Source organism: Hemibagrus wyckioides, linkage group LG02, assembly GCF_019097595.1.
Source record: "Hemibagrus wyckioides isolate EC202008001 linkage group LG02, SWU_Hwy_1.0, whole genome shotgun sequence".
NCBI lineage: Eukaryota > Metazoa > Chordata > Actinopteri > Siluriformes > Bagridae > Hemibagrus > Hemibagrus wyckioides.
In genome coordinates this window covers 20,065,166-20,125,647 of record NC_080711.1, presented here as the reverse complement: position 1 = coordinate 20,125,647, position 60,482 = coordinate 20,065,166, and the positions used below count along the sequence as shown (strand labels likewise).

Genomic DNA, 60,482 nt, shown 5'->3' with positions numbered 1-60,482 from the left:
GCAGGAGAGGGGTTGAGGGCCTCGCTCAAGGGCCCAACGGCGGCAGCTTGGCAGTGCTGGTGATTGAACCCCGATCGACGACCGAGAGCCTTAACCACTTGAGCTACTATATACAAATACAAAGTGTGTGTGTGAGGGAGAGGGAGACAGACAGACAGAGAGACACAAAAAGAGAGAGAGAGAGGCTGGTGTAATGCACCCTGACATGAATCAGAGTCACCAGCTGCCACCTTACAGTAGCGTCCTCATCTCTAACATCCTAACAGATTGCTGATTCGGTCCATGTCTACTCTTTATCTGTTTACAGTTGCAGTTTTAAAAAAAATTCATACGTCTTGTTTTATGTTTGCGTAAGACTGAAGAAGTGTACATGTATGGCTCCTATAGATTTACACTACACACTAACCACCGTACTAGAGCTTTGAAGGTGACCTTGCTTCATCATGAAGCCTAATACAAAGTTTAGGTGTGTGTGTGAGAGAGATAGATAGATAGATAGATAGATAGATAGATAGATAGATAGATAGATAGATAGATAGATATGTCCCTTTGAAAACTTTTATTATGAAGTGATGCCCTCTCTTTCCTACAGTCATAACTTAGCTGATCTGTCCTCTTTACTACTTTGAGTTCTGATAAAAGTCTGGAATTGGATCAGATCTCATTCCCCCCCTCTCTCTTTCTCTATCAATCAATCAATCAATCAATCAATCAATCAATCAATCAATCAATCAATCAATCTATCTAGGTCTCCCTGTCTGTCTATCTGTAATGGTGTCTCTCTCTGTCAGTAACCATTTTTTCTCTCTCTGTCCGTGTTTCTCTCTGTTGGTATCAAATGATCTCTTTCTCTCACTCTCTCTCTCTTTCTTGCTCGCTCTCTCTCTCTCTCTCTTTCTCCCCCCCACCCACAGTGTCTTTCACTCATGTTATTGTTCTGTCTCTTTGTTTTCTCATTCTCCCTTTCTCCTTTGCCTTCTAGTGTCTCTTATTCACTTTGCCATTCAAACTTTCCCCACTTTTCCTTTCTTGCTATTGTCATCCCACTCATCCTCTCTCCTACTCCTTCCCTCTCTCTCCCACTCTCATTCTCTCTCTCTCTCTCTCTCTCTCTCTCTCTCTCTCGTATTGCTGCATTACATGTTGCGCCCTGGTCCAGAAGAAAGGACATTTTGTTCTACGCTGTCTGGAGTAACCAGTGATAGCATCTTGGCTTGATTGTGATTCCTGCTGTCCCAGCTTCTTTCCTCCCACTGAACTCTCTTGTTCTGCAGAAATTCATTTTCCACCATCTTAATTTTTTCAAGCGATCTAGGTGCGGCTCGGTCAGGTTAAAGTCTGAAGTGCTCGAAGCAAACCTGACGTACGTCAAAGCCTGATGTTTTTGGTCACTCATAAGATGACAGCAACTTTTTTATTTTTAGAGAACATCTGGAAAATGAATACTGTACACTGCAGGCAGCACTGGATGCCTCTGAACCACTGCATCTTGTTTCCAGAGGCTTCATGTCTCCTGAACGCCAGCGTATAACTGCGGTGTGGCTGAAGCTCGTTCTAAACCCAACGGCCTGAACGGGGCAAAGTTTCTCATTGGCTGGGAAGCATGAGGCGTTTGGTAATGTCATGGGGTAAAGTCTGATAAAGCTTGACACACAGATGATGTGTCGAATGTTAAAGTTCAAAGTCTTGGTTGACACACCGTGGAGTTGAGAATAGATCTTTTTGAGAGAACATGGTGTAAAACAAGTGATTTCTTGCTGTCCGTAAAGGGTTTCCTTCTTGTACTCTGGCAGTTTCCTTCCCCAGTCCAGTGCCATGTGTTATAAGCTGATCTCTAATAATGTCTAAATTGTCCATAGTATGTAAATGATAGCCCACCTGGGACAGGCTCCAGGTTCTCTACAAGCCTGTATAAGATAAACATAAATGGATGGATGATAAATTCGATGCAGGAAACTGTACAGAAATGCTAACCTTTCTATTAAACATAAACAGGACTAGAACAGAGAAGAAGCCTCACCCTGGCACACAAAGGAACCCAACAACGGCCTATTGTTTAACTTGACTCTGCTGGAACGGCGTCTTATTTCATTACCTTTGTTTATACATTATTAATATTTCAGTCTTTCATCACACTGTGCCGTCCATAACATTACATCACTACTTTAGTACACTATATTACCAAAAGTTTTGGGACACCCCTCCAAATCATTGAGTTCAGGGGTTGGGCTCGGCCCCTTAGTTCCAGCGAAAAGAACTCTTAATGCTTCAGCACACCAAGACATTTTGGACAGTTTTATGCTCCCAGCTTTGTGGGAACAGTTTGGAGATGACCCCTTCCTGTTCCAACATGACTGTACACCAGTGCACAAAGCAAGCTCCATAAAGACATGGATGATCGAGTTTGGTGTGGAGGAACTTGACTGGTCCTGACTTCAACCTGATAGAACACCTTTAGGATGAATTAGAGCTGAGATTGCAAGCCAGACCTTCTCGTCCAACATCAGTGCCTGACATCATAAATGCGCTTCTAGTGGAATGGTCAAAAATTCCCATAAACACACTCCTAAACCTTGTGGAAAGCCTTCCCAGAAGAGTTGAAGCTGTGATAACTGCAAAGGGCAGGACAACTCCATATTATATTCATGTGCATGTAAAGGCAGACGACCCAAAACATTTGGCAATAGAGTGTATATCAGAAGTCCTGGAAAGACCGAATATCTGTGAACATCAGCGGGACATTATCCAGGTATTATTTTTGCAACGTTTTTCTTGAAACATGGTGGCTAAGGAATTATAAAGTTTGATGTTGGATGAAAAGACAGTGGCTTGATTTTCCGTACTTTGTGAAAAAAAATTGCTTAAAAAGGAACCAAAAAAAATACAAGCATATACCATTAAAAACAGATAAATACACTTTTAGTACTGCACAGCACGAATAAAAATGACGGAAGCATGAAATGACTGCGAACAGCACGAGAACTAGAAGGGAATATAATATTTAAATATAATGAGTTTTCTTTTCTGTTCCTGCAATTTGTCTTGGCAGCCAGGCATCTTTTTATCTTTACAAAAAAATAAAAATGCTGGTCCAAGGTCAAATCCAGGGCATTAAAATACAGCTGATTGCTGTTTAAACTATTTCCCTCTACTGAGCTTGAATCAAAGCACATGGTGTTTATATTGAAGGTGAGTTTGTGTGTGTAGAGAGAGATATGTGTGTGTTTAAGCAGTTGTTGTTGCTGAACAGCTGCTCCATAAAACAGTATGCTGGTTAGAATTAAAGCACTGTCTTTAATCAGCCAGTAGGGGTTGCAGGTTCACCAGATAAAAGCTCCTGGATTACACTGCCGGAATACTGTGTGACGCATACTGATAAGGTATGCTAAACAGATTAGCCCCTAAAATATAAGGTGACATAAGCACTCTTTATAAACGTGTTGATTTTTAAAACACACAAATTATTTAAAATAAACCATAGATTCACTCTATTGCCAAAAGTGGGACATCTGCCTTTACATGCACGTGAATGTAATATGGAGTTGGCCTGTCCTTTGCAGCTATAACAGCTTCAACTCTTCTGGGAAGGCTTTCCACATGGTTTAGGGGTGTGTTTATGGGAATTTTTGACCATTCCTCTAGAAGCGCATTTGTGAGGTCACACACTGATGTTGGACGAGAAGACCTGGCTCACAGTCTCCGCTCTAATTCATCCCAAAGGTGTTCTATCTGGTTGAGGTCAGGACCAGTCAAGTTCCTGTACACCAAACTCGTTCGTCCATGTCTTTATGGAACTTGCTTTGTGCACTGGTGTGCAGTCATGTTGGAACAGGAAGGGATCATCCCCAAACTGTTCCCACAATGTTGGGAGAATGAAATTGTCCAAAATGTCTTGGGGTGTTGTAGTTCCTTTCAGGGGCAGAGCCCAACCCCTGAAAAACAACACCTGAATTCAATGATTTGGAGGGGTGTTCCAAAACGTTTGGTAATATAGTGTACCAAGGATTTAGCAATTATCTGTTTTTCATTTTGGTTCATTCTTAACAAAAACAATATTTATTTATTTATTTATTCTTTACATATATTGTGAAGGGGACACGAGTCCATTGCAAAACTCCTTCATATCCTCATGTACATTCACAGCTATGTTAAATGTAGTCACCAATCCACCAATCACTGTTTTTGGGAAGTTGGGTAGAAACCGAGGTACGCAGAGGAAATTCATACAGACACGAGGAGAATGCGCACAGAACCTCCAACTAGACAGCAATCCATGCTATGGAAGGAACTGGAAACTCATCGCCCCAGAATTCATCAGATTCATAATTTTGTCTGTTCATATCAATCTTACATTGTACATTAGCCATGTAAATGTAGGTAAACTTGGTTAAGGAAGTCTAAAAGGCCATTATTTTACCACTGCATTTATTAAGTGGCACATAATTTGTCCCTAAAGGGGATTTGCTAATGTTTCAAGTTTTTATTGAAAGATTTCCTTTGTCTTGCTTTCCATCCATTTCATTCCAATACAAACACTTTTGCAAAGGTTTCACCATAATTCAGTTCCTTGTGTCATTTGCAGTTACTGTATATCAAGAAACCTTTGGCTGTGGCTTTGGGTGTGAAACTTGACTGTCATCCAGCAGTCAACTGTGTTTGTGCAGTATCTATAAATCTATCATCCACCAAACGCAAGCCACTTCTCTAAACGAGACCATCGAAAAGCCCAAACGCAAAGAAGTAAGTTGAACAATGCTATGGTTTCCCTTCCCATGAGTAAGTATTTCCCTCTTTGGATGTTTGTACACTATATTGCCAAACGTTTTGGGACGTTTGCCTTTACATGCACATGAATGTAATATGGAGTTTGGAGACATAACAGCTTCAACTCTTCTGGGAAGGAACAGGAAGGGGTCATCCCCTGAAGTTGGGAGCATGAAATTACCTAAAATGTCTTGGTAAGCTGAACCATTAAGTGTTCCTTTCACTGAGCAAAGGGGCCGAGCCCAACCCCTGAACAACATCTGAATTCAATGTTTTGGAGTGGTGTCCCAAAACTTTTGGCAATATAGTGTATTATTACTTTACATTTAGTCAAAGAATTGAATTTCAACACCAACAGATATGATCAATGCAATAGTAAATAAATGCAGAAATCTTTCCAGGTTCATTTCCATGACTTTATTATTACAAAACAATTAGCGTTAATAGTAAAAATGAGCATTTCTATGCAACTAGAAAAATCTATAAAGCTTTACAGAAGCTCCAGGCTTCCTTGATGTTCCAGCACCATTAGTGGAATTAATTTGTAAAAAAAAAAAAAAGACTATAATTTAAAATGCCTCTTAAACTTATGTAACGTGTTGACTAGCTTTTAGTAGGGTTGATATGTTTTCAGTTGCTAACACAGGGGTACATTACGTTATTTCAGTTCTCGGCTCTTTTTCTTCTGTTTGTACAAGTCCATGTTGATTTGTCCTTCATGTCCTGACCCAGTCTCCACAGGCACATTACCTTCCAGCTTCTTTCACGGTCAAATTGCAACGCATCTTTTCCCAGTGAATGAGTCTTTTGGAACAGTTATTAAAGAGAGTACTTCCGTGGAATATGTAATTTGTCCATCACCTCCAAAGAGCGTCTGCTGCTGTGTTTCTATTAATTTGTACTTATGGTTGTAACTATTAGCATGATGAGACAACTATGGAAATCTGTGCAGGGGTGGACAAATCACTAGCTAGCCCTGACGAGAATAAAAAGTGGATTAATAGAGACTAATGGAAATGAACAAAGTATCTAATGTAGCACATTGTCGTCATAACCTTCACCAGAAGGCCAACATTTCTGCAATGAGCTGCTTTGTTCTGTTAGCGTAATGAGTATTACTGAGTCTGGTTAGTGTCTTTATTTTATCTCTTATGATGACTGCATGAGCTAGCAAGAGAGTCATATGACAAACCTACTTGCAAATAAAAATGAAATAGCCTGAACAAAATAGATGTTTAGGCTGCTGATTTGTCCACACCTGTTGTATCTGTGTGTTAGGGGTGATATCTTCATTATGCAAGGTCTAAACCAGGGGTCTGAAAACTTATCCAGCAAAGTGCGGTTGTGGCTGATTCCAATCAAATAGGAGGTACACTTGTTAGTTGATCGGGAACCAAGACAAACTGGTTTAGCGAGTGGAATTAAGTGTGACTCCATGGTGGATAAGATTGAAAACCCCTGGTCTAAGCTATCCTTATGAGGACCCAGACTATCCCTACCCCAACCCAAACCCCCCTCTATTTCTTTTAAATATTCTTCCAACTTGTATTAACTAACTTGATAACTATAGACACTGAAGTCTTCAATGCCAATCATACCCATAAATGAGGCCTGTTGAGTTTGCATGGTTAATGTCCTTACTTGCAGTCCAACCTTCCTTTGGAAGGGCTTTAAATTTAACCCTTGTACACAACATATAAAGTCTGTCTTGTTTCAGTTCTTGGTGGTGACTTGTCTGTATTGTCCTCGAGCTCTCCCCATCATCCTTTTGACCATGCCTCTTACAAGTTTTTTTGAGTACTGTTTAAAAGTATATGTTTGTTAATGCTTTTAATAGCCTTTCCCAGAGCCTACTCATTCAGTCTACACCACGAATTGAGTATCTTGAATTTCATCCCATGCAATCACAGTGTTTCATTTGTGGTGTAGGATGGATTTCGTAGTCCCTCTCCATCCACATTCCCATTCTTCCTGCCCCGCTTCCATCTCCACAACAACACCACAGCCAACCCTGTAGCCAGCAGCAAAAGTCCGATGCCCCCACCAATGATCCATGACATCTTGAGGGCCTGATTGGTTTTGTTAGGCTCGAAGAGAGCACATGATGCTTCTGATTCAGTGCTGAGTCCAACTTTATTCCCTGCCACCACACAAACTCGTGACCCAACCGTTACTCCATGCACCAACCCAGTACGGGAAGAATTGCTGAAAGTTTGTGGCTCGTGGCCTTCTTCTGTGATTACTTTGTAGTGGGTGACTGTGGACTGTGGTGCACACCAATGGACCTCAACCAGTCCATTTGCTCCCTGTTTCAGCGCTTTAATCTCCGGAGGTGCTGGCAACTCGTCCGGACCACTAATTCCAGGACAGTAGCATTTAGTTTGGGCGGCAATCACGGAACAGGGAACCTTGGGAACCACACAGGGGTCATATTCACACTGCTGAGGGGTAAACTGAGTGGTAGTGCCCCCAGCCTGTACAGGGACTTTTAAACTAGGTTTGGGGGTTTCATTCTCATCATCATAGTCTACACCGATGTAGCGGATGCGGGTTTTTGTGACAGGAGGCTGAGATGCTGACAGGCTCACAGAGGCGGCCAACAGGAAGTCCACCAGTAAGGCTAGCAGGATGAGTGTAATGTTCTGCATCTTGATTCTGTAAAAGTTACAAATGCAAAAGTTAGCAAGAGTCACTTTTGTCTTATTAATAATGAGTCTTCTGTTGATTCCTAGTACTGGTCCACCACACTGGTGTACTAATCCTGCTAATTAGCTTAGAAGAAGGGAAGATTCAAGCAGTTTTGGACTTCTGCCTCTGCAGGACTTGTGACCAGGTCTCAGGAATCAGTCAATACTGAAGCAGTTGTAAAAGCCACTTAAATTCAATTGAAATTGCTGGAAACAAATGTTTTCATTGTGTTTGTTGAAATAACTATCAATTTGATCCTTTAAACTCAACTCCTATTTGTAGGAGTGCTAATGTACAACACTCCCTCTAGCTAGTTATGGCTGGATACAAAAGGTACATCTGTGTAAACATGAATATAGTGTACTTTTTAAAAATGATTAAAGGAACATCCTAATAAAGGAGACATACAAAAAGTACAAAAGATCACCACGTTATCAACAATGAAAAGTGCAGTTTGGTGCCACCTATTTCTGAGAATGTACCAGGCGTCGTGTCATGTCATGTCATGTCATGTTGCAGAGAAACCACAAAGCGCCCCGTCCTGAAATGTTTACCTCTGACTGGTACAAAGCACTAACCCTGGAGACTCATTTGAAAAATGCTAAATAAAAATCTCCTGACAGAAAATGAATCAAAAAGTTTCTAGACCACCTTCTGACCAGTCTGAGGTTAGCATTATCTCATTAGCTCTTAATATTCTTGTTTCCACTTGTCCTTGGTTCCTTACACTTTCTCTTCTATTATCAAACCTTCAGCACACAAAAGCAGCATGATGTTATTCTTGCACCATTTTAGCCATACCCCTAGGGTATCCAGGGGTACCCCTGGATTGTAATTTATCGTCTGCAGTTGGCTGTACATTTGGGAAAACTCGCCTCTGCTACCATACATGGGCTTACATAACTCACTCACACACAGAGAGAGTAAACACTCACGGTCTATTCTTACTCTAGATACTTCGTCCCAGAGGTCTGTTTCCGTGGGAACCAGGCTGCACCACATGAGGACGAGATTGCTAGCCTTTTTTTGGGGTGGGGGCAGTTTGAATATTCATTAGCATTGCGTCCATTCATTTCCAGCCTTCAACTTTTCTGAAGCTCATGTATTTATTTCCCAACATTCCCCTACCACCAAATGCTAGAGCACAGTTTTAAAAGGAATTAAACATATTTTTATTTAAATGTCACCAAAGAGGGAGAATATTTTTGAAGAACTGATTCCATTTTACTCTCATTCTGTTCCCTCTTGTTGTCAGAGCATAAAAAGTGGACATGAGGTACCAGTATCATTAGAAATGATGTCATGATACACTTTTCTAGGAGCACCACATTTTGTCAGAACATCTAGAACAACACACAGCATTGAACCTGATAACACATGAGCCGGCACGTCATTAACAGATTTGTTAGTTTCCCAGTAGCAAGGCGGTTGTGTAATTCTTTTGTAAGCAGCTTCACTTGTACCATTATGGAGTGTGCTGTGATAGGAAAATTTTCAATGATTTGATTTGATTTGATCAACCAATATGAAGTAGAATTATTGAATTTATTGAAGAACAGCATGTCCAAATTTTACACCAAAGCAAGTCTAGGTGCTCTTGCTATACGCAACCAAAATATAAGAACTAGCATTGGAATGGTGTGAAATTCCCACTAGGCTAGCTTTCGAATCCAAATTGTTTGATATTATAATGCCATAAAACACTACAAAAGTACCACAGGGTTCCATTATAGGGCCCCTTTGGTTTCAGCTTTTCGGTTAGTGTCATACCTGTAACTCTCGGGCTTGACTCTAGCAGCATTCTTTAAAGGGAATATATTTTTTAGAAATATTAGCCTCACCGGTCACTTCATAAAAAAAAAAAAAAAAAAAAAAATGTAATCCAAACCTTACTAATTCAAACTCAATACATAATGTCAACTACAGGAAATTTGTGGAAAGGAATTAAAGGAATACGGAAATGAAAGATAGAAAAGAAGATGTGCGTACCTCTAGAAAATAAACTTCTTCTAGTGTCTGGTTCCCTCTTATTTATTTATTTATTTTTCCTCCACCAAACCTCTTGCACTCCGTCGCTGGTGATTCCTCTCTGAAGAGAACTTCACTGCGTCCTCTTTTTGTTTCTTGCAGTGTCCCCTCCCTCTGAACACCCCCGTTTTCCTCCTCCTCACCCGTTCCCTTTTTTAGTGTTGGTTGGCTTTGAGCACTGCTGAATGAATCTCCTTTAGTATGAAAGCTCGACATGTTCGAACACATCAGAAACCATGTGTGTGTGAGACACAGTTGTGCTTGAAGTCAGCCAGAAATCACACAATTACTCATTCCATATATTTTGTTGCTCAGCAGACACTGTGTGTGCGGGTGTGTGTGTGATGTGTGAGTAGTTTGTGAGTGTTTTCAACTGCCCACCATTGGCATTCCTTTGGACGGCGTCCAAGTACTAAGTCTGTATTCGCATCTCCATGGCGATCGGTCTCACCTGTGAGTCTGACGCGTCAATGACGCGCTGTTTTGTCTGCTTCACCCTAAAGATAAAACGTTTGTACATTAGAATCTACTGCTGCATGGGGGAGAAAAACATTTTTTTTTCAGCTCAGTTATCTTGGGCAAATCAAATAAACAACGAATTTTATATTATTACAAGAGGGCTCGCTGCTGTGAGGTGAGTTTTCTTTGCTATCCTGTACAGCTGCCTTAGGAATCAATTATATAACGAATAAAACATGCTGCTCTAGGATAATAAATAAAGACGGCTAAGGAGAAGGAGATTTTACAGAGAAAATGGAGATCACAAAATGTTCTGTATTGATTAAACAGGTTTTCACAAAATTATTACAACGTGCTAACACTGGAGACACTCCTTCCACAGATATTAAATAAATGTCTTCATTCACCATATTATAAATATTATAAATATTTTTTGTTTACTGACAAAATATTTTTGGACTGTTTCGAAACCTTATTCAAGCTGAAACCATTGATATAGAATTTTTTTTTTTTTTTTTTTTTTTATAAAAACTTATTCATAGCCGGAATTTTATCAGAGCTGGATATTTGTTTTTTCAGCTTATGGATATTTGAGTTTCCTTGTGGTTCAGAATGAAACTTAAGCCTTCTACACATCTGCTGCCACGTCACTTTGATAAAACATGGATCTGATAACAGAAAGACAAAACTTGTCTAAAAACCGAGGTGCGGGTTGTATAGTCTAGATCCTATACCTATACGCTATTGCTAAAGCTTTTGAGACATCTGCTTTCACATGCACTTGAATGTAATATGGAGTTGTCCCACCCTTTGCAGACATAACAGTTTCAACTCTTCTGGGAAGGCTTTCCACAAGGTTTAGGAGTGTGTTTATGGGAATTTTTGACCGATCCTCTAGAAGTGCATTTGTGAGATCAGGCACTGATATTGGACGAGAAGGTCTGGCTCTCAGTCTCCGCTTTAATTCATCCCAAAGGTGTTCTATCTATTGGGTTGAGGTCAGGCGAGTCAAGTTCCTCCACACCAAACTCACTCATCCATGTCTTTATGGACCTGGCTTTGTGCACTGGTGTGCAGTCATGTTGGAACAGGAAGGGGTCATCCCCAAACTGTTCCCACAAAGTTGGGAGCATGAAATTGTCCAAAATGTCTTGGTATGAAGCTGAAGCATTAAAAGTTCCTTTCACTGGAACTAAGGGGCCGAGCCCAACCCCTGAAAAACAACACCTGAATTCAATGATTTGGAGGGGTGTCCAAAAACTTTTGGCAATATAGTGTCTCAGGCGTACATGTCTTAATAGTTACACTTTATTTATCATAGCATTGTACCTTGGTGAAAGAATGCTTTTAATGGAAACTGTTGTAATAAATTGGTTTCTTAACCTTTTGGGATATTTGATTGAGTTTGTATATGGAAGTGAGACACTTTTATATGTCATTTCTCTAACACACACATACACACACTTTTCCAGTAAGCTAATTTCCAGCACCATGTTTATTAGAGAGAGAGAGAGAGAGAGAGCGAGCGAGACAGACAGACAGACAGACAGAGACAGACACCCCTGACATGACCGAGCTTGATCTATTATATTTTCACTTTATGTTCTGAACAACAATTATCAATGCAAGCTTATGCACACACACGTTCACCCAAGGCTTCAGACACACTTTGTTCCTCAGTGCTAGTATCCACTGTATTTGGATTGTAAATAGCCTAAAGCTATAAAATGCTTGAAATGTTGTTTCAATTGTATATATTGTGTGTATGAATAAGGTTTGGTTTCTTTTTGCCCTCAATATGACCTAAAATTCCAGCTTATATTGCTTTAGTGTAATTATAAACACTAACACTTATGAGTTATGATGCAGATTTCTGTTCCTCTTTATTGGTTACTGTTCTTATATATTATTTTTTTTGGGCAGATTGTGTAACTGATAGATTTAACCAATGCCCATGCCCATATTAGTCCTTTCAGTCCTTGGTAATTCATCATCTATGTGGTGATGACTCGGTGGAAACCTTTTTGTATGATTAGTGCAATTTGTGTTCAAGATATTCCAGTTCTGTTTTTAGATCCATGTCACGATGCTCCCACCACCATGCTTCACTGCAGCAATGGTGGTCTTGATAAGGTGGGCTTTGTTTGCTAATTAAGTCTTGGATGTCTATATTTTGTCTGCATTTCCCATAGAACAGCACCCATGGTCCTATTATCATGTGCCGTGTGTACTTCAAGACTTCCCGCTAAAACGGGAATGCTGGAGTTACAGTTTGTTATCATTAACTCGCGGAATAAAGACTTTCCTTTCACAGGCCGAGGCAGCATGTGGGCCAACCTTCATGTCAGAACAGGTATCAACCAACCCGCATTCTCCTGTCTAAGATGCCCGTAAAAAGCTGTCTGGTGTGCCTCTTCACTTCCTGTCATCAAGCATGTTGCGTAATGTCTGATTGCCACTATTCTCTCTCTCTCTTAGCCTTAACACTCCTTTCTGTGACTAGGATTAGAAGAAGTCAAGAAATAGAAGAAGAAGAAGCCACAAATAGCTGATCTTGATCTTTCACGTTTGCCTCACTGACATTCCAGGATCCCGTTGAGAAATCTGATGAGAAATTGTATCAAGCTTGACTTCATGACCAAGTTATTTTGCATTACTAGGCTACACTGGGTAACATTTTATGATATCATTCATTCATTTCTCATTTCAATTGAATGACTAAATCAGGTATTAAGTGCATTTTGTTAGTAGACTGTGAAAAAATAAAAAGTGATTCTCAGTCAGATCAGATGACAGAACGTCCAGGAATCTAAGAATTCATCCAGGCTAATAGTCAGCAACCAAGTATGCTACAATAATCCCACAATTTTCTGAAAAGCATTATCCCACACACAACGACCTGGAGAAGAATTTGGAGCACGCCCCCGATTAAGCCTCGGGCGAATGCCACATTTGCGTTTGATTTTGTTCATTTATAACAATATATATTTATTTATGTGCGACAAAGCTACTGTATTTCCTAATACAGTAATAGCACAGTCATGAGGATAGCAAAGATGGATAAGTTATATGGAAAGATACACCGATCAGCATTATATTATGACCGGTGACCGGTGATTCACTGACAGGTGAAGTGAATAACACTTATGATCTCCTCATCATGGCACCTGTTAGTGGGTGGATTATATTAGGCAGCAAGTGAACATTTTGTCCTCAAAGTTGATGTGTTAGAAGCAGGAAAAATGGACAAGTGTAAGGATTTGAGCGAGTTTGATGAAGGGCCAAATTGTGATGGGTAGACAACTGGATCAGAGCATCTCCAAAACTGCAGCTTTTCCCGGTCTGCAGTGGTCAGTATCTATCAAAATAGGTCCAAGGAAGGAACAGTGGTGAACCGGCGACAGGGTCATGGGCGGACAAGGCTCATTGATGCACGTGGGGAGCGAAGACTGGCCAGTGTGGTCCGATCCAACAGACGAGCTACTGTTGCTCAAATTGCTGAAGACGTTAATGCTGGTTCTAATAGAAAGGTGTCAGAATACACAGTGCAGGACGGGTCAGGGTTGTTTCGGCAGGAAAAAGGAAGACCAACACAATATTAGCCAGGTGGTCATAATGTTATGCCGGGTTGGTGTACATATATGGCTATTTATGACATATGTAACTCACAACAGATGAATTAGGAACTGTCTAACCCTCATGTGAGCTGTTGAACTGCTCCACATCTTTAATACATCCACCCACAGTCAGAAGATTCCACCAAGTATTACTTATGATAACATGAGTAATACAAACATGACCATGGCTCTTATGAAATAGTTCTTCCATTAAATTCTTGATACTGATTGGGCAGAAAAGTTTGGGAAGTCATTTTTACTGCAAGTAGCTGTTTAAAAAAAAGGATGTGTTTCTGTGGTAACAGCTTGTTATGATGGTCAAGAAGGATAACACTACATATGGAAAAATGATCAGGGCAAACTGTTGCTTATTAAGTGGAATTGGGGGGGGGGGGACTCCTGAAAGGAACTCTTAATGCTTCAGCATACCAAGACATTTTGGACAATTTTATGCTCATAACTTTGTGGGAACAGTTTGGTTAGTGACCCTTCCTGTTCCAACATGACTGCACACCAGTGCACAAAGGTCCATAAAGACATGGATGAGCGAGTTTGGTGTGGAGGAACTTGACTCGCCTGACCTCAACCCGATAGATAGAACACCTTTGGGATGAATTAAAGCGGAGACTGAGAGCCAGACCTTCCCGTCCAACATCAGTGCCTGATCTCACAAATGCACTTCTAGAGGATCGGTCAAAAATTCCCATTAACACACTCCTAAACCTTGTGGAAAGCCTTCTGACCTCAACCTGGCAGAACACCTTTGGCATAAATTAGAGTGGAGAATCTGAGTCATTCCAAAACTGGGACATCTGCCCAACACCTGAATTCAATGATTTGGAGGGATGTCCCAAAACTTCTGACAATATCGTGTATTTTTGACACTGGATATCTGAATGCAGAGATGGGTTTATGATCTCTGTACATAGATTTATAGATAGACAGACCAATGATTGAGTGAGTTTTAGTTAAAAAAAAAATTCCAGAATTTTCCTGACACTGGCTTAAAAAGTCAGACTGACCTCATGACCTCATTCCTCACTTGGTTTTCTCCCTCGCATGGCCATGAGGGATGTAGTTACTGAGGTGTTATCATGTGGGTGTGTGAAAATGATTAGTCAAAGCCTAATTTCTCTGTTACACTGGTGGGAGAATGGAAAACATCTGGAAGTGAGTTCAAGTTTCCTTTTAGTGATGTTTATATGGGTTTGCCTCTGTTTCCCTCTCTCTCTCTCTCTGGGTGTGTGTGTGTGCATGTGTGTGTGTGCGCTTGGGGTGGCATGACGGCTCTATCCCCTAATTCCCCTTAATTACATGAGCATTCTTCTTTCCTTTAACTTCTAGTAATGACGAATGATGAGTCTGTGGGAAAAAAAGTTTATGTGTGTAGGTAGACAAAAATAAATAAACGTTGTTGTTCAAATCTTGATTGAACAAAATGTGCTGGTTTATTTTCGGCACTGGGAAAAAACATCGGTTCCACGTGAATGAATCGAGTAGCACACAAGACAAGTGATTTCATACATCTGGCATGATTTGATTGTATTTTTAAAAGGAGGAATAAAATCAGACCTGTGCTGAAACCTGAAACTGAGACCTGGTTCTGATCAGTGGCCACAATCTCATGAGATTTTACACTGTAATTGGTTTATATATATATATATATATATATATATATATATATATATATATATATATATATATATATATATATATATAAACAATCAATTCATTCACGTGGAACCAATGTTTTTTCCCAGTGCTGAAAATAAACCAGCACGTTTTGATCAATCAAGAATTGGACAACAACGTTTATTCATTTTTAGCTACATAACATTTTTTCCCACGGAATCATCATTTGTCATTACTAGAAGTTGAAGAAAAGAAGAATGCTCATGTAATTAAGACGTCCCAGTTTTGACCTGGCTCGCAGACCTGGCTCCTCTCTAATTCATCCCAAAGATATTCTATCTATGTCGAGGTCAGGACTCTGTGCAGGCCAGTCAAATTCCTCCACACCAAACTCACTCATCCATGTCTTTATGGAAATATATATATGTGTGTGTGTGTGTGTGTGTTTTTAAACAATACATAGTTGTTTTTTTTTATTATGTCTGACTGACCACACTTGCCTTTATTTCAGCTGCCTAGGGAACAGAACTAATAAGAACTAACATAAAGTATAACAGACAATGTGTTCATTAATAAATTAAAAATTGTTATCAGTGGCACAATTGCATTTGGTATAAGAAGAACAAAGCATTTCAGGGCTATTTTATTGGAAATATCTAGCCATGGACCATTTTATGTGCCCAATTTACACCAAACAGGCATAACATTATGACCCATTGTGTTGGTCCCCCTTTTGCTGCTAAAACAGCCCTGACCCATCATGACACTGCATTCTGACACCTTTCTATCAGAACCAGCATTAACTTCTTCAGCAATCTGAGCAACAGTAGCTCGTCTGTTGGATCGGATCACACGGACCAGCCTTCACTCGCCACGTGCATCAATAAGCCTTGGCCGCCCATGAGCCTGTCGCTGGTTCACCACTGTTCCTTCCTTGGACCACTTTTGATAGATACTGACCACTGCAGACCGGGAACACCCCACAAGAGCTGCAGTTTTGGAGATGCTCTGATCCAGTGGTCTAGCCATCACAATTTGGCCCTTCGTCAAATTCGCTCAAATCCTTACGCTTGTCCATTTTTCCTGCTTCTAACACATCAACTTTGAGGACAAAATGTTCACTTGCTGCCTCTAATATATCCCACCCACTAACAGGTGCCATGATGAGGAGATCATCAGTCTTATTCACTTCACCTTTCAGTGGTCATAATGTTATGGCTGATCTATGTAGTTTTCAGACAAAGAATCAATGAACAAACGCAATAATTAGTAATATGTCAACAATGAAACTTTGTCACAGACTCACTTCTAGCTACTGCTGCATTAGGAATATAATCTAAACAAGATGTACTCTATTTAGGTATTTAATTAGGCACAAAGGGACACATCCATTACACTCCAGGGAGACATGTCATATATTCCACCTTCTTCTTTCGCTGTCTTCTAATCTACTTGGACTAACATCCTGAAAAAACAACAACAATATTATTTATTATTATTCATATTATTTTAATAATCAGCTTCCACTCCAGACTTGTGATTTAATGGTCAGTATTTCTCAATTCACTTGAGTTCAAACGGTCACTGGTGTTTTTTTTTTGTCAGGCTGTGACTCAGTGCTGCCCCATGGTGGTCTACAGAGTGCATATTTTTCGAGCATACACTATATAGCCAAAAGTTTTGGGACATCTGCCTTTACATGCACATGAATGTAATATGGAGTTGGCCCGCCCTTTGCAGCTATAACAGCTTCAACTCTTCTGGGAAGGCTTGCCACAAGGTTTAGGAGTGTGTTTATGGGAATTTTTGACCATTCTTCTAGAAGCGCATTCATGAGGTCAGGCACTGATGCTGGATAGGAAGGTCTGAGAGACCACTTTTTCAACCAATCAGATTCATCTATGACACAAAGTCCCACCCCTTCATCCAATCAGAGGATGGTTGAAGTTTATCTCCTGAACACAGCCACACCCCCACAATCACACAAACACACAATCACACACACACACACACATAACCATATGGATATGGTTAATGTTTCTATTGATAAAACACAGAAGTTGGAAGTGTATCTCCTGAAGGGGTCACCAGCACCGGCACCCACACCCCACACTTGACACACCCCCAAGTTTCCCTTGAAATACTTTATCTATCTACAGTACATGTAGAATATCGTAGATTCTTTGAGCACAACTATGGCCACTTTTTGGTCCTGATGCACCGAAAAAGTTGAAATCTACTTTGGGGAGATTTACAAAAATTTTAGAGCTTGAAAATATTCAGTATTGGTCATTATCATATGGCTGTACAGCCGGCTTTTATTTCAATGTAGAACCGTGGCGCTTTTTAGGTTATCTGGACAGGGTCACATCCACTGGAGCAGTGCTACTGAGACTGTAACTTTTGATCAGTGTGACTGGGAAAAGTTTCGTAAATGGTGTAAGGACTTTTTGACTACATTGTTAGAATGGATTTCTTTTCACCAGAGGTCTATAAATGGAAGTGGAAAAACAGTACATGTCCGCAGCAGACATACGGCATCAGACCAACAAATTTTAACAGTTAACAATTAACCAGTGATACCCCCAAGCAATACTCCCAACCCATCCACCCACCCCCAATAAGATACCTTCAATAAACAATGGTGAAATAAATCTAAAGAAAAAAGAAAAAAAAAAGCTGCATATCTCACAAATGTAACAAAGAAGTATTCATTTTTTCATTTATTAATATTGGTAGACTGGATTGCATTTATTTGTGAATTATGATGTAGGTTCTTTTTTTGCCTTTTTAGATATCTGAAACATAATACATTTATTTGTTATTTGTATTCGCAAATCGCCTTCTGTTTGTTTAGCTTAGAGGTTAAAAGTTTGAATCTTGAATTCGGTGGAGATTTTGAACTCACAAGCTGAACTTGCAGTCACTATGTAAAATATAGCAAAAATATTTAAAGAAGTAAAACAATTTAATGTTAACCACATATTATAAATAAAATATTAGTCATTTCAATTTTATTTGTATAGCGCTTTTAACAAAGAGCATTGTCTCAAAGCAGCTTTACATAAGAAATAAGAAACATATAAACAGACAGACAGTCCTAGATGTTACCCCAAGTGAGCAAGACTGAGGCGTCTGAAGCGACTGAGGCAAGGAAAAACTCCCTTAGATGGTATGAGGAAGAAACCTTGAGAGGAACCAGACTCAAAAGGGAACCCATCCTCATTTGGGTGATACCGGAGAGTGTGATATGAACAATGTCCTTTGTGCCTCTATGTATAGTCAATTGTGTGACGCAGATACAGCATGTGTAGAATGTTGTGTAAATTAATAAGGAGGTTGTTCTCGTCCACATAAGGTTGGCACTCTGGAGGGATAAAAACACTGACATGGTCACTCTGGAGGGGTAAAAACACTGACATGGCAACTCTAGAGGGGTAAAAACACTGACATGGTCACTCTGGAGGGATAAAAACACTGACATGGCAACTCTAGAGGGGTAAAAACACTGACATGGTCACTCTGGAGGGGTAAAACACTGACATGGTCACTCTGGAGGGGTAAAAACACTGACATGGCCACTCTGGAGGGGTAAAAACACTGACATGGCAACTCTAGAGGGGTAAAAACACTGACATGGCCACTCTGGAGGGATAAAAACACTGACATGGTCACTCTGGAGGGATAAAAACACTGACACGGTCACTCTGGAGGGATAAAAACACTGACATGGTCACTCTGGAGGGATAAAAACACTGACATGGTCACTCTGGAGGGATAAAAACACTGACACGGTCACTCTGGAGGGATAAAAACACTGACATGGGCACTCTGGAGGGATAAAAACACTGACATGGTCACTCTGGAGGGATAAAAACACTGACACGGTCACTCTGGAGGGATAAAAACACCGACACGGTCACTCTGGAGGGATAAAAACACTGACATGGTCACTCCGGAGGGATAAAAACACTGACACGGTCACTCTGGAGGGATAAAAACACCGGTCACTCTGGAGGGATAAAAACACCGACACGGTCACTCTGGAGGGATAAAAACACCGACACGGTCACTCTGGAGGGATAAAAACACCGACACGGTCACTCCGGAGGGATAAAAACACCGACACGGTCACTCCGGAGGGATAAAAACACCGACACGGTCACTCCGGAGGGATAAAAACACCGACATGGTCACTCTGGAGGGATAAAAACACCGACATGGTCACTCTGGAGGGATAAAAACACCGACATGGTCACTCTGGAGGGATAAAAACACCGACATGGTCACTCTGGAGGGATAAAAACACCGACATGGTCACTCCGGAGGGATAAAAACACTGACATGGGCACTCTGGAGGGATAAAAACACTGACATGGTCACTCCGGAGGGATAAAAACACCGACATGGTCACTCCGGAGGGATAAAAACACTGACATGGGCACTCTGGAGGGATAAAAACACTGACATGGGCACTCTGGAGGGATAAAAACACTGACATGGGCACTCCGGAAGTAAAGAAAACCACAGAGAAGCGTGTAAAATAGTAAATGACACCAGGAACCCATGTAAATTGAATCCGTCCGCCTATGGCTTATGTTTCCTGTGACAGAACACAGGTCTTGAGTTGACTTTGGTGCTTGGAGCGCTAAAAATAATAGCCTTGTTATTTCCCCCACTGTAACCCTTGCTATAGGCTCTCCTCCTACGGCGTGCAGTAAGGCTACTCAGTATAGTACAGTATGTACACCTTGCCGCATGGGTGCGTCCCAAACCGCGTAACACCGGCTTGTGCGTTATCCAAATAAATATCAAATTAACGTGTGTATAAACAACACGATGCATTATACGAACATCACTTCTAAAGCTGATTACTCAAATTTTTTTTTGGATGTATTATTAAAGTCTGTTTCATTTTAACACACCATTTAGTGAGATCGGTCCGGTTTGAGACGCGGCCCCTATAATAGCCTGCCGTGACTACACAGAAACATTGCGTTTCCTCGCGCAAGACACTTGGCTAACCTCGGGCTGGATGCTCTGAAGAAGATAATGCCTTTGAACGATTTAGCATTTGTTGCAAGGTACTTTATCGATTTATAAACGTTCACTAGACTCCAGCTCGTTTTGTACAGTAAAGGCAGGTTTAACACAGAACGAAACTAAGCCGCAGTGTCTGATTGTCGACTAGATATTGCTGCTAAAGAGTCAGCGGAAAACCTCGACTCGAGTTTCTGTGAAATTAGTGGAAATAAGCTGTTTTTTAGTTCGCTTTCGTTATCGTTGTGTTGAAAACCTGTCGCCGCCTCGAGCACGCGCTGCGCGCTCCCTTGACTGCCACTGATTGCGTCAAGCGCTGAATGGCTTCATTCAGGGGTGTGTCTTAATCCGACGTCTAGTTTCACAATCAGGCCCGGGGGGGGGTCCAGTTACATACTATTATTCATGTTATAACATAATATCAGTGTGTATTACGTGTTTATAAAAGACTCACTGAGGCAAAGATACCTTTTAAACTAATAATAATTTAGTTTGGCTGTAAATGAGACGTGATTTGTTTTGTATTAGCACTTCATGTTACGGCTTCTGACTAGCAAAGACGTCCTTTTTTGTGATGAACGTACATTTAGTGTCCATTTGTGTTTAGAAATTAGCAAAGCAGAGAATGTAAATAAAATGTCTCCGGTCTGATTAGCAATCCTTCAGATAAATAACTTCTAACAAGATCTATGTAAACGGATAAACTGCACTGAACTGAGTCGCTCAAAAAGGGATAGGTTTTTCCAAACATTTGTGGTATTTTCAGTAGTAGTTTTTTTTTTTGTTTGTTTACAAGTAAATATAAAAACAGCGTATGGTGTAACGTTTCAGTAGTCTAATGCTAGTTCCTCAGCTTTACGCTCCACAGCTTTAAACCCTGTTGTTTATTTTTTTATTGAGTCAAAAATTGGTCCTAAATTCCCCAGCATCATTTGCGAAGTGAAGTTGCCTCATCACTGAGGATATATAAGTAGCTAAAATGATATAGCTAGTACCTCTCTGTCCTTGTGAACGTGAGATGAATGTAATGCTAAATTCTGACTATGCGAACGTTACACATGTCAAACACGCTAAAGGAATTAGCACTGACTTTTTAAGAGTTTCTGAGTGACCAAAAATGCTATAGTGCCTGGCTAAAAAATAAATGGTTTGCCTTGAAGTAGTAATATAACGCTCATGAAAATATAAGAAAATTATAAAAATGAACATAAAATATATTAGTCTGGAGGACAACCTGAGGCAAAATTATATATCTATATATTTTTGCCACGTAGCATCACATATTTATTTGACATATTTTGTCTGAATATGAAAAAACACGAAGTGCTTAATGATTAGAACACCGCTTTGTGAAAATTAAAAACTAGTAAAAAGTACACTTTTTTTGTGGAACTGAGGCTGTAGGTTGTAATAGTGTACACTATGCACCACTGTCAGTCGGTTTGAGACGCAGCCCCGGATGAACCGGGAGACCGGCGAGGGGGCGGGTCTGCTCTCTGCCACCCGAGCCCGTTTTGGTGGATTTTTGGGAAGGTGAGGGAGGGGCGGGGAAACGAGAGAGAGAGAGAGAGAGAGAGAGCTGTTGAATGGAGACGGTTCTTAGAGTTTATAACGGAACCAGTGTCCGGTGCAGGTCGACTGGAGCGCGCGCTGGGGCACCGGCATCAAACAGACGTGAGAAGCTGCGTCTGAAACGGCTCACGAGACTCGTGATCGCTAAAGCGCGAGAGCTTCGGCTATTGTTGCTCTTTTGAGACTTTAATTCTCGGTGCAGATTTGAATCGTCGACTGTGAGTTTGTGGCGAGCTGCGGAGAGTTCAGCATGCGCACCACATGTAACCTATGTTATTCTTAAATACTGAAAAATATACAGATCTTTTTCCTCCCATTTGCGTTACCGCGCGCGGAGTTAGTGTTCTCTTTGGTGCACGCGGTGCTTTAATTCGTTTCATGCAATAAAGACTTTTGAGGACACTGGTCACTGGACACTGGATGCACGTGCGCACGCATGCATGATGAATCCGGCAAACAGCAGCTGCATCACCGAGAGCGGTGACGGGACGCCCGAGCCCAAGCACGGGGTTTTGGAGTCAGTGGAGCGCGCTTCCGGTAAGCGACCTCCCTCCTCGGTGGAACAGGGATGCCAGGTCGGGCACGCGGAGGAGGAGCAGGTGCACGGGGTTGACGCCGCGAGCCCGGCGCAGTTCGTGCCACCGGAGGGAGGTTACGGCTGGCTCGTGGCGTTCGCCGCTACCTGGTGCAACGGCTCGATTTTTGGTATCCAGAACTCGTTCGGGATTCTGCACGTGATGCTCGCGCAAGAGCATGAGCACGAGGACCCCAACGACAAGGCGTCCCAGTTTAAAGTAGGTGAGTGAGCCTTTTAGCTTTCACGCCACGCGCACTGAGTGCACTGGCAGGTAAGTGTGCCCTGCCTTGTGAATGTGTTTGTGCACAAACGTTTATAAAACAACTGTTGATGATGGTTGACATTTAATTTCACATTTCCTCGTTATTTGAATGGTATCCTTTATGTAGTGTGTCTACAAAAATATACATATGGGTTAGGGTTAGGGTTACTAACCCTTTTACTTGTTAAAGTATACTTCATGAACCCTAGCAGGTAACTAATACACACTAATGACACAAAGGATTCACTCATGAGGACAAGACCCTAGTGACAAGGAAATGTACTGTTTATTCTAATTTTTTCTGAGTTTACGCTTGCTCTAAATTGTCAGGTTGTACTGTTCAAGGAAAAACATGTGTACATGTCAGCCTGAGTTTCCTATGTATATATATAAAAAAAAGTAAGAAATGATGTTTAGATGATGCACACTTTTTTCATCCCCAAAATAAGTTAAATCTGCAAAATGTTTGAGAAGTGCAAGTTTAAAGAGCCAAGGGAGCAAACAAAAAGTGCCCCCTCTGCCCCCTGCCAATCACAGCGACTGTACCCATTCGTATGAGGAAGAGGGCTGACAGCGCTTGAATCCGGAAAACCTATGACAAGCTGCTGCCGGCGTACAGATTATGGTAGCCTTTTGTACACCTACTATCTTGTCTTTGGGAGGTAGAAGGAAATCTGAGAACCCTGAGGAAACCCAGACAGAAACCAGAGGTCAGGATCGAAGCAGGTGCCCTGGAGATTTGAGGTGGTCATCCTACCCACTGTTTCATTTAAAAAATGATATGTGTTTGAGGAATATTTTACTACTCATATCTATCAGCTAACCTCCAGAGAAACACCTTTTACTTGCACAGGTAGAGTAATGTGATGGCCAGGATACAGATAGCCCACAGCATCAGATGGACGTTTTCCATTAATCTTGTTTACTCTGTGCCTATCTATTTTAATATCTCTGTTTATGTCCTTGTTTTTGTCCAAAAAGCCTCCAAAACTCCGTTGTGAGTGATTTAGTGTGATTGGAATGGAAAACAAAAAACTGCAGAGCTCAGTGAGCTGGAGATGCCAATTTTTATAAATTGTTTATTAAAAAATCTAGTTACAATTGCTGTCTAAAGATATCAATATACTAAAACGTTAAAGAGGTCCAAGCACTGCTTCGCTATAAATGATGGATTTTAAATCAGTATTTTAGGTATGGCTATGATAAGAAAAAAAAATTGCTGGTCAAAATATTAGACATATTTGCAGTAGTCTAGTGGATAAATTTTAGAAGTGTAGCATCGTCTCAAATGGAACGCTAGTGTCTTTAATCAAAAAATGTCCAAGGCATTTAATGTGATGCTACTAGTGTTAGCAGAATACAGAATTTTGATAACGCGGGCTCATTTAAAGCGTAATTGTAAAATGTCTAGTCCACCGAAGTGTCTCTAGTGAGTAGCCCCGCCCCCCCTTTCCACTACGTAAGGAAAGCTGCGAGTGTCGAGTCCAGCATTCTACATTTTTCATGTCGAACGAAGTGCTTGAAGTGGACTTTTCCAACAAAATGGTGTAGAATAGTTCACAAGTGTGTGATTTGGGATGCACCTTTTTATTTGTGTAGACTTGTTTGTATAAATTGAAATGAAAATGGGGGATATGGATTCTATTTATTGAAGATGTGGAGTTAAACTGAAATTATAATGTAGTAGAAAGAGCATATTTATATAATATAATATAATATAATATAATACAATACAATACAATACAATACAATACAATACAATACAATACAATATAACATAACAAAACAAAACAAAACAAAACAAAACAAAACAAAACAAAACAAAACATAACATAACATAATATAAACCTTACAGCCGGATCTAGCCAGAACTGAATAAATTTGGGGGTCATTTCCCATCAAGGCTTCTTTAGTTATTTTGCTAGAGAGACAAAAAGAAGAGAAAAATACTCTTTGGACACATTTAAAATTAATTAAAAAAAACATCTTTATCTTGTTCATGCTTTTGGTCAGATGAATATATATATATATATTAAGATCTGGATTTAAATCCAATGCAAAAGTGAACCAAAATCTGTAAACTTCCTGGGTTCTGCCATGTAGACGTTGATGTCACTTTACTGGTTCTCCCCTTTAAGGATAAGTGTGTGATTTAAAGAATGCGGTCTAGAACTGAAGTGAGGGAAGTAAAAAAACAATTATTTACTTTGGAAATCGGTGTCTTAAATGTTCAGTGAACAGTCTGAGCCCGAGCCAATGAGGCTTAGTGACTGCTGAGGGAACGGATGATGAGCGTGTGGTATAGTGTGATCAGTGTATCTATGGGTGATTGTTCATCGCTCTTCCCTCTAGGCTCAACATCTGTTTCATGAAACCAGGTGTCTCTCTTTCTTACTCCATCTGTGGTCAGTTTTCTTTTTGAATCGGCGGAGAGAAAACGGCTGCCATGTTTCTACATAAAAACAGACTTTATACTATAAAGGGATTAAACCGTCGTGTCTCCACCCATGTCTCTTTTTTAAAACCGTGTCTCTTTCACTCCTTTCTCTCCCTTTTTATCCATGTCAGTTGCTCTTCTTTTTTTCTCTTGACTTCTGGTTCACTTTGGCTCACACTTCTCTTACTTTTTAACCCCCCCCACCAACTTTTTTTTATTTTATCTTCCTTCATCTGCGCCTCATCCTTGCTTGTCTGCCAGTCTTTCAGACCCCCCCCACCACTTTCTTTTTTCTCGCACTTTAATTCTATCCGTCTCGATCCTATAATTTACTCTCCGTTTTGCGCTTCTCTCCTAGTACCTCCTTTCTCTGTCGTTCTTTGTCTGCCAGTCCTCTCCCTCTCCTGTCTCCTGTCCTCCCGGAACTCTCTGACCCCAGATCCTCTGAAGCATGGAGGTTTAATCTCAGCAGGGGCTTAAAGTGGAAACTCCCGTTTGCATAAATACTGCTCGGTCCTGCTTTAATCCTGAAACACATTAGATATTTCTGTCCCATTTGAAGAGCAACATATGGAAAGCTGTTTATATATATATATATATATATCTTTTCCCTTTCTTTTTTTTCTATCTTCAATAAAGTATACATGGATCCATCTTGGTAAAGACAAACTGGTCATTCAGACGAGTTGTAAGAGCAAAAAATGCATGAAATTCTGTTGTTTTTAGTTTCAAAAAATGACCAGAGGCCAAAAAAACTAGTTTTAGTGGAACTCTGTGTGTTTTATGGCTGCAGAACATTTAGTTAAACATGTTGGCCAAAGTTCAGTGCATTGAGCAAGAAGGGGAGAAAATTGCTTTCAAAAATCTCAACACTCTGGTTGAGGACTGTGTGTGTAGGGTGCACATTTTTTGCTCATAATTACATCCGTCTTATTATCTTCGTATCCCGTGCTTGCATCTGTCACTACAACACATAGCACGTAGTATATGCGAATTAAAATGATGGAATATGTGTATAAGAAATCTGTAATTCCAGTGATCCTTGATATAAAAAACTGACCCCAGAAACCAGTTCCTTGTTCTCTTAGAAAGACGTACACAGATGCTACACTTTAAACAAGTCAAGTGTTAATTGTTGATATACTGAAGTTTGTTATGTATACATAACTTTTATGGATGGACTGTCCTGTGTCAGCACTTTGTAACAGCCAAAACCTTTATTTTGGTTTCTCAGCAACTGTTGCATCTTATTAACTTCAGGAGAGAGGCTGGTTAAAGATTCCTAGAATGGTCAGTGTGTATAGCTGCTCATTATTTTATGTCTTACTTTGTTTTGTTAATTGTTTTGTAATTGTTTTGTTAACTGTGTAACTTATAAGCTAGCATGCACTAATGGGCAAAAACGCTGACTACACCTAATTTGCTGTTGGTCCTCCTCATGCTACCAATGCAGCTTGCAGAGGCATGGAATCTACAAGATCTCTGAATGTGCTACATGGTATGTGGCACCAAGATATTAGCAGCAGATTCTTTAAGTCCTGTGGAGCTGCTGCGGATCGGATTTGTTGTTCCAGCATATTACACAGACGCTCAATTGGGTTTAGGTCTGGGGAATTTTTAGGCCAGGACTTTTTATGTTCCTCAAACAATTCCTGTACAATTTGTGTGGTGTTGTAGGGTGCTTTATCCTGTTGCCATGGGTGCCAAGGGTTATACAACACTGTTTAGGCAGGTCCTACATGTCAAATTGACGTCTCAACGAATGTCCGGACATAGGGTTTCTAAGCCGAAACTTGCCAATAACATCATACTACCATCACCAGGTAAATGGCAGGCCAGGCCACCTTCTTCTATTCATCCAAGGTTCCATTCTGATTCTTGTGTGCCTATTGTTGTCAATGGTGGACAGGGGTTAGGGTTGTATGGGGCCAGCATGGCGGCCTCGTACACCGCAGGGTGTAATTGTGTGCCCCACAGCAGCCTTTCTATTGGTTCAGACAAGACAAAATTAGCCTTTATTGCCCTTGCTTATTCTGTTCCCAGCTCATGCTTTGTCCCTCCTTTGGACAATGGTTGGTAGGGCCTTACTACCACTAAGCTTTGCGGTCTGAGGCCTGCAAGCTCATTGTTTGTCCCTCCTTTGGACAATGGTTGGTAGGCCCTTACTACCACTAAGCCTTGCAGTCTGAGGCTTAGTGGTAGTAAGTCTGAGCCCTGCCAGCTCATGGTTTTTCCCTCCTTGGACAATCATTGGTAGAGCCCTTACTACCACTAAACCTTGCCATTTTTGGAGATACTCCAACCCAACACTATTCGGTCACTCAGGTCTTCACATCTGCTCATTTCTCCCACGTCCAATACATCGACTGGTCCGAACCGACTGGTCACTTAAAGTCATGTCTAATATATCCCAGATAATCAACATCATTTGCTTAATCTGTGAGTGGTCATAAAACTCTCTGAATATGAATAATCACAGAAGAATGTTAAATATGAGTATAAAAAGATTTGATCAAATTTACCTTCATAAGTAAGAAAGCTGCAATTCAAGGTTTTTGCAGTTTAAATTTTACCCATACTCCTCCTCTACATTAGCATCGGTTAAAAGCCCAAAGTACACCGACTAAATTAATATTTAATTGGCTTTTTATTCCATTACTTCTCTGCTCTTGCTGTAGTGTTTCTTCTTTCAGCAAAAGACTGAGATGAACTTGTGATGAACTTTCCATCTGTTGCGTATCCACATTAATTATGTTTAGGTCAACTCTCCAGGGGAATATATAACGATGGCCTCTGGGTGTTTTATGTATGTTTGGAAAGGCGAGATCATTTGCATGATCCAGAATTCTGTGCCATTGTGGGCTCGCTAAAAACATCTGGTTTCAATAGATCACATATTATCGTTTGATTTATAGGAGTAATGCAGAGATTTAATATCAGACTGGCTGAAATAACACTCAGAAGCGTCAGAGACAGGAATTAAATGGTGTTTTACATCGGGTTTTGTTTTAACACAGCCGCACAATAATTACTCCTCACCGTTAATGCATTACTTAATGAGTTGTTTATTGTCTTTTTCATGAGCTGCAACTCAAGAGAAGATTTGAAGGCTTTTGAATTTTTCTAGACCTTGGTCTTTTTCGAGACACAGAAATGGACTTATCGTCACTGGTTGTTGCTATGGCAACTACTAAATTCTGTATACAATTTTAACGTCCATGTTACCTACAGTACTAATTACAGTACAAGTGCTTTATTTGCTCAGCTGCCACAGGCAGGTCAATGAACAGAACTGTGAGCAATAAACCGACAACAAGTAAGAGGGAAATGTAGCTATAAACAGATAAAAAGTAAACGGATAAACTTTTGTATGTATGGTTTCTTTTATACCACGGTCAGGACTGAAGGGTGTATGCAATGCTGTTAGCCCTGTTAGGCTCGCACCTTTCTGCTACACTGAACTCTGCACAATGGCAGCTTGTGTTAGAGGGGAACCTGGCCAAATGTCATCTAAGGTGAGGCTTCTTTTTTTTTTTCCTTAAATAAATGACAGTCGTTGCATTGAAGGGTTTCATAAAATCAGCTGAAACAGGACGAAAGGCTAAAAGCATTCGTGACGGCGCATCGGTTTCAATAATGTGAAGGTGCAGCTGTTGTTCAGCTAATCCAGACAAATCATGATTAGTCATAAGAATTCTGCTGTACAAGCAAATGTTTCAGATTAGCTTAATTACATCTAATGACTGATAAATGTCCTTTAATTACAGGACTAATTCATCTGTGTATGTTAAACTGGTAATGTCAGTGCTTGACAAAATTCAAAGCCTGACAACGTTTAAGGTACATAGAGCGAGAAAAAGGATACTAAACCAGAGGTTCCTAAATATTTTGGACAAAAGACACTGAATGATCTACTGACTGAATAGACACCTTCTATTGATCTACTGGTTTGTTCGGAAGTTTTAGGAGAATACTCCAGTCTGCAGTGGTGTGACGTGAAAGCAAAGGAACCAGGTTTATACCTGTATAAATCCACATGATGTTCCTGCTTACCTTATTATGTACATCCAGAGGATTTAAAAGCAGAAAGTCACACTAATTAACAGACACACTAATGAGCTCTCTCTTCTCTCTGAAATCTCCGAGAGAGGCGTCATAAAAACCCAACAACATGTTGGGGGAAGGGTTAAAATGCCTCAGCAACAAGAAACACTGGAATAGACTATTTTAAGAGCTTAAGGACACTTTTACGCTGAAAACCAAAACCTCTTCCATTGATTAGTCTGAAAAACAACGCTAATCCGTTGCCAGGTGTGTGTAGAAATGACAAAACTTACAACACAAAGCTACATTAGCATTAGCCTCAAAGCTGAAGTACAGAAACTGTACGAGAAGCGTCAGGCTATTTGTTTTTTCTTTTTTTGTTTTTGTTCATCGGACCAAATCTGTCAAATTTCCTGAGCATTTAGCTCTAGCTTGGCTCAGTTTGCTAGCACACTAAACACTGCAGATGTCAAAGCAGCCTTGAGTATCATAAGCAGGAAGACAGCAGGTATTTCATGGGAAATTTTGAAAGATCTAATACAAATATTTAATGCTATACTACATAATATTCCCTGAAAAATTCACCTATCTAACTTCTAAAGTAATGACTTGTGGAACGTTTTCTGGTAGCGCAGGGTTTTACAGTAAATATAGAGATTTTAAGGCCTCAAATACGAACCTCTGAAATTCTGCACTCTGTTTATAAGGAAGAGCGACTTTATTTCCAGAAGGTATGAAGCAAATGTGAGCTGCTCGCTCAGGAAGCCTCCAGTGATTTCGCATGAATTGACCTATTAATAGCATGAAATTTAGCCAGCAGAACAAAAGTGACCGTATGAATCTGGCTAGTTCCCTGACACAAGCCAAAAACAGAATGAAGAAATAAAGGTAAAAGGTAAAAACTACAAGTCAAATACTTTTATCTACAGAGACGGAGACTAATCTGGATGATGCTGATGATCAGAGTGACAATCAGCTTAAAAATATAGAGGTAGGATGATGCAATAGATAATATATTTATATAAGATAAAATACTTTATACGTTTTATGAATCTGTGGATCTAGCAGGTTACAGTACAGGAGAAGGTTGACCTAAAACTTTTCTTGGCTTCCAAAATACAAGAACAAAGGGTGTGTTGTAGGGGTGTGGGTGTGTGTGCGATCGCTGACAGGAATTTTGGCTTTGTGGGTCACTGTACTGTACTCCTTTAATCTCTACAGTCTCTACACTCTGGTCCAAAGTACACTATTCTGTAAAATATGCAATATTTATAAGCTATTGTATACACTAGCATAAAAGAAATTCAAGTCTTTTTTCAAACTAGCCCTGGCTATGAAGGCAACATATGTAAGTCATTTACCTCAGGCTATGATATAAAATAGATCTCACTGAAACACTGAAAATGAGACACACACACACACACACAGAGAAAATTCAAGGCTCATACACTTTCACAAACACAATTATTATGTAAGGGCAGCCTTATACACTCCCACACACTTCAGATATAGCGAGCTTCAAACATACAGACACACACATCAGACATATCCAACCGACCGTACGGATCTAACCCTCAGAGCAACCTCAGAGCTCAATCTTCCATGCTTAATATTACGCAAACTGCAGTTCAGGAAAGTCATAATTCTAATAATCGCGTACGCCGCCTAGCTCTGCGTAGCTTTCCATTTCACTTGGCCGTCATTTTCGCTTCTTTCCTCTTTTAGCACATGATTAAACAAAGCAAAACGTCAGATATAGGCTACATAAATACACAAAGTGCACTCGTATTTCATCTCGCAAGCCCGCGGGCCTCTAGCCACGGAAGGCTTTTTTTCCCCCCTTCCCCGAGAAGCAAAATACACAGAACTGATCCGACTTCAACATCCTGTCACAGATCCTGTATTGTTTACGTTTACATGGTAAATGTGCAGCCAAAGTTTTTCCAATAAAACGGCGCACTTAATCATTTTTTTTAAACCCCTTTCTTCTGTCTTATCTGTATATTTTTTTAAATGGTAATAAACACATTATTATTATATTATATTCAACAGTAATATTGTTTACTATTTTAATCACAAGATATTCACAAGATTATATAAAAATGTGAGCAGGAAGTAATAATCGTATAATTAATACTTATATTAAGTAGCTAAAAGTAAATCAGTGTGTAGTCTGTCCGTCCGTCCGTCCATCCATCCATAGGGTCACAGGGAACCTGGAGTATATCCCAGGCAGCTCAGGGAAAGAGGAGAGGGACATCATGGATGTGGTGTCAACCTATTGCAGTTCACACACACACACACACACTCATTAACACATGGATGGCAATCAACCTACAATGTATGTCATGTCAGAGGAACCCCCCGAAACATGGGGAGAACATGCAAACTCCGCCCACACAGAGTGGAGGCAGGAATCGAACCCTCAACCCCCAGTATGATATAATATATGATTCCTATGGTGAAGTAAAAGTAATTAATGAATTAAACAAGGTTAGTTAAAGAGATTAATGCCTAATTAATGCTTATTATTTTCTAATTGAATGCTTTCATTATTATTAGCACACCTAGTGGAGCAGAAGGCTGTTTGTGTGTGTCATCCCCGTGGCATTGTGTCTGGTCGAAACCTGTCAGGACGCATCACTCACTTTTAGTGGGTCATTCTTTCTCTGTCCCTTCCTCTAGCGCTCTCTCTTTCTTTCTTTCTCTCTCTTTCTCTATCTCTTTCATTGTGCAGTTCGAGAAGGATCTGGGCCTGACTCTCTCTAACGAGACTGCTGTGTATTAAAGCCCTTGAGCTAGTGATGGAGAAAGAATAGGAAAGAGGAAGCAGGGTGGATGTGGAGAAGGAAATAAAGGGAGAAAGCAAAGCACAAGGGAGTGAAAAGTGGGGGAGTAAGTAAGTTACAGAGAGAAAGAGAGAGAGCAAAGGCTAACGAGAGGATGAGGGAATAGAAAAGAGAGAATAAGAAGTGCAATATAGAAGAATGTGAAAGTGAATCATCGTTCACCTGTCACTGTGGGCTATTATGAGAGAGGCTGAGTGTGACACTAAAAAGAAAAGTGTCTTAAAACCCTGTGATTAGTGTTGCGCTGTAATTATGCTGTAATTATGATAACTGGTTCTCTGCTCCATTGATAGCCTTTTCTGTTTGATTTTTACAAATAATTCTGCAGAGCCAAGAAAGATTTTTGCTGTTTGGGGATTTTTGGCTTTGTGTATAACTGATAGGAAGTGATAGACTACAATTGTAATGCTTATACTTGTTCATATCAAACGTTTCACATTCAATATATTGCCAACCTCTGCCTTTACATTCACATGAATGTAATATGGAGTTGGCCCGCCCCTTTGCAGCTATAACAGCTTCAACTCTTCTGGGAAGGCTTTCCACATGGTTTAGGGGTGTGTTTATGGGAATTTTTGACCATTCCTCTAGAAGCGCATTTGTGAGGTCAGGCACTGATGTTGGACGAGAAGGCCTGGCTCACAGTCTCCGCTCTAATTCATCCCAAAGGTGTTCTTTCAGGTTGAGGTCAGGACTCTGTGAAGTTCCTCCACACCAAACTCACTCATCCATGTGTTTATGGACCTTGCTTTGTGCACTGGTATGCAGTCATGTTGGAACAGGAAGGGGTCATCCCCAAACTGTTCCCATAAAGTTGGGAGCTTGAAGTTGTCCAAAATGTCTTGGTATGCTGAAGCATTAAGAGTTCCTTTCACTAGAACTAAGGGGCCAAGCCCAACACCTGGATAACAACACCTGAATTCAGTGATTTGGAGGGGTGTCCCAAAACTTTTGGCACAGTAGTGTATGTTTAGCAAGGAAGCATCATGCTTGTAGGCAGCTTGAGCGATTTTAGTCAAATTCAGTCTATTTCTTTAAGGAACAAATGCTGATGGTCCTTTATTGTGGTCACCCTCTAAACGGGTAAAACCTGAAAGTGCTTTGCCCCTTAATTGCAGCTTGCATCTGTTTATTTATTGAATTGTTCTTTACCAGTTTACATAATGACAATGTCAAGCAAAAAACAAGCTTGCTGCCAATATTTAATATACGACTTTATTCATGTGATGGATCTGCTGCCACTGGCCGTGCGTCTTTCCAAAACCGAAATGAAACCTACAACAATAATATGAAACCCTTTCTAATACTATTCCATGAAAGAAAATAATCTGTGGGTTAATAATCAGAGGAATGTCTAATGCCTTCTGGATTTAGGAGGGCAAAATCCTCTTTCACACACACACACACACAATCACCTCACCTCAGGCTTCCCTTTTTCTCAATTGTTCTAAATTCCCTTAAGAACCTCAACCAGAGATTCCTAAACCGCAAAGCCAACAAACAAAGTACAGCTGCAAAAGTGTGTGTCTGTGTGTGGTGTGTGTGTTCTAGGGATTGTAAACACCTATGGAATAATGGAGAACATCTGGAAGATTTAAGCGATGTGTTTAATTTTCATTTTTGCGCTTCATTATACGTCTAAGCACCCATTTGTTTAAGCATGTTTTTTCCCCTCTTGCTAATGGTACAACATCAAACACACACACACACAAATCCACCCCTATGCATATACATATCAGATCCATGCTACCTGATACACAAGGCCCAATATGTATACACATGAAAATGAAAATGCAGTTTTCATTCTACGTCAGACATGTAATTCTACACACACACACACACACACATACAGTATATATATAGGTGCCCATACCTGTTTGGCAAGATTAATATGTGTCTCTATGTATAGCTGACACACACACACACACACACAGAGTGAGGTCAGTCTCCAATGTTTAACCAGTGAACTCAGACACAGTACACACTGTACAGCCATTAAACCACCTTTGATCATCTAAACCCACCATCCACCTGACACAAACACCACGGACATTGCATAACTGTGTGTGTTTGTGTGTTGGATTCAGATCAAACACACACACACACACACACACACACACTCTGAATGTACTTTTTGGATGATCATATCCAGCATTCACTTTTTATTTGGTATTTATTCATTCATCAAAATTCATTGAAGCCTTTTCATACATCGAACCCAGGACCAGTTCTGGGTTGGTTTGGGGGCAGGGCTCACAATTGCAGGTTTCTCTATCTAGCCACGTTCCTCATTTTGTATAAGTACAGGGATCAATAATATTTCTCAGACAATCAAAACACATATACAAACATCCCTGACCCAACTCCTCTTATCTCTGTAGCATGGGTCGGTGCCTTGGCTATGGGGATGATCTTCTTCTGCTCCCCTGTGGTCAGCATGTTCACCGATCACTTTGGGTGCAGGAAGACGGCAGTGGGCGGAGCCTTCGTCGCCTTCTTGGGACTCCTCAGCAGCTCGTTCGCCACGTAAGGCGTCGTTTACATGATCATCCTTAAAATGCAAATCACGTTGTCGTCATGACTACTATCATGATGTTACTATAGAAACGATAAAGCATTAGTACAAGCGCATTTTTATATACCATGCAGATGGAAATATTGTATATATAATTCCATCTCTCTCTCTCTCTGTCCGTTGCAGGACGCTGGGACTTCGTTATTTCACTTACGGCATGCTGTTTGGCTGCGGCTCATCTTTCGCATTCCAGCCATCGCTGGTCATCTTGGGGCACTATTTCCGTCGCCGTCTAGGTCTGGCGAACGGTGTGGTGACGGCAACAAGCAGCCTCTTCACCATCGCGCTGCCAGTGCTCCTAAAGAAGGTCGTAGGTCCTCTGGGCCTCTCCAGAACCTTCCAGATCCTCAGCCTCTTCATGCTGGTTCAGTCACTGCTGGCGTTCTCCTTCCGACCACTGATTCCTTCAGCTGGGGCAGGCTCCCAGGGGCCTGCCGGAGATCAGGGATCCACAGCGGGAACTCGGTGGAGGAGGGGTGTGATGAAAGTGAAGAAGTATTTCAACGCCCGTGTGTTCAGGGTGGCTACATACCGAGTGTGGGCTTTCGGAGTGGCCACAGCTGTTCTGGGATACATGGTGCCCTATATTCACTTGGTAAGAGGATTATTTTCGGATCGTTTATTGACGATTCACGCTAAAGTGTCAGGACTGCATGTGTCCCTCTGTGCTGTGCTGCGGATGTGTATTGGATTCAGATTCAGATTCAGTTGCAGCCTTGAATCTACACAAAATATCCCATGATGTTGAAAAGAAGAAAATCAGTAAAATTCTTGAGGCTGTGATTGCATAAGTAATCACCTCTGTTGCTGTGAAGGAAAGAGACATGGATACAGCATCATGTTTGAGGCTCGCTGTTGAAGAATGATACATTATTAATGGTCATTAGCACATTTTGCCAGTAGTCGAGTTTATGGCTCTGGGTTTATTGCTCTATAGTGCCCCCTAGCGGAATAACAGCTTTTTTTTTTAATCATTCACTCCATGAGACAATTTTGACTTTCTTATAAAGGCTTAGAACTTTTATTAAGGCTGGTCCTAGTCCTCAAGACATACGTTTGGCATCACTGAGCAAATGATACTACACAAAACTACCAGATTGTCCTCCACATTTTGGCGATAATTGTTACTAGAACAATAAATTGTCATGAAACGAAAGTCGCGCAATAGAGTCTTGTTCTCTTTTAATATTTTCACGGTGTGTGTTTGAAATGTTATACGGATTTGGGAGGAAAAAAAGTAAGGGAAAAAGTACAGACTTGTTTTTAAGACGGTTATATAACACTTCAGTTATTGCATGTCAGTGTGCAAAGCAGTCATGAAAGTGGTTTTACATTCTCTTGGAGGACAAGGTAAGACAACAGAATTTTCTTTGCTAACATTGTAGTAGTAGTAGTTACACATATATAACAACATATAATACTTTTTACGAAGAAAGACGCACATGGACACAAATGAGAGGAAGATAAAAAACCAAACTGTAGCAGAATCCATTTCTGTGAACATTATGAACTGTGTGTGTGTGTGTGTGTGTGCAGTAATAACATTTATCATCTCCTATCCCGGACAGAGCTTTTTCTGTGCATGATAATCTCCGTGATGTAAACAGGACACTGTAATGTAATCAAACTTCCATTAAAGATATTTACATCAGCAGTGTGTTACTGCTGGACCCTTAGTACTACACAATGCATACACACAACCCACTGTTCCAACTTTCGCGTGAATGGAGATGCTATAGTAGTGTGAGATTTGTGAAATAAACATTGTGTGCGTTTCATCTCGTGTGGGTTGTGATTGTTATGCTGGTGTGTGTGTGTGTGTGTGAGGGAGCTTTTTCATTTAAATGTTTGATATTGTGTGTAAATATACGTGTATAAGCATTGGTGTAGTGACCTGGGGATGTGAGTCTGAAGGACAGGTGTGTGTGTGTGTGTGGTTTTTATGTAAAAGTTTGAGAGTGTGTGTCTATATGTGTAGGTTTTGTGAGTCTTGTTTTCCAGCTGTGTGTTTCTGTATTGTTTGTGTCTTTGGGGGTGTGTGGATAAATGTGTGTGTGTGTTTATCTGAAGGTGTGTTCACATTCCGGATGTGGGTGTGTGTGTTGTAGATGCTTGTTTTGGGAGTTTGTATGTGATCCAGATGTGTGTGTATGTTGTGCATGTGTGTTTGGGGGTGTATCCTTTTTTTCTGACAGTGTGTGAATGTTTATGTGTATACATTTGTGTGTGTTTGTACTTATTTGAAAGTGTGCGCACATTCCGGATGTTGTGTGTGTGTGTGTGTGTGTTGGAGATGTTTGTGATCCGGATATGTGTGTGTATGTTGTGCATGTGTGTTTGGGGGTGTGTGTGAATGTATGTGTGTGTTTGTGTGTATCGGATGTTGATGTGGCCGTTTTTGTGCTGTACTGATGAAGTCATAAAGACGAGAAGCCCCTCCCCTTCCCACCTGCCGGCATGTTATTGAAGGCTTGGGATCGAAATGTAAACATTTCCCCCGGCTTTTGTTGTACATTCGTATGTCTGAAAGCGAAAGAGAGCGAGAGTGTGTGTATGTGTCTGTGTGCTTTTTAATGCATCGGAACACACAAATAGCTCTTAAAACACATCATGAGAATGCTGTGTGCAAAAGTTTGTGCACCCCAGCTAAAACACAAATATTAACACATAGTTACTTTATATTTAGTCTCAGAACATCTCAGGCCTTAATCGTCTCATTAGGCTAGTCAAGAATTGACACTGTCTGCTGCTGACCATTCCAGAGTGTAGTAAATTCTCTGACTCTTCGTATCTTGTGCTGACACTCGACAACAACGGATTGGGGTAATTAAGGATCTGAAAATGAATCAGATTGATGACTACAATGCAGAGGAAGGCTAGAAATATATATCAAAGCACATCAAGCTTGTCTTTCCACTGTCTGAAAAGTCATTAGACAAGGCAGCTAAAAACGGATCTGGAAAAAATAGAAATGGAAGTATTCTCAGAGCTTCTGGTATAGAAAATAAATCAACACAATCTGACCAATCAGAATTGAGGATTCAGTTATTAAGCATTAACATTAATAAATTGTGTAGACCTTCTATGAAGTTCTTTTTCTTGACCGATTCCGTTTTGTTCTTTTTTTTCTGTGTGCTAAGACTACATACTAAATATAAGTATTTGTGTGACAGATCAACTTTGTGAAGGAGCAGTTTGGGGAGACGCAGAAGGAGTGGGTGCTGCTGGTGTGCATCGGGGCTTCCTCAGGAGTAGGTCGTCTGCTTTTTGGCAAAGTGGGAGACCTCATTCCTGGAGTCAAAAAAATATACTTGCAGGTGCTTATTCATTATTTATTAAGTCCATACATAGGTTCTTGATTGCAAAGTCAGTCTCTGGTTTTGTGTATCTGGTTCAATGAACAACTCTCTTTTTGTCTGGTTGTATAGGTGGCCTCGTTCATGACTCTAGGCCTGATGTCGATGATGATCCCGCAGTGCCGTGTGCTTGAGGGCCTGATGGTGGTGTGTGTGTTCATGGGACTGTGTGATGGCTGCTTCATCACCATAATGGCCCCCATTGCTTTTGAGTTGGTAGGGCCCATGCAGGCCTCGCAAGCCATTGGTTACCTGCTGGGCCTCATGGCTGTTCCAATGACAGCAGGCCCACCAATTGCAGGTGAGTACTGGCAGTTTACACATCCCTCCAGCTAGATTTACAATATAGTATAGTAAGGTAAAAACAACAAATCCAGCAAAACTAACTCATTAATACCAGTACTACAAACTAAACTGAAGAAACCAGCTACTCCATAGAAAAGTATGGAACTGAAAGGCTGTTGGACAAATACAAATACCAGAAACAAGACTGGGGAGCACAAAAGGTTGGACACTGATGTTTGGTAAGAAGGTCTGGTGCAAATGTGGCGTTACAGTTCATCCCTAAGGTGTTCAGAGCGGATGCGGTCAGGGCTCTCTGCAGGTCAGTTGAGTTCTTCCAGTCCGACTTTGACAAATCATGTCTTCATGGACCTTCCTTTGTACATGGAGTGTTACCATTCAGGAACAGGTCTAGGGCTGTTACAGTGAACGAAAATCTTAATGGCGCAGCATACAAAGACATTCTAGACAATTGTATTCTTACAACTTTGTGGCAACTGTTTTGAGAAGACCCTCATATTGTAGATACTAGTGAACAATAAAACTGGACCACCATGTCAAAACCAAAAACACTAGAAGAGGGCTGTCCAATCTTATTCACAAAGTGCTCGTGGGGGTGCAGGTTTTTTTCCGGACCAAGCAGAAACCAAACCTGAGTCCACCGAAAGCATGTTTGTTTGACAACACGTCTTGTTCATATCTTTAAGGTAAATGATGCATGGTGATGTAATGATGATATACACCCCATCACAACCATTGCTCCTCATTTTAGGAGGTTACTGAGTATAATGAGTTATGACTGCTTGTTACTATAACTTGCAATGGTGGAACAGGAGGATCTGATGAGTTTTGAGTCAACACATATGGAGTCAGCAGGTAATGTGGAAGATGTTAAGGAGCTACCTGGGCCAAGCAGGCAGAGCAACTCATGGTGATGTGCCAGTTAGAGCAGGTTTATTCCTCAGGTCTTACTCTGGGAAGCACTTGCAGCTGACAGAAATCAGGCATTCATGCTATGCATTTACATTTACATTTCTTATCCAGAACGACTTACTTTTCATCTCATTTTATACAACTGAGGATTAAGGGCCTTGCTCAAGGCCCCAGCTTTCGCACCTTGGTGGACCTGCATACAACCTTCCGATCAGTAGTCCAACACCTTAACCACTGAGCTACCACATCCCCCTATGGGCCATAGCCAATGGAAGTAATATTGTCATACTTACAATCCTGACCAGGTTAAGTGGGCAAGCCTCCGATGTTTCAAAAGAGACTTGCAAATATCTGCCACAGGCAACCTTTTGTCCATTCATTAATAGTGATGCAGGCACCACAGCCCACAGTGGTCATGATCCATTTGGTCCACTGCCTGAGAGGAAGAATCCATGACTCTTTTGCTAGGAGATGTTATTTACAAATGCCATGGGTTCACTAGTATGAGAGACTATTATTGAGGAGCTATTAATATAAAAGGCTTCATCCACCCTGAATAGGCAAGAAAATACCTTTTAGCAGTAGGTGTTGTCATACAAATCCAGAAGCATGGCCAGAGCATCTGTTTGTTGTGGGGACTTGAGGCAGGACACCCCTATGAATCATGAGGTTTTTTTGGGTTGGGAGGCAGTGAAGGCCAAAAAATTTTAGCCTCTTTTTGTCAAAGCAACTGATTGGAATGCCAACATATCTTCCTTTTCCTCAGGTTCAAGACAGGTTGTGCAGATCAGTGCAGAGATTGAACATGTCCTTTTATTGTTAGCTGCACACAGCTAGACCTGATGCGAATCAACCTGCTCCAACTTGCACCTCACCACGAGTTGCTCCACCCCCTTGCCCAGGTGGCTCCTTAACGTCTTCCTCATTACGTTCTGACTCCATATGGGGTACCTTAGTGAACTCTGAGTATAGCTGTTACACCATTGCTCCAGGGATTCTTTTAAAGAAACACTTTGAGGAAACACTTTGAGAAAAACCTAGCCAAGTGAGGGACATGTCCTAATACAGCCCTGACCCAATGTTGAGGACAGAGACACAGATGAGGCCTTGATGTCCAAGAATGACAGTTCACTCCTAACAAAAGCATCACCTTCAGGCTGCATTAGTGCTATTTTAGCTTGAATTATTCACTGATCGTTTCGATTGGGAATTCCTTAGGGTACAGTTTCAACTCTTATGTATGCTCACAATATGCATGGAACTTGAATGCCCTGAATTTTACTATGCATATTACATTGTTGCTGAGGCCACTATACATTGCAAGAGTTCAATAAGCAGGCACATATAAAGGAATGTTCTTCCTAGACGTATTTATCCAAATTTGATTTGTGATGATCCTAAAGTATGTGTTCTCTCACACTCTGAGACAGAGTGGACTTAAAAGTGTACTCAAGGAGTTTAACTTAACATACACACTGCCTTCAGTGCACAGGATATAGAAGGTTTATATTTGAGGCTAAGATCCAGGCACAGCATGGTGTCGTCCTCAGTTACCCTCAGGTTGCCAAGCCCACACACACACACACACACACACACACACACACACACGAGTATATATGTGTGTGTGGAAGTACACACTTTTGGCCAGATCTGGAACATTACGCATTACATTTGCTCCAGTTCCAGGACCATTAGGGGAATCTATGGAGCGTTAAGGGCTCTTCTGGGAATTTTGTGTGGCTTTTCCGTGAATAGTTGGCTTTCTGTTTTGTTTGGCTCCTGTTGTGATAGAGTGATAGATTCGGGATAGACAGACATAACAGGTAAAGGGTTAAAACAGTGAATAAACAAAGTGGAAAGACAGAATGGATGCTTAGGTAGATGGAAAACACTTAAAAAGGTACAAGGTTAAAAGGTTGTAGAGAACGATTCTTGGAAGGACAGGATGGATAGATGGAATTAAAAATAGACTGATAAACAAATGGATGGTTAAAAGGCTGGATAGACGAATTCATGGACTACACAGGTAGATGGAAAGACAGAGACAGACAATGTCAGATAGACAAAAGCAAAAACAGATGGAATCAATAGTACGAGGAAGGAAGAGAATGGATGGATGGAATGATCAGACGAACAGTTAGATGAATAAAGGGATTGATAGATTCATGGAAAGGTAATAGATAACTGAAAGGATAGACAGACTGATAGGCAGATAGATGGAAAGATAAATAGACAGATGAACAGATGGATGGATCAAAGTGTCTGCAAACGTTCGCTTTTTTGTTTAGTTTGGCTCTTGTTTTGTTGTTGTTCATTGATACTTGGCAACCCGGTCGAACCCCCTCCCGCTAACAGATCAACTCATTTCTCCATGTTGTTGCTCTGCCCCCTACTGAGAGTCTCCCTGTGCATTCTGAAAGTTTAGACTCTAGTGTCTGACTATTAACTGGCACTGTACTCCCTGTTCGCTGCTGTCACTGATTTGACTTTGAGCACTTGATGTTCTGATTCATCCCTCATGCCTGCGGTTTGGGACACGTCCGGGTTATGAGAACAAAAACATGTTTTTGTTTAGAAAGGTTAAATCTGCTCCACTTTAAACTTAGTGCAGGTGCACACTGTAGGGCCTCTTTTTTCTTCATCAGTCATCTTTCTCTTGTTCTTCTCTTTTGGATGTCTCTGCTTTTTCTTTCCTTCCTTCCTTCCTTCCTTCCTTCCTTCCTTCCTTCCTTCCTTCCTTCCTTCCTTCTATTCTGAATCCATCTATTCATTCATCCATCCATCCATTTCTCCAAGGAATCTCTTAATGGCTTTGCATAAAAGAAACTCTTACACAGATCCAGACATTGTGTGTTGTGTTTTTAAAGAAAAGTGATGCAATATTTTCAGAAACATTTAGAATTATTCCCTGATCTAAATCTAATCTCCCCACCAGGCCTTCTTCATGATCACTTCAAGGATTACCACGTGGCTTTTTACCTGGCCGGCGTTCCCCCTCTGGTCGGAGGCATAGTCCTGTTCTTTGTGCCGTTGGTCTTCAGGCACGCTCATAGGAAACAAAGCAACACGTGTGACCCGAGCACACACAGCATGCTGAAGAACTGCATCAACGGAGACGTGCTGCCCGGATACACTGACACCGAAACACAACAAGAGCTGCACTGAGGTGAGACAGAGGCAGTAATGGAGGAAAGATTGGAAAATTGATCCCAAGGCATGCAACACTTGGAACGATGTCATTATAGAAAACTTGTCACGTACATGGAGAAACACAGAGGCGGATACAAAGTACAGGTTGTTTTTATTTATTAACAAAGACAAGGGTTAAAAGGCAGGTCAAGAACAGAACAAGTTTGAGATAGTAAATGTAGCATGCAACAACACGCAACTATGGCTAGGATAATACAAACAAAACAAAGCATCAGGTGTAACGAAGACAGGAAACAGGTGAGACAAAGGCATCAAAAATGCAATAAACAGGAGGCTAAGTGACAAACACGCAGAATGTACACTTCACAAAGATTATGACACACACAGCTTTAGCACCCAAGCGTGAGGCGGAGATTCATGACATAACTAAATAGATGGGGCGGAGTGAAACAGACACGTTACAGAGAAAACATAAAGAAAAAACATTCTCCGTCATGAAGATTTTCCTGTGGTGGAAGGCAGTAGTGTACAGCTTTACAACCTGGGACTCAGCACTTCCATATTTATTAAATAAATGCCAAAGCATTTCTCTGTTTTTCATTAAAATACATTGAACGACAGTGCACTAATCTGTACTGTAGCTGCATGCAATGTATAAGTGTTTCATTCTCTCTTTATTTGTCTGTCTCCTCCTGTCTCTCTCTCTTCAGGTCATTCACTTCACCCAAAGTCCATCATCTGTGCATGAGATCTCTGTCCTCGGCTCAGAAGTCAGCCCCAAACTCCTCACCTCAGTGCCCTTTCCCTTAAATAGTAAAGATCTGCGTGGATTTTTCATACTCTTTTATCCCCCTCTTGGACACCACATGTCCCCATCCCTCTGCTCGCTGTGGGATTTTAACAGTCTGGTCCCTGATGGCTTCTAAGAAGGAGCCGAAGCCTGAAGGAACACCGATTGACACATAAGAACAGCGAGCACCGATCAGTAGGAAACGCTGTTGCCTTTGAATTGAACTAAAAGGAAGAATCCTTTACCTTTTTTCCTTTACATGTGCCCTTTTTTTCAATCCACTGTGTCCACAGAACAGTTGCCGTTTAACAGAGATTTATTATTTTTTTCTAGCCTGTGATTTTGTTCTAATATTTTTAAGGAATTAATGTTCTTTTACTCATTTCTTGATCTTTTTTTATCTACTGTGGATTCAGATCTATTGGTAAAACCAGTGTTATTATATAATCATAGAGCATTGTCGCTGTTCTTCAGCCAAATTGATAATCCTAATTGAGCTTTAGAAAAAAATGACTTTAGTTTCTGAGATTTTAGTAGAAACGTTTTAATCGAAAACCTTTTCTAATAGTACAAAGTCTTAAATTCCAACCATTTAGCGAACAGTTCTTTCCAATTCCTACATGAATTTCTTTGATTTTTTATTTTTTTCTTTAATCTAGGAATCTTTAACCTTTGTTGGAAGTGAAGTCCAACTTTTATGGGTCTATCAAACATCACTGGTGTTAAATAGAAGCTTTTTTAAATATTTATATATACTAGCTATATAAACTAGCCAACCATTTTAGCTCACATAAAACGAACAGGTTTGTCTGAGAAATTCAGAATACTTTTTGGTGCATTTTCCAATTTATTTTTTTATATTGTTTCTTTACCATTCTCTATTTAAAGTGAGATTCAAAGGAGTGAAAAACAGATAAGAACTAAAATTTGAGAAGGTATTCAGGCTACAATGTCCAATTTCTCAGACCAATCATTTGGAACGTCTGGGCTTAACAAACCAGAACTAATTGAGGTCACACCCGACACGTGAAGCGTAGCATCAGGACCTTAATCACTTCTATTTTTCAATCCAGAGGTGCGTTAAAATCATTTCAGGCTCGAGCTTTTGCATGCGTGATTTTCCGCAGACCTATTTCCGCAGGATCTATTCTATGCAGCAACAAATCTCATACCAGTGCCAATATTTTAGAGCCAGTTAGTCACTCTGTGGCAGTACACTATGCTGATATTTCCTGCTAACTTGCATTCCTCAAAAACGCCCATGTTTCTCATTCATGGATTAAGTTAAAAAACATTCATAGGAAAAAAACATCATTTTCTCATAATCTCATGATTTTTTTTTTGTTATAAAATTTAGACTTGTTTAGACTTCCTTTGCTCATCTAATTGTCTTATTAACTAATCTATCATGCTAGTAGTGTCCGTTTTAGACATTTTTGCTATTTCCTCTGTCAGATAAGAGGCGTTTTCATTGGCCATTGCAAACAGGAGCAGTTCATATCATTGGTTGCTTTCCCTCAGACCTTTTATTTTATTGCTTGCCGGTTGCTGTGTTATCACTATGGAAACACATTGTAGGATGCAAAACAAACAGAATCCAACCCAAACATACCTCAGTAGCTTCTTCTTAGCTAGAAAACTGCTCTTGGTAACTCATAGGAAATGTTGAAAGGTTGAAGTTGGAATAAATAAACTATAGGTCATTGTATATAGATATACTGTAATCATAGAGGTCAATCTTGTGTTCCTGAAGCTTTATGTAATCATATTGCAGCGTCCATGTTTTGTAGCTTTGACCAATTCAGATTGAAGACAAACACAGTATTGGTAGCAAGCTAGTAGCAAGTTTTTCATATTCTTCATGTCTTTTTAGCAAAGTATCATGTTAATGAAACTAGGACTATATCGATGACTCCCTGCTTTCTGTATGTCGAACCTCACAGTCTTTTTTTTTAAAGAACATCTGTTTTTGAGTCATTTATCATTCCTAAGCATTGGTGAATTGGAGATTAGTCCAATATCGACCAGTAGAAATTCTCAGCCTTGGTACATCCCCAACTTTAAAGACGTAAAACTGCATTGTCGTGTTAAAAAAAATAGATAATCTTTGAGCAGAATAGCAGGCATGTGCTGATAATATGGAAATGTTTTAACCACAACGAATTGCAAATACTATCTCCTGTTTGTTTTTTCTCCATTTATTGTCACATCGTAGGGCAAAGCCGGTTAAAATAGGTTAGCTTCACTTATGTTATAGTAGCTATAAACGTCTATCTCATTACTAGCTTATGCAACATATGCAACATGTTACAGAGAAATTGTAAAGCACAGAGCCTTCTGTCTTCAAGATTTGTTGAGGGTTCAATCTCTGACTGTTACGAAAGTGATTAGAATCCATCCAAATTGCTAAATACAACAGGATACTTACAGTATTTGTTACAATACTAACAACAGATTATACGTATTCACGTTTATATAAGCCGAGGTTTAGAAATTCGAAGGCAGCACGCGACACAGCATTCCTCTGAGGATTAAACTATATTTCCGAGCCTTAAAGGGATTGAGACGATAGTGCCGATTAAAAATAAAACGCTGAAGTTTATTTTAAATCAGAAAATTGCGTAATATTGGAAAACAGTTATAGTTATTGTGATATTTTATATCGGCCAAACCTGGTAGGAACAAGACACGCATACCTCAAAAAACGTACCTGTTAACGATACACACTGTTAATTTTACAGCTGCAGTTTAAGCCTCAATACAATCATCTCTCTCTCTCTCTCTCTCTCTCTCTCTCTCTCCCTTTTTTGTATTGCTCTCAGCACTAATTACCCTTTAATTAATCATACTTTTTTTAAACCACTAACAGCCTTTTCAGATTCAGAGCCTTTTGTGTGTGTGTGTGTGTGTGAGTGTGTCCCAAACTGTAGTGTCTCTCTCCAGACCTCAGGGATTCTATTTTCAGAAAGCTTTTCATGTCCAAACGTCCTCACATCAGTTTTGAGACATTTCTCCCGCATGCGTTATGGTACAGCAGATGTGTAAAGACTTCAGCTAAATGGAAAAAAAAAACAAAAAATACAAAATTTCCCAGATTATTTTCTCAGTCCATAAAACCCAAGGTAGTCAATCAATCATGTTTGGCTTCTGTATATCTGATTCATTTATTTTAATGCAGAGGTATTCCATTAATTAGACAATTTATGAAATATAATAATAATAATAATAATAATAATAATAATAATAATAATAATAATAATAATAATAATAATAAATTAAAATTAATAAATAAATAAAAAACAGTAGTAAAAAAAAAATGGAAAGGACAAATCCGGCTTGTTTTTGAAAGATTTTTTAAAATCTTTTCTGCCATTAAATCAGTTTCAGTTTTTTCGTTTAGAGTCTCTATAAATGCTTGGTGATCTGGGAAAACCCTTCGGATGTCATCGTGGCTGAATTCTGACAAAAGTTAGACAGAATATTGAGTTTTGACAAAAAAATTACCAAAATTTTTTTTTTTTTTTGCACCTCGATTTTCAACAAACCATAAACTTCATTTAATTCACCCCTAAAGATTCTAATTCATTTTCTTAACTTGCCTAGATACAAGAAAAGACTAGTTTTTGTGACTCAAAGCAGGTATAACACTAGAAATTTTATGAAAGTTTTGATCGTATTTAATTTGTTATATGTTCATTTTTTTACATGCTAGTTCCAGTTAATTAATTAAATGATCATTTTTGGGGGTAATCTTGAACTAGTAATGATAGAAAGAGAGATATTTCAGTTCAGGAAACCCTGTCCGATTTCTGAGATATATATTTAATCAAAATGTTGACAATTTCAGCATGTGCAGGGTTTTCCCACACCACCACACTTCCCTCTCTCTCGCTCTTTTTTTTTTAGCGTGAATAGATCACACATTTTGTCTTTGCAAATTAATTTGTTTTTCTTTCTATGTTAGTGGATATTTAGGCATTATCAGTTACAATCAACACAGTATTTACTGTCAAGGATGCTCTTACATCTACCCCATGTACCTTAATATAGTTCATTCTGTTCAGTATTTTTATTAAAATTAATTTCTGTATTCTTATTAATCTTGACATCCGTTCATCTGTTCTGTTTCGTTTTGTTGTAATTTGACATTCACAAGAATCTAATATTACCTCAGTTACCTCATGTCTGCATTTTTGGCCTTCCTGTTTCTGACCAATCAGTTCCAAGCTTTACAATTATGCAGATTTTATTTCCTCGAATCTTCTTCTAGTGAGCGAATACTAGATTTGCTCTTTTTATTATGTTGCATTTGTAAATAGCTTAAAAAATCGGATTTGCCTGGTAAAGTTGAGTATCACGGATATTTTTTTTTTTTTTTACAAATCTGCCCTTTCGATTATTAGCTAGTTTATTGATTTAATTTTTGGTTGATTCGATTTATATTTACACTGATTTGATTAACCTCATAGTAGCATTGTACTGTTTTTTTTTTTGTGCAGTTGATGTGTATATAAATAATACATTTTATTTTCTTGTAATTTTGTATGTATAGATATATATTTGCTAAGGCTTTACATTAGGATTTCTTCTCATGAACAAAATCTGAACTTCAGCAAAAATAAAGCACAAGTATTATTAACAAAGTAAGTTGTATTCATTCGTGTCTTTGCTTTACGCAGACGTTTGTTTAGAAATTCACTGAAATTGTGCGTTTAATTTTTTCTGTTTTGCTTGGAATTTTTGCCAGCAGTGTTGGCAGCTCTGTGTTTATTAAAATGCTTATATTCTTCGGCTTCATTTTATGAGCATCGGTTAACATAGGTGTTGATCCCTTAGCTTATTTTCTGTTTGTTTTTTAATGTTATCAAAGGTGTATTAATGCTGAAGTTCAGGATTTGCTTCGTGTCAGTTAAGGAAATCTTAATATAAAGCGTCATGATATATTTGGATCACTTTTATGCAATTTAGCTACAACACAGTGTCTTGGCTTTTGTAATGGAAATGTAGGAGGCACAATTTGGCCGGGGAAGGAAGATAAAATCAGTGTGATGTTTCATCCTGTGGATCGTGAGGGGGTGTGTCCTGAGCCTGTATGCAGATGAGCTCTGATTGGGGCGTGCCTTTGGAAGGCTGTAATTGCAGATGTGGGCGTGTTTTTGTGTCCTAATATGGAGATTTTTCCCTTTTTTGTTTTCAATTTAGACAAAACTGACTTACATTTCTGAGAAATTGTTATGTTAGAAATCACCGCTAATGCTAGTTAACTGACTTGTATGAGCTAGCTTGAAGTGAGCACTATTTCTGCCTACTCAGAAATATATTCAACGTCATATATATGCTTAAGGACACGCCCACCCGTTCCACTCAAAGACCCAATTGACGTTTCCTTATCCGACATGCTGTAAACCGTCATATATGGTGATCATCCTGGGAATTAATCGCATTGTTCCACCCTGGCCTTTAAAAATGTTTCTGTTTAAACTTTTATAGGAAGTATTATCTTAGCACCTTGAGAGTTTGTGTGGTGTTTTAGGCGATATTTTAGGAGACACGCGTTACCTACAGCTGCGTACTGCCTTCTAAAATGTCGCCTTTAACAATTAATCTTCAATATCACCTTAATGTTTTTTTTTTCCTTCATGTGTAAACAACAATGAATTAAAAGGACTAAAGTTATGCTGCTAGCTTTCTGTCATTTAGTTTTCATGTGAATAGTTTGCGTCTCTAGTGCACCTAATTGTTTTTTTTTTGTTTGTTTGTTTATTTGATATTAAACAGGCATTAAATGCCACAAGACTCTTTCTTTCCCCATTCATCAGCTTGAATTGAATTCTCTGTTTGGGAAAAAAAAATGTATGATGTTTTTACCCATAATTCCTTGCACTGGGGAGCAGTGAGACAGCAGAGGGCAACGTTGCACCGTCTTAAAGATCAACAGGTAAAAACACTGAGTTTGTCGGTGTGTTTTAATATACAATGGCTTTGGAAAGGATTCAGAATCATTTATTTTTCACACACTGTATTGTATATATAAAAAGTACATTTCAAGTGATTTTCCAGTTTATTAAAAATGCAAAAATAAAATGTTTAATTTAGATAAATATTCACCAAACACCAAATCGAGCGAATTCAGGTCCTGTTTTTTTAAGGATACATTTTGGGGATTATTGTGTGCAGCAGTTCAGTCAATTTTGCTGTAGATGTTCCAATCAATAGCCTTGACAATGACCAGTAAAAAAAAAACACAACATCGTCCAGGTTCTATCCATCCATCCATTTTCTATACCCGCTTTATTCCTAATTAGGGTCACGGGGATCTGCTGGAGTCTATCCCAGCACACATTGGGCAAAAGGCAGGCTGGACAGGTCACCAGTCCATCACAGGGCCACGCATATAGACAGACAACCACACACACTCACACTCCTATGGGCAATTTAGAATTACCAATCAACCTAATGTACATGTTTTTGGACTGTGGGAGGAAACCGGAGTACCCGGAGTAAACCCACACAGGCACGGGGAGAACATGCAAACTCCACACAGAAGGGTTCCTGCCTTTTCGAACCTGGGATTCGGACCCAGAACCTTCTTGCTGTGAGGCAACAATGCTAACCACTAAGCCACCGTGCTGCCCATCCAGGTTCTAGTGGTTCATTATTTTAAATAAATAAAATACAATAATAAGTAGTTTTTTTTTTTTTTTTTATTGCTATGATATGCAACATTCTTTTACAGTATCAGGACTTTATTCCCAAACTTTATATTATTATTATTATTATTATTATTATTATTATTATTATTATTATTATTATTATTATTATTTTATTTATTTATTTTTACAAATTTATTCCACCAGCAATGATAGTGGAAACAGAAAAGAAAAAAAAAAATGAATCACTCTGCACAAAGTTTCCAGTGGAACAGGACACTTCAGTAAGTAAACATCAGTTGCACATCTGCTGCAACATCCCTTTTCTCTGGAAACATTTCTGTAATTTCTGCTGTTCGCTGTCAGCATTCTAGAAGTAGAACTAAATATACTTTCTTTTATTCTGTCAGTTTCATTTTATTCATTCATGTTTTCATTTACGGGAAATGTATTTTTGATTTACTAGAAACTTGAATATAATGACCTGCACTGATCAGGCATAACATTATGACCACCTGCCTAGTATTGTGTTGGTCCCCCTTTTGCTGCCCAAATAGCCTTGACCCATCGAGGCATGGACTCCACTAGATCCCTGATGGTGTGCTGTGGTATCTGGCACCAGGACTTAAATGATACGTTTAATAGATACTGACCACTGCAGACCGGGAACACCCCACAAGAGCTGCAGTTTTGGAGATGCTCTGCTCCAGTGGTCTAGCCATCACAATTTGGCCCTTCATCAAACTCGCTTAAATCCTTTACGCATTTTTCCTGCTTCTAACACATCAACTTTGAGGACAAAATGTTCACTTGCTGCCTCCAATATATCCCACCCACTAACAGGTGCTATGATGAGGAGATCATCAGTCTTATTCACGTCACTTCTCAGTGGTCATAATGTTAAGGCTGATTGGTGTATATACAGAGTTTTAAATCAGATAGGCAAATATTTGGGATGTTTTACTCAGTGTTAGTCAGATATATTGAGCATAATTACTTAATAAACAATTAATAAATGGTAGCTATGCTAGAATAATTTATTTTTTGATATCTGCTTTCTGCAGAACAGGAGATCCTAAAAAATTCATATGCAGTCAATTATCCTGTCAATGAAATTAGAATTAGAATTAGAATTTATCCCAAAATTTCATTAAAAGTCTTGGCCTTTATACAACCTTCATATCTCTTTTATATTCACAAGTATCAAAAATGTCATTTAACATACAGGATATTAATTACGGTGAAAAAAATCCAAACATATTGTTATTATTATTATTATTATTTCAAAATTTGTGTAACAAATAACTTCTGTGTCTGTGCTTTGGCACCATGTGGTCCGACTGTATCCCACCTTCCAGGAACGGTGCTCCTGATAAATATGAGCGTAAGGTCTAGGAATGAAGTGGAGGCTATTGATAATTTCCATGACAAATAGAACATCTGGATGTGTGTTTGTATTGCTGATTCCACTTAAATGTAAAGCATACGTCATACACACTTACACACAGACACATGGTAAAAGAATTCTGCGGTGGTTTAATGATTTCACCAAGCAACCAGCCGGAGAGTGGAAATCCTGCATTCACTCACACACACACACTCACTCACACACACACACACACACACACACTCACTCACACACACACACACACACACACACACACACACACTGTTGCTCCTCAGCTCAATAACTCCCAAGTTCAGAGATTAAAATCACAAACCTGTAGCAGCCTCAGGTAAAACTGCACGGAAACAACTTCACATGACTCTGCTATTTAGATATGAATGCAGCTTTGACTCACACTTGATTCATGATTCATAAAACGTTCTCCTCATGAATGATGGCTCACTCGATTTCACTTCTCTGCTCTATTAATAGCCTAGGAAGTGGAAAATGAATGCCATATGCAGACTGGAGTAGCTTCGATTCCAGCAATTATGTAAGAAATAAAACTTTTATAGAAGTGCTTTTATTGGACATTACTCGGTGATGGTGAATGTGATGAGTTTATACTTATACAATGATCAGGCATAACATTATGACCACTCGATGCTCAATAGGATTGAGATCTGGGGAATTCGGAGGCCAAGTCAACACCTCAAACTTCTTGTGCTCATCAAACCATTCCTGAACCATTTTTGCTTTGTGGCACGGCGCAATATCCTGCTGAAAGAGGCCACAGCCATAAGGGAATACCGTTTCCATGAAAGGGTGTACAACAATGCTTAGGTAGGTGATACGTGTCAAAGTAACATCCACATGGATGACAGAAGGTTTCCAAGGGCAGAAAATTGCCCAAAGCATGCCAGCTTGCCTTCTTCCCATAGTGCACCCTGGTGGCATGTGTTCCCTAGGTAAGCGACTCACAGCCTTCTGATCAGTAGCCCAACACCTTAACCACTGAGCTACCACATCCACACAGAGCCACTGGAGCACAGATAGCTGAATTAATGTTAATGTTTCCGTGGCACCTACTTTATATTTGGCAAGTAGTTTTAATGTTATGGCTGATTACTAAAAATAATGTATTTGTTTTAAGACATGTACATCAGTTCTCAGTAGTGCACTTCGACTTTGCTCCATGTCTTTTCCTGGAACATTCGCGCTACATTAAGAACATGACCCAACGTGTCTCCGCTTCTCATTTCGTATTACAGATGACTCAGCATTTCTCACTGAACTGTCACTATTTTAGACCAGGTAATGGTACTACCTCAGCACACATTACACGACCCATAGCTATGTAACGTATTTCTTTTTGCCATGATGTTTAATGTTGTCATCACTCAGTAGATTTCCGAGGGAGACCCAGGTCTGCGGCACAAAGCGGTCATATTCTGACTAACACATGGCCACCATGAAAGGGTGGAATGCTTTCCACAGATGGGGTCAACTTATCTTTCTTTTTTTTCCCCTCAAGCCCACATTTTCACAGACGCCACTTTTCCAAAGCCTTTTAAACAGTACACACTGAATTTTCTTTCAGCGATTGGATGACTAGGTAGAGCTCTCTTTTATCTGCTCATAGTTACAAAGAATGAAGGAACAGTTCTACAATAATGCATCAGAAAGGTTGCAATAATTAATTTCTTAATGTCTTAATCAGCCATAACATTAAGTTCTGCCTCTCTTTAGTGTTTAACCTTTTAAATCTCAACGCCTCATTAAGCCCCACATTTTCTCTGGTACACTATATGACAGATTAAGTCACATTTTTTATATCTTAATTAAAACTCTACTATATCCTTGATCAGAAATCATCTCAAGTCAGAATGCTGTCTGACGTCATAATTCTTTAAATTGTGTTAACTTTCTAAACAAAGATCTCTTGAAATAAAGCTAAATTTAAAGGCGTAATATTTTATAAATAGTATATAAATATATAATATTTATAAAATGTTATATTATCAAATATATATATATATATATATATATATATATATATATTTATTATTATTTAATAATAAAATTATTTGTAGCTGTAGATACATGGCCATGAGTTAACATTCTGTGAATGTGTTGTAACTTTGCCCTTGATAACATTTTTTTAATATCGCAATCAGCCATTCTGAGATATCCATAGACCACAAGAATCTAAGAAAAAAGGCGCCAAAATTGTCCAGTTGACCATTTCTACTTTCTGAGATGCTCCAAGTGTTCATAAGCAGCTAAAATATGTTTTTATCTTCAACCACTAAAATTATGTGAAAGGTTATCTAACCGAGGGAAAAACACACGTCTCCCACTGAAAGCCAACAGAGACCTGACTCATTTCATATCAGACTTGCGACAATCAAATCATTCATTTTGTTTATACTGATGTCTGATAAGAGTCTAAAGTCTGATAAGAAAATGTCTGATAAGTTGATTTCCACTTCAGTGTACTGGTAAAAAAAATAGGTTTAATTCGTTTAAGCTTTGTAAAATATTGACCAGAGCTTGTATCATCTTATATAAAACCCTTTTCTTGTGAATTACGTGCGATTTCAAAACAGAGAAATAATAGGAGGAAGTGTGAAATTGTCCAAAATATATCTTCAGTAATGTGAGGAAACACTATATTACTGCGTCTTATTGTGATCGCTGGACTTTTACAGCCCTCTTTATTTTCTCTTTTAGGTCCAACAAGGCATAAATATTAACCAGAACCTTTCTGATAATAATCAGTCTGTAAATATTAACACGGCAAGTTTAAACCCTTCAAGCGATACCGTGGCGAAGTATTATTTTTCCCCGCTTTTGACAAGTTGTTTTTGTTTTGGATCAGATAGCAGGTGATGCACGGGGACCCGAATCATTTCCCACAGAAGTTTGTTCAGTTCACCAAAACACAGCCCATACCAGAACACTTCCTGTCACACAGGAACTGATAGTAGTGTTCAATTCTATCGCTGTTACAGTGGATATATTATCTTGGTCTTTAAGGTCCTCGTTTTCACACAGTGCTGTCTAACACGCACACACAGAATAACACACACACACACACACACGTCTGGTGTAATATCCTTATGAGGACTTTCGGCTAGCGTAATTATTAATGCAGCTAATTAACATAAATACATATAAATCGGACCATAACCATAACACGTGTACATGAATAAAAACATTCTGACTCATTTAAAAAAAAAAAAAAAATCCGCAATTTTTGTAAAGTCATAATGTGGTGTCCCAAACTAGATGTCAGATATTCTCAAGCTTGGGGAGGATTTCTTCGTAATCAAATACTCTATTTGTGCTTTACAGTTTAAGAATAAAATAATGTCACACATTTGAAAAAAAAATCCAAATATCCGACAAATATATTTGTCAAATATGGAAATTCTTTATTGAATATTTATTTATTTTTTAGATTTGGTTCAAGACAAGGATCAATGATGGAAATATCTACTTTTATTATAATTCGAAGACTAACTCATAGAAGAGTTACTAGATATAGTAGGACTTCATATAATAGGAAGGCCATATAATAGGATATAATGGAAAATTATTATTTCTAGTGGATATTTTTTTGTTTGAAAGCGGATATACAAGTGCACACATTACACAGATGTAAAAAAGAAAAGAAAAAAAAAAAGAAATGAACATAAATCATGTAAGATCATGTAGGATTTCCAGCTTTATTGTGATGGAACAGGCAACAAAATTCAAGAGAAAAAAAATATAAAAAATCCTCCATAACTAATGGTATATTAAGCATCATTATCAGGTATCTCCTGTCTTATTCCACAGGGTTTTTTGTTTAGATCATTATCGTGCTACAGGGTAAAATTTTCAGCATCTTGACCTGTATGTTTTATGCAAAATTGTTTGGGACTAGCTATTAGCTAGTTTATAGAATATTTATTTTTATGCAAAACCAAATCACAATCAGTATGTTTACATGCAACAAAAAAAAAAATCAGATTCAGTATTCAGATTGATTTTAATTCGGATTGAAAAGCACCTCAATCGATCTGATCTAAAAAGGAAATTTTGATAGGATTGAAAGGTGTGGTGTAGATCTGACATCCATCCATTTTCTATACCCACTTTATTCCTAATCAGGGTCACGGGGATCTGCTGGAGCCTATCCCAGCACACATTGGGCGAAAGGCAGTGGTACACCCTGGACAGGTCACCAGTCCATCACAGGGCCACATATATAGACAGACAACCACACACACTCACACTCACTCCTATGGGCAATTTAGAATTACCAATCAACCTAATGTACATGCTTTTGGACTGTGGGAGGAAACCGGAGTACCCAGAATAAACCCACACAAACTCCACACAGGAAGGCCCCTGCCTGTTCGAACCCGGGATTCAAACCCAGGACCTTCTTGCTGTGAGGCAACAGTGCTAACCACTAATGCCCCTAGATCTGAAATAATCCGGTAAATAATTTGCCATGTAAACACCTGAATCTGATTGTTTTCTCAATCGAAATCGAAATAATCTATGTGCAGTGCAGTGCAGCAGTTTGCACACATCGGAAATGACTATTCGAGTCGGAATGCAATGTTTAGAGCTTATATAAACAGTACTCTCGGAATCTGCAATCAGAGCGAATTCAGATCGACTGCCATGTAAACACAGATATTGATTGATGACGTAAATGTAATCGATTATTAGAGGAGTTTCACTGTATAACAGAGACATGGAGAAGATTTTACATGGGGTCATCTCATACCATCTTTAAGCTAAATAATTGAAGCCATGCGCTTATAGTATCACTTGGAGAGAAAAAAAAATTCTTGTTCAATGATGCCAGAGCAATTTCCACTCTACTGATTTCTTCTAAGAATGTATGAAATAGAAAACTCCAGTGTATGTAACATCGGAAACTGAAGCTGAAACAGTTTTGTGGTTATATTTAGCAAAAGCACAACATTTTTCTTTCTTAATACACTTTACAAGATTGCTGTGTGGTATTTATTCTGGTGTACTTACAAAGACCGAATGTTCCCATTAGCACAGACATGTGACAAAAATGACTAACAGCTTCAGTTAATATGTTATTTAAACCTATTTTCCCAATAAGAGAGAAAGAGAGAGAGAGGCTTTTCTAAGGTTTTTTTTTTATTACATAATGCAGGTTTCTAGGCATTTAGTGACTCTGCATAGGCAACACACATGTTGCAGTCAGTAAGAAGGGCATCCTGTTTGCATCAATCAGGAACAAAGTGTTGTAGCACTACAAGATTGAGACAGTGTGTTTTCTACAGGTTTTGTCGTAATCGTTCTTGTTCTTCCAATTAAGCTTGAATGCTGTGTAGGCTGCTTATTATCGTGTTATTAACCGTTTAATTAAAAAAAAATTGCTTGCCCTTGTCGATAAAATCTGGATAATCGAATAAAATGTGGAATTATTTAAATAATGAACAATTTCTGTGTGTGATTAAGAGCTTAACCCATCACTGTGTGGTTTATAGCTATTTATAAGAATAAGACAGTGGATATTTACACTGGGAGATGAATAAAGATTAATATCATCATTTCTACTCAATAATTGGGCTTGGTTAAAGAAGTGAGGTGGTGTAGTCGTGATTGATTAGAGCTGTGGAAAAGCCTATTGTCATGTGCATTAACAATGCCTTAAGCATCTACACCGATCGGGCATAACATTATGAACACCAGCCTAATGTAGTGTTGGTCCCCCTTTTGGTGCCAAAACAGCACTAGATCCCTGAAGGTGTGCTGTAGTATCTGGCGCCAAGATTTTACCAGCAGATCTTTTAAGTCACAGGACTTAAAGGATACTTTTGATAGATACTGACCACTGCAGACCGGGAACACTCCACAAGAGCTGCAGTTTTGGAGATGCTCTGATCCAGTGGTCTAGCCATCACAATTTGTCCCTTCATCAAACTCGCTCAAATCCTTTTGCTTGCCCATTTTTCCTGCTTCTAACACATCAACATTGAAGACAAAATGTTCACATGCTGCCTAATATATCCCACCCACTAACAGGTGCCATGATGAGGAGATCATCAGTGTTATTCACTTCATCTGTCGGTGGTCATAAGGTTATGGCTGATCGGTTTATATATATGATGAAATTGCTGTGCTACAAAGAGACACAGTGACAAAGTGCATTAATGTTAATAAATGAATTAATGAGATGTTGCACATTCAGTATTCTAAATTATTTATGTTTGTTCTGCATTGAATGTCTTTATCATGCCACACTCTAAAGTGGTGATTAATATGAAGATCATATGAAAGTAGACACTCTGAGCTTTGTAGTGTTTTATAAGTATTTCTATTGTTTTTTTCCTAGCCGACTTATATTATTCAAAGAAAAGATCCAGGGAAAACAAAAACATCTTTAAAGTAAATGGTGATTTCAAACCCATTCTGCTGTCACATTCTGTGTAAGGGGTAATAACATCTCATACTGAAAGCCAGCAGTGTCCGAGATTCATTTTAGGTCATTTTGAGTGCAGTGTATGGAAGATAGCGTGGGACGGTTCGATCCATTAGGAAATACACAGAACAGCTTTGAGTGTTATCCTTAAATACTTTTATTTCATTATAAATCACATGAAATGAACTCTTGAATCCTTTCACAGTGCAAATCTATATTCAGTGTAAATCCTCAGTAGTGTTAATAATGTCTTCGTTACATATATTCTGACATGACATGAAAATATAAGTGATATTGTTTTAAAGTGAGCAGCATATCTGACAGAGCTCTACGAATACTGAATATCATAAAAACCAAAGACAGAAAGAACACATCCATATAAAAAGAACTATATATGTACATACGTTTCCTTGTATCTGGTACACTGTATATACTGAAGTGCCTTTTTAATCAGGTCCACCTTCACACTGACCACACAATGCACAATGACTGCAAATGTTTGAACCTATTTCTAACAGTAACGTTAAAGGACCACCATGAGACCACAGCCCTTCTCAGTCATGGTAAGCAATGACAATACCATGGTAACAGTGTGTGTTGTGCTGGTGCGAGTGTTATCAGGTACAGCAGCAGTGCTGTGGTCATAAACTGACAAAGATAAAGGGTTAACACACACAGTGCATGGAAAAAGATAAACCATGGTCGCTAGCTGTACACCTACAAGCTGAACCAACAAAGTAGGATGTAATAAGTGTATAAATACATGAGCTTATAACCATCATGAGCAGAACACCATCATATAGCAATCTAGTCTATCACAATAGACTTGAGTGGACATAATAAACAGGCAACTTTATGTATGTGCAGTACATATATATATATTTTTTTAATATATATATATATATATATAAATATATTTCTCTGAACAGATCCTGGTCTATCAGAAACCCATTTACAGCATATGGAAATAAAAAATAATACAATATAATAATAAAAATAATAATAAAAGAACCATTTTACATTCAGTGTCAATGACCTACACATTCTGTTTCTCTTACATTCTTTTTCTCACATCTACATATTTCATCCGCTCACAACACATCTCTCTCTCTCTCTCTCTCTCTCTCTCTCTCTCTCACTCTCTCTCTCTCTCTCTCACACACACACACACACACACACACTCTCTCAGAGCCTCTGTTGCGTATCACATCCCAGGAACTCCACCCTCAGTGCAATGTCATTAACCCAGCCTTTGGGGTGGATGCGGATAAATCGGGTGAACAGCGGAGGCTCGAAGATGTTCAGCTTCTCCTCATCGTGGTCGTTGTTCCCTTCAAAGATCTGCAAATTGAATGGACAAACACATATTATGAGCGATGCACGGTACGCTCCGGCGATATCTCACGGCACACATTTTCTTTTTAGCTGTTTGTGGAATTATAAATCTAGATGTGTAGTAAATATAATTTTTTTTTTCTTTTACTGAAGAGAATTGTCATGCTTAGGATTCAAAGAGTCGTTTATGGATTCAAAGGGTCAAATTCAAAGAGTTAGAACAGTAGTATAAATCTTGTTTAAACTAAAGTAACAATATATTAATATATCATCATCAACAACTGCCTCTAACTCTAATTTCTAGGGTGGAACTTTTTAAAACAAACATTTAATTCTTTATTAATATCATCTGCCAAAAAAAACCCCCACATTTCAGTATCATAGGATATTAGAAGACTGGTTTAGAGGTGTGTACCAGGACTATCGACTCAATAAAAAAGTTACAGTAGCTGGTCTTTCAGGAAGGCATTCAGTTATTTAGCTATCAGACATCCTTTGGACAAAGAAAGGCCACGATCATAAACAGAGAAGGATACTGGATGTGGATGTGGCACTTAGGGAACATTATAGGACATTAGGGGAATATTCTGTAAACCTAAAAACATTTTCCAAATGAAGGAAATTTGGGAATAAACCAACTTTCTGTTGAGGCAGGAAAGAAGTGGTCAAAAGTGTTTCCTTTAGAAGTGAACAGGAGTGAGATTAAAAGTATACCCTTGTGTGTACACCACTAGACTCAACTTTTATAAAAGACTTTTCATTCACACACACACACACAAACACACACACACACACACCTTCTCCTCTTGAGTCCCTGGTTCGGTGACCGTGACCCAGCTGTGACCGTCATCACTAACAGAGATCAAGAACTCGGTCACCATCATGCTTGTGAACAGGGATTTGGCTCCCTGTGTGACGATACCAGTGACTCTCTTCACCACCTTAAAGTCCACCTGCAGCCACTCGTAAGGGTTATTAGACTGAGAAAGAAAGAACCAGGAAAATAATGGTTACAAGATGAGCAATAACTCCGGAGTCATCTCATTCCAGTTGTTCTGTTCCTTCACCTGACACAGAAAGTTCCTCTATCTCTTGCATATGGTTCTCTGTTTGGTTCATTTAATGAGATCCAAATTATAAACATACTAGGAACGTTCTCCATAGGTTCTGTTTTGGTAACCAGAACTATCCATCCCAAATCAGGAGTAACAACCTAAACGTAATCTATACAGAACATCCTCTAATGTTTTTTTGTTATGTTTAAGTATTAAAGACATACACTATAAATAATGGGTGAAATTTTAGGGGAAGAGAACGTTAACAGAACATTAAGGCAACATTCTGCAAACCAAAAAGAAGACTTTTTAAAAACAAACCCAAATATGTTATAAAAATCAAAAACTAATGTTCCCAGAATGTTCTGGGAATAAAAAAATTGAGAGCTGGGTAGAAGAAAAAGTTTAAATTTTAATTATATGCAGTCTTTAGGTTTGACACTGTATGCTTCTATATGGAAACTTATAAAGTACATCAGTTGCTTTGCTTTTATTTCGAATAAATGAAATAAAAGGAGGCAAGATATTTTGGTTAGG

General features: G+C 39.4%; 3 protein-coding genes across 3 annotated transcripts in view; 1 reads left to right on the top strand and 2 right to left on the bottom strand.

Annotated features, from left to right (window-relative positions):
- Positions 1 to 5,166: 5,166 nt before the first annotated feature.
- Positions 5,167 to 9,601, bottom strand: si:ch1073-303k11.2 (leucine-rich repeat neuronal protein 4). The gene is made up of 2 exons (XM_058374865.1): positions 9,442 to 9,601; positions 5,167 to 7,419 (listed from the first exon to the last, which is right to left on the bottom strand). Exon 2 carries the CDS (start codon positions 7,410 to 7,412, stop codon positions 6,669 to 6,671), a length of 744 nt encoding a protein of 247 aa, XP_058230848.1. The 5' UTR covers positions 7,413 to 7,419; positions 9,442 to 9,601; the 3' UTR covers positions 5,167 to 6,668.
- A 10,573-nt stretch (positions 9,602 to 20,174) lies between these two features.
- On the top strand, positions 20,175 to 48,849 carry slc16a2 (solute carrier family 16 member 2). The gene is made up of 7 exons (XM_058409699.1): positions 20,175 to 22,598; positions 34,351 to 34,495; positions 34,671 to 35,139; positions 37,718 to 37,861; positions 37,973 to 38,201; positions 42,051 to 42,281; positions 42,976 to 48,849. The coding sequence occupies exons 1-6, from the start codon at positions 22,241 to 22,243 to the stop codon at positions 42,278 to 42,280; spliced, it is 1,575 nt and encodes a 524-aa protein (XP_058265682.1). The 5' UTR covers positions 20,175 to 22,240; the 3' UTR covers position 42,281; positions 42,976 to 48,849.
- An 8,845-nt stretch (positions 48,850 to 57,694) lies between these two features.
- f8 (coagulation factor VIII, procoagulant component) overlaps positions 57,695 to 60,482 on the bottom strand; it is a 17,304-nt gene continuing 14,516 nt past the window's right edge. The window contains exons 24-25 of the mRNA XM_058404181.1: positions 59,688 to 59,870; positions 57,695 to 58,896 (exon numbers count right to left, since the gene is read on the bottom strand). Coding sequence (XP_058260164.1) covers positions 58,741 to 58,896; positions 59,688 to 59,870 — 339 coding nt within the window. The 3' untranslated portion in view covers positions 57,695 to 58,740. The remainder of the gene's footprint in view (positions 58,897 to 59,687; positions 59,871 to 60,482) is intronic.

Excerpts from the sequence above, each read along its gene's own strand:
- si:ch1073-303k11.2 (XM_058374865.1), bottom strand. The coding sequence starts at position 7,412 with ATGCAGAACATTACACTCATCCTGCTAGCCTTACTGGTGGACTTCCTG.
- slc16a2 (XM_058409699.1), top strand. The coding sequence starts at position 22,241 with ATGATGAATCCGGCAAACAGCAGCTGCATCACCGAGAGCGGTGACGGG. Across the intron at positions 22,599-34,350 it reads GGCGTCCCAGTTTAAAGTAG|CATGGGTCGGTGCCTTGGCT; the intron begins GTGAGTGAGCCT and ends TTATCTCTGTAG. Across the intron at positions 34,496-34,670 it reads CTCAGCAGCTCGTTCGCCAC|GACGCTGGGACTTCGTTATT; the intron begins GTAAGGCGTCGT and ends TGTCCGTTGCAG.